The sequence below is a fragment of the Triticum aestivum genome, chromosome 7A (genome assembly GCF_018294505.1).
Source record: "Triticum aestivum cultivar Chinese Spring chromosome 7A, IWGSC CS RefSeq v2.1, whole genome shotgun sequence".
In the NCBI taxonomy this organism is placed as follows: Eukaryota; Viridiplantae; Streptophyta; class Magnoliopsida; order Poales; family Poaceae; genus Triticum; species Triticum aestivum.
In genome coordinates, this window is record NC_057812.1 from 676,411,051 (window position 1) to 676,483,139 (window position 72,089).

The 72,089-nt window shown below is 46.8% G+C and overlaps 1 protein-coding gene across 1 annotated transcript; it reads right to left on the reverse strand.

The window, feature by feature from the left end:
• Positions 1-25,773: 25,773 nt before the first annotated feature.
• On the reverse strand, positions 25,774-29,856 carry LOC123149210 (protein RGF1 INDUCIBLE TRANSCRIPTION FACTOR 1). Its single transcript, XM_044568823.1, has 4 exons — positions 29,483-29,856; positions 27,111-27,185; positions 26,829-26,969; positions 25,774-26,707 (listed from the first exon to the last, which is right to left on the reverse strand). Exons 1-4 carry the CDS (start codon positions 29,651-29,653, stop codon positions 26,327-26,329), a joined length of 768 nt encoding a protein of 255 aa, XP_044424758.1. The 5' UTR covers positions 29,654-29,856; the 3' UTR covers positions 25,774-26,326.
• Positions 29,857-72,089: the final 42,233 nt, after the last annotated feature.

The following is a 72,089-nucleotide window of genomic DNA, read 5'->3' on the forward strand; positions in this document are numbered from 1 at the left end:
TCGTGGTTTGAGAGGTACATGGCATGGTCCAACCGCCTAGATTGCATCCTCCTGTTGCCATTATGTCTGGGGCGGTACAACCTCCTTGGACCCCAGTAGTACCAGTTAATACAAGATAAACTGGAACTACCATGAGGCAACCGATGGAGCACTGCTGCCAAACCCATGGGAATCACCCCTCATGCGGTAGTTGTGACGGTGCAGGGGCTCGTAGTACCGCTTCCATAAGGAGTGGTACAACAGCCATTGCCCGTGGTACAACCGCCGAAGTAGTAACTGTGTTGTCCACTCCAGAAGGGAGCCTTACAACCGCGATCACCTGCGGTACAACCGCTCTAGGCAACTTTTCCTTCATGGATTAGATGAGGGGCTCTCTACTCGATGTCGAAGGCAATATCATGGGTTCAATATGTATTTGTGTATGTGTTTGATTCCACCCATACCATTTGATGCAGACCTCCTCTTAATAGTATGGATTTCCTATGACCAAAGAAAGAAAACGCATTGGAAAATCCGTCTTTGCTCTTTTCCATCCGGAGAGGTGCCCAACTTTCTTGTGCCATATAAAGTATACCTGGGTAGCTTAGTCACACGGTTAGTCCGCAATTTGCATTGTCATCGTGACCAAAACGCTTAAGACGGGAAATGCCCTTTCACTAGGTATAGTCCTGGGATTTTTCAATATAAAGGGATATAGATGACCTTTCTGGATGTCCAAAAAGATTGCTATAATGGAAAATTTTAACATGCCCCCTCTTGCCCCCTTGTTTTACAAGTAAGGTAAGAAGGTAAGAGTTAATCAGGCTAGTAGTTAATGAGATCAACAGCTCGGATCTATTTTATACTCTTACCTCTCATGTGAAAAAAGGAGGTAAGAGGGACAATATTAAAACTGCTCCTCTATAATAATTAGTACTATAATCAATAACATTCTTATCCTCTTTAATCTTGCCATCTTCCTGCTCTAAGCGGGCAATTATGTTTTTCCTTCTCTTGTGAGTTGCTTTGGCATGAAAATATCTAACATTGCAATCTCCCTCTAACAGCTCATCAGTTTTTGTCCTCTACATCCATTTGATCTCTTCCTGTTTTAGAAGCCAATCAAGTTGAGCCCTAAGATCAAACTGATCATGTCTATCTGCAGAAGTATGCCCATAAACCTCACAATGTTTATCTAGTGCATCTAACTTACCCAAAATCTCTTTTTTTAATATGTGTGTACCAAGCATCCATATTTCTACTCCAGCCTTTCAATTTAGATCTAAGTACCCTAAATCTCTTCTGCCATTTGCCATTTTTCAATACTAGAACCCTTAATATTGGGGTCATTCCACACACTAGTGGAAATTTTATCTGTGCCTTGCCTTAAAATCCATGAATTTTCACCTCTGAAAATAGGATCAGATTTCTAAACATCACTAGTATTCAAAACAAGAGGAGTATGATCAGATTTCTGTCTAGCCTTCAATGTAGAAAGAGGATGATTTCCCACCCAATCAACACAACAAAGAATCCTATCCAATTTTTCATAAGTGGGATTTGGCAAATTTTTCCCCTAGGTGAACTGTCTCCCATGTAAATCTAACTCCCTCAACCCTTCCTGTTCAAGTAACTCCAGTGATCAGGAGTACCTGGCTTTTTTCTAGAGCTTTCCTTATAATATTAAAGTCCACGCCCCCCAAAAAATTATGATGGGATTGATAGTATCCTGCAACACCCTAGAAAGTTCAGCTAGAAAGTAAGCTTTTCCTTCAAGCCGAGGATCCCATACCAGCACCAAATCTCATATGAATTTGTTTCTAACATCCCACACAGGCATTTTAATTTAGTAATCCCCATCCTCTTGCGAAATCACATCAAGAGTGTCGTAATTTACTCCCGATAATAGACCCCCTCTTCTCCAAGATTTTCCCCTAGCAGGGGTATGGTGCCAATGGAAATCTCTCCTAGTGCAGATGTTTTGTAAGTCATTCCTAGAGAAAGACCATCTCATAGTTTCTTGCAAGACCAAAAAATCCACCTTCATATCCATTACAAGTGAAGGAACTTTTTTAATATCCCCACCAGACCCCCTAATATTCCATAAAACACTTCTTGTTTTTTCTATGTATACAAGATCAACTAAGGCCTTTGTCTAAGTCTGTCGTGTCTCTTGAAATATGTCCCAACTGAGTCATTAACTTTGACCCCCCCCCACCCACATGCCCCCATAATGTGCATGATCTAGTAAACAACAACTGTGAGGTTTATTTTTAATTTCAGCATTTGATAAATAAAAGTGAAAGGATCGATATAGTTGACTAGAGGGGGGGTGAATAGGAAACTAACAATTTTTAGCTTTTCTTTACCAATTTTTAGCTTACCCCCTTTCAAATGCTTCCAAGCACATTTTTCATGAGATGACCCTTGGTGGAGACCTTGGATGCGATCTTGGCGGCACGACGCTCCAATTCCTCCTCAGGAGTGAGTTGAGGAGCGGTTACTTGATCATCTTGAGCGTCGTCTTGAGATTGTTCTTGATCTTGAGCTTGCTCTTGACCTTGAACTTGCTCGGAGGAGAGAACTGTTGGGGAACATAGTAATTTCAAAAAAAATCCTATGCACACACAAGATCATGGTGATGCATAGCAACGAGAGAAGAGTGTGATCTAGGTACCCTTGTAGACCGACAGCGGAAGTGTTAGCACAACGCGGTTGATGTAGTCGTACGTCTTCATGGTCCGACCGATCAAGCACCGAAACTATGGCACCTCCGAGTTTTAGCACACGTTCAGCTCGATGACGATCCCCGGACTCCGATCCAGCAAAGTGTCGGGGTAGAGTTCCGTCAGCACGACGGCGTGGTGACGATCTTGATGTACTACCGTCGCAGGGCTTCGCCTAAGCACCGCTACAATATTATCGAGGATTATGGTGGAAGGGGGCACCGCACACGGCTAAGAATATGATCACGTGGATCAACTTGTGTGTCTAGGGGTGCCCCCTGCCCCCGTATATAAAGGAGCAGGGGGAGGTGCGGCCGGCCAGGAGGAGTCCTACTCCCACCGGGAGTAGGATTCCCCCCCTTTCCTAGTTGGAATAGGATTCGGGAGGGGGAAAGAGGAGAGAGAGAAGGAAGGGGGGCGCCGCCCCCCTCTCCTTGTCCTATTCGGAATAGGGGGGAGGGGCACGCGGCCCAGCCCTGGCCACCTCTCCTCTCTTCCACTAAAGCCCACTAAGGCCCATATACCTCCCGGGGGGTTCCGGTAACCTCCCGGTACTCCGGTAAAATCCCGATTTCACCCGGAACACTTTCGATATCCAAATATAGGCTTCCAATATATCAATCTTTATGTCTCGACCATTTAGAGACTCCTCGTCATGTCCGTGATCACATCCGGGACTCCGAACAAACTTTGGTACATCAAAATGCATAAACTCATAATATAACTGTCATCAAAACCTTAAGCGTGCGGACCCTACGGGTTCGAGAACAATGTAGACATGACCGAGACACGTCTCCGGTCAATAACCAATAGCGGAACCTGGATGCTCATATTGGCTCCCGCATATTCTACGAAGATCTTTATCGGTCAGACCGCATAACAACATACGTTGTTCCCTTTGTCATCGGTATGTTACTTGCCCGAGATTCGATCGTCGGTATCTCAATACCTAGTTCAATCTCGTTACCGGCAAGTCTCTTTACTCGTTTCGTAATACATCATCTTGCAACTAACTCATTAGTTGTAATGCTTGCAAGGCTTATGTGATGTGCATTACCGAGAGGGCCCAGAGATACCTCTCCGACAATCGGAGTGACAAATCCTAATCTCGAAATACGCCAACCCAACATGTACCTTTGGAGACACCTGTAGAGATCCTTTATAATCACCCAGTTACGTTGTAACGTTTGGTAGCACACAAAGTGTTCCTCCGGCAAACGGGAGTTGCATAATCTCATAGTCATAGGAACATGTATAAGTCATGAAGAAAGCAATAGCAACATACTAAACGATCGGGTGCTAAGCTAATGGAATGGGTCATGTCAATCACATCATTCTCCTAATGATGTGATCCCATTAATCAAATGACAACACATGTCTATGGTTAGGAAACATAACCATCTTCGATTAACGAGCTAGTCAAGTAGAGGTATACTAGTGACGTTTGGTTTGTCTATGTATTCACACAAGTATTATGTTTCTGGATAATACAATTCTAGCATGAATAATAAACATTTATCATGATATAAGGAAATAAAATAATAACATTATTATTGCCTCTAGGGCATATTTCCTTCAGTCTCCCACTTGCACTAGAGTCAATAATCTAGATTACACAGTAATGATTCTAACACCCATGGAGCTTTGGTGCTGATCATGTTTTGCTCGTGGAAGAGGCTTAGTCAACGGGTCTGCTATATTCAGATCTGTATGTATCTTGCAAATCTCTATGTCTCCCACCTGGACTAGATCCCGGATGGAATTGAAGCGTCTCTTGATGTGCTTGGTTCTCTTGTGAAATCTGGATTCCTTTGCCAAGGCAATTGCACCAGTATTGTCACAAAAGATTTTCATTGGACCCGATGCACTAGGTATGACACCTAGATCGGATATGAACTCCTTCATCCAGACTCCTTCGTTTGCTGCTTCTGAAGCAGCTATGTACTCCGCTTCACATGTAGATCCCGCCACAACGCTTTGTTTAGAACTGCACCAACTGACAGCTCCACCGTTTAATGTAAACACGTATCCGGTTTGCGATTTAGAATCGTCCGGATCAGTGTCAAAGCTTGCATCAACGTAACCATTTACGATGAGCTCTTTGTCACCTCCATATATGAGAAACATATCCTTAGTCCTTTTCAGGTATTTCAGGATGTTCTTGACCGCTGTCCAGTGATCCACTCCTGGATTACTTTGGTACCTCCCTGCTAGACTTATAGCAAGACACACATCAGGTCTGGTACACAGCATTGCATACATGATAGAGCCTATGGCTGAAGCATAGGGAACATCTTTCATTTTCTCTCTATCTTCTGCATTGGTCGGGGATTGAGTCTTACTCAATTTCACACCTTGTAACACAGGCAAGAATCCTTTCTTTGCTTGATCCATTTTGAACTTCTTCAAAACTTTGTCAAGGTATGTGCTTTGTGAAAGTCCAATTAAGCGTCTTGATCTATCTCTATAGATCTTAATGCCCAATATGTAAGCAGCTTCACCGAGGTCTTTCATTGAAAAACTCTTATTCAAGTATCCTTTTATGCTATCCAGAAATTCTATATCATTTCCGATTAGCAATATGTCATCTACATATAATATCAGAAATGCTACAGAGCTCCCACTCACTTTCTTGTAAATACAGGCTTCTCCAAAAGTCTGTACAAAACCAAATGCTTTGATCACACTATCAAAGCGTTTATTCCAACTCCGAGAGGCTTGCACCAGTCCATAAATGGATCGCTGGAGCTTGCACACTTTGTTAGCTCCCTTTGGATCGACAAAACCTTCCGGCTGCATCATATACAACTCTTCTTGCAGAAATCCATTCAGGAATGCAGTTTTGACATCCATTTGCCAAATTTCATAATCATAAAATGCGGCAATTGCTAACATGATTCGGACAGACTTAAGCATCGCTACGGGTGAGAAGGTCTCATCGTAGTCAATCCCTTGAACTTGCCGAAAACCTTTTGCGACAAGTCGAGCTTTGTAGACAGTAATATTACCGTCAGCGTCAGTCTTCTTCTTGAAGATCCATTTATTCTCAATTGCTTGCCGATCATTGGGCAAGTCAACCAAAGTCCATACTTTGTTCTCATACATGGATCCCATCTCAGATTTCATGGCTTCAAGCCATTTTGCGGAATCTGGGCTCACCATCGCTTCTTCATAGTTCGTAGGTTCATCATGATCTAGTAGCATGACTTCCAGAACAGGATTACCGTACCACTCTGGCGCGGATCTTACTCTGGTTGATCTACGAGGTTCAGTAGTATCTTGTTCTGAAGTTTCATGATCATTATCATTAGCTTCCTCACTAATTGGTGTAGGTGTCACAGAAACTGGTTTCTGTGATGTACTACTTTCCAATAAGGGAGCAGGTACAGTTACCTCGTCAAGTTCTACTTTCCTCCCACTCACTTCTTTCGAGAGAAACTCCTTCTCTAGAAAGTTTCCGAATTTAGCAACAAAAGTCTTGCCTTCGGATCTGTGATAGAAGGTGTATCCAATAGTTTCCTTTGGATATCCTATGAAGACACATTTCTCCGATTTGGGTTCGAGCTTATCAGGTTGAAGTTTTTTCACATAAGCATCGCAGCCCCAAACTTTCAGAAACGACAACTTTGGTTTCTTGCCAAACCACAGTTCATATGGCGTCGTCTCAACGGATTTTGATGGTGCCCTATTTAACGTGAATGCGGCCGTCTCTAGAGCATATCCCCAAAACGATAGCGGTAAATCAGTAAGAGACATCATAGATCGCACCATATCTAGTAAAGTACGATTACGACGTTCGGACACACCATTACGCTGTGGTGTTCCGGGTGGCGTGAGTTGCGAAACTATTCCACATTGTTTTAAATGTACACCAAACTCGTAACTCAAATATTCTCCTCCACGATCAGATCGTAGGAATTTTATTTTCTTGTTACGATGATTTTCAACTTCACTCTGAAATTCTTTGAACTTTTCAAATGTTTCAGACTTATGTTTCATTAAGTAGATATACCCATATCTGCTTAAGTCATCTGTGAAGGTGAGAAAATAACGATATCCGCCACGAGCCTCAACATTCATCGGACCACATACATCTGTATGTATGATTTCCAATAAATCTGTTGCTCTCTCCATAGTACCGGAGAACGGTGTTTTTGTCATCTTACCCATAAGGCACGGTTCGCAAGTACCAAGTGATTCATAATCAAGTGGTTCCAAAAGCCCATCAGTATGGAGTTTCTTCATGCGCTTTATACCGATATGACCCAAACGGCAGTGCCACAAATAAGTTGCACTATCATTATCAACTCTGCATCTTTTGGTTTCAACACTATGAATATGTGTGTCACTACTATCGAGATTTAATAAGAATAGACCACTCTTTAAGGGTGCATGACCATAAAAGATATTACTCATGTAAATAGAACAACCATTATTCTCTGATTTAAATGAATAACCGTCTCGCATCAAACAAGATCCAGATATAATGTTCATGCTTAACGCTGGCACCAAATAACAATTATTTAGGTCTAATACTAATCCCGAAGGTAGATGTAGAGGTAGCGTGCCGACTGCGATCACATCGACTTTGGAACCATTTCCCACGCGCATCGTCACCTCGTCCTTAGCCAATCTTCGCTTAATCCGTAGTCCCTGTTTCGAGTTGCAAATATTAGCAACAGAACCAGTATCAAATACCCAGGTGCTACTGCGAGCATTAGTAAGGTACACATCAATAACATGTATATCACATATACCTTTGTTCACCTTGCCATCCTTCTTATCCGCCAAATACTTGGGGCAGTTCCGCTTCCAGTGACCAGTCTGCTTGCAGTAGAAGCACTCAGTTTCAGGCTTAGGTCCAGGTTTGGGTTTCTTCTCTTGAGTAGCAACTTGCTTGCTGTTCTTTTTGAAGTTCCCCTTCTTCTTCCCTTTGCCCTTTTTCTTGAAACTAGTGGTCTTGTTGACCATCAACACTTGATGCTCCTTCTTGATTTCTACCTCCGCAGCTTTCAGCATTGCGAAGAGCTCGGGAATAGTCTTATTCATCCCTTGCATATTATAGTTCATCACGAAGCTCTTGTAGCTTGGTGGCAGTGATTGGAGAATTCTATCAATGACGCAATCATCTGGAAGATTAACTCCCAATTGAATCAAGTGATTATTATACCCAGACATTTTGAGTATATGCTCACTGACAGAACTGTTCTCCTCCATCTTGCAGCTATAGAACTTATTGGAGACTTCATATCTCTCAATCCGGGCATTTGCTTGAAATATTAACTTCAACTCCTGGAACATCTCATATGCTCCATGACGTTCAAAACGTCGTTGAAGTCCCGATTCTAAGCCGTAAAGCATGGCACACTGAACTATCGAGTAGTCATCAGCTTTGCTCTGCCAGACGTTCATAACATCTGGTGTTGCTCCAGCAGCAGGCCTGGCACCCAGCGGTGCTTCCAGGATGTAATTCTTCTGTGCAGCAATGAGGATAATCCTCAAGTTACGGACCCAGTCCGTGTAATTGCTACCATCATCTTTCAACTTTGCTTTCTCAAGGAACGCATTAAAATTCAACGGAACAACAGCACGGGCCATCTATCTACAATCAAACATAAACAAGCAAGATACTATCAGGTACTAAGTTTCATGATAAATTTAGGTTCAATTAATCATATTACTTAAAGAACTCCCACTTAGATAGACATCCCTCTAATCCTCTAAGTGATTACGTGATCCAAATCAACTAAACCATGTCCGATCATCACGTGAGATGGAGTAGTTTCATTGGTGAACATCACTATGTTGATCATATCTACTATATGATTCACGCTCGACCTTTCGGTCTCCGTGTTCCGAGGCCATATCTGTATATGCTTGGCTCGTCAAGTATAACCTGAGTATTCCGCGTGTGCAACTGTTTTGCACCCGTTGTATTTGAACGTAGAGCCTATCACACCCGATCATCACGTGGTGTCTCAGCACGAAGAACTTTCGCAACGGTGCATACTCAGGGAGAACACTTCTTGATAATTAGTGAGAGATCATCTTATAATGCTACCGTCAATCAAAGCAAGATAAGATGCATAAAAGATAAACATCACATGCAATCAATATAAGTGATATGATATGGCCATCATCATCTTGTGCTTGTGATCTCCATCTTCGAAGCACCGTCGTGATCACCATCGTCACCGGCGCGACACCTTGATCTCCATCGTAGCATCATTGTCGTCTCGCCAATCTTATGCTTCCACGACTATCGCTACCGCTTAGTGATAAAGTAAAGCATTACAGCGCGATTGCATTGCATACAATAAAGCGACAACCATATGGCTCCTGCCAGTTGCCGATAACTCGGTTACAAAACATGATCATCTCATACAATAAAATTTAGCATCATGTCTTGACCATATCACATCACAACATGCCCTGCAAAAACAAGTTAGACGTCCTCTACTTTGTTGTTGCAAGTTTTACGTGGCTGCTATGGGCTTAAGCAAGAACCAATCTTACCTACGCATCAAAACCACAACGATAGTTTGTCAAGTTGGTGTTGTTTTAACCTTCGCAAGGACCGGCGTAGCCACACTCGGTTCAACTAAAGTTGGAGAAACTGTCACCCGCTAGCCACCTTTGTGCAAAGCACGTCGGGAGAACCGGTCTTGCGTAAGCGTACGCGTAATGCCGGTCCGGGCCGCTTCGTCCAACAATACCGCTGAACCAAAGTATGACATGCTGGTAAGCAGTATGACTTATATCTCCCACAACTCACTTGTGTTCTACTCGTGCATATAACATCAACACACAAAACCTAGGCTCTGATGCCACTGTTGGGGAACGTAGTAATTTCAAAAAAATTCCTACGCACACGCAAGATCATGGTGATGCATAGCAACGAGAGAAGAGTGTGATCTACGTACCCTTGTAGACCGACAGCGGAAGCGTTAGCACAACACGGTTGATGTAGTCGTACGTCTTCACGGTCCGACCGATCAAGCAACGAAACTACGGAACCTCCGAGTTTTAGCACACGTTCAGCTCGATGACGATCCCCGGACTCCGATCCAGCAAAGTGTCGGGGTAGAGTTCCGTCAGCATGACGGCGTGGTGACGATCTTGATGTACTACCGTCGCAGGGCTTCGCCTAAGCACCGCTACAATATTATCAAGGATTATGGTGGAAGGGGGCACCGCACATGGCTAAGAATATGATCACGTGGATCAACTTGTGTGTCTAGGGGTGCCCCCTGCCCCCGTATATAAAGGAGCAGGGGGAGGTGCGGCCGGCCAGGAGGAGGGCGCGCCAGGAGGAGTCCTACTCCCACCGGGAGTAGGATTCCCCCCTTTCCTAGTTGGAATAGGATTCGGGAGGGGGAAAGAGGAGAGAGAGAAGGAAGGGGGGCGCCGCCCCCCTCTCCTTGTCCTATTCGGACTAGGGGGGGAGGGCGCGCGGCCCAGCCCTGGCCACCTCTCATCTCTTCCACTAAAGCCCACTAAGGCCCATATACCTCCCGGGGGGTTCCGGTAACCTCCCGGTACTCCGGTAAAATCCCGATTTCACCCGAAACACTTCCGATATCCAAATATAGGCGTCCAATATATCAATCTTTATGTCTCGACCATTTCGAGACTCCTCGTCATGTCCGTGATCACATCCGGGACTCCAAACAAACTTCGGTACATCAAAATGCATAAACTCATAATATAACTGTCATCAAAACCTTAAGCGTGCGGACCCTACGGGTTCGAGAACAATGTAGACATGACCGAGACACGTCTCCGGTCAATAACCAATAGCGGAACCTGGATGCTCATATTGGTTCCCACATATTCTACGAAGATCTTTATCGGTCAGACCGCATAACAACATACGTTGTTCCCTTTGTCATCAGTATGTTACTTGCCCAAGATTCGATCGTCGGTATCTCAATACCTAGTTCAATCTCGTTACCAGCAAGTCTCTTTACTCGTTTCGTAATACATCATCTTGCAACTAACTCATTAGTTCTAATGCTTGCAAGGCTTATGTGATGTGCATTACCGAGAGGGCCCAGAGATACCTCTCCGACAATCGGAGTGACAAATCCTAATCTCGAAATACGTCAACCCAACATGTACCTTTGGAGACACCTGTAGAGCTCCTTTATAATCACCCAGTTACGTTGTGACGTTTGGTAGCACACAAAGTGTTCCTCCGGCAAACGGGAGTTGCATAATCTCATAGTCATAGGAACATGTATAAGTCATGAAGAAAGCAATAGCAACATACTAAACGATCGGATGCTAAGCTAATGGAATGGGTCATGTCAATCACATCATTCTCCTAATGATGTGATCCCATTAATCAAATGACAACACATGTATATGGTTAGGAAACATAACCATCTTCGATTAACGAGCTAGTCAAGTAGAGGCATACTAGTGACGTTTGGTTTGTCTATGTATTCACACAAGTATTATGTTTCCGGATAATACAATTCTAGCATGAATAATAAACATTTATCATGATATAAGGAAATAAAATAATAACATTATTATTGCCACTAGGGCATATTTCCTTCAAGAACTTGACCTTGGGCATCACTTGGTGCTTCAACACCATCTTGAGGTTGATCTTGCCCTTGGTCTTGTTCATGAGGTTGAGGGCCTTCAATCTGTTCTTCGGAGGTGTGTGGGCCTTGCGTTGCTGATGGTTCCACTTGAGTGGAACATTGTCCTTCTCCTTCGGCCACAAGGGGTTCCTCAATGGGTAGGATAAAACCAACACCCATTCTTCTTATGGCTTGGGGAGGAATTTCATCACCTACATCACAAGTGCCACTTTGCTCCATTTGGGAGCCGTTATTCTCATCCAACTCCATGTTACACGTCTCCTCAATAAGTCCCGTGGACTTATTGAGGACACGGTAAGCATGAGAGTTTGTAGCATAACCAACAAATGTGCCCTCATAAGCTCTAGCCTCAAATTTAGACAAGCGAACACCTTTCTTGAGAATGAAACACTTACACCTGAACACCTGGAAGTACTTGAGGTTGGGCTTGTTACCGGTGAGTATCTCATATGGAGTCTTGTTCAAGCCTTTGCGGAGATAGAGCCGATTGGATGCATGGCACGCAGTGTTGATGGCTTCAGCCCAAAAGTTGTATGGAGACTTGAACTCCGCCATCATGGTCCTTGCCGCATCCATCAACGTCCGGTTCTTCCTCTCTGCTACACCATTTTGTTGAGGGGTGTAAGGTGTGGAATATTGATGCTTGATCCCCTCATCACTAAGAAACTCATCCAAGGTGTAGTTCTTGAATTCGGTGTCGTTGTCACTTCTTATTGTCAAGATCTTTGCATTGTGTTGACTTTGAGCTTCATTTGCAAAGTCAATGACGGTTTGTTGGGTCTCACTCTTCCTCTTGAAGAAGTACACCCAAGTGTATCTTGAATACTCATCCACAATCACAAAGCAATACTTTCTACCCCCAAGGCTATCAAAGGATGGAGGCCCAAAGAGATCCAATTGAAGGAGCTCCAAAGGCCTCTTTGAGTAAATGATAGTCGTGGGAGGGTGAGCCTTCTCATGTAGCTTTCCTTCAATGCAAGCACTGCAAGCACGATCTTTGGCAAAACTAACATTTTTTAGTCCACGGGCATGGTCCCCATTGAGAAGACTTTGCAAAGATCTCATATTGACATGGGCTAAACGGTGATGCCAAAGCCATCCCACATCAACTTTAGCCATTAGGCATGTCACGGTCTTAGTGGGTCGCTCCGAAAAGTTAATCACACAGCGACCGTTCTCGACATGCCCAACAAAGGCTACTTTAAGAGTCTTGCCCCACAAGAGGGCCACAGTATCAATATCAAAGAAAGTGGCAAAGCCCATGATTGCAAGTTGACGAACGGAAAGTAAATTGTATGCAAGGGACTTAACAAGCATGACCTTCTTGATCGTGAGATCATGAGAAATGACAACCTTGCCAAGTCCCAATACCTTAGAGGATGAGGCATCACCCCACTCGACATTGGTGGGCATAGATGGACTCTTGTACACGTCCACCACCAAGTCCTTGCTTCCGGTCATATGATTAGTGGCTCCACTATCGAGCAACCATGATCCCCCACCGGAAGCAAACACCTACAAGAGATCAATGCTTGGTTTTAGGTACCCATTTTGTAATGGGTCCTTTGATGTTAGTGATAAGGGTCTTAGGAATCCAAATAGACCATTCAATGTACTCATAAGGAGAACCAACAAATTTAGCATAAACATGCCCATCACTAGCACGACATAGCACATAGGAAGGGTTAAAGTCGCCGGCTTTGTTGGAAGGGGTGGCATTGCTCTTGACACCACCACCCTTCACATTGTTCTTCTTCTCCTTAGAGGCACCCTCTCCCTCTTTGACAAAAGTTTGCATGAGAGGAGGAGGTTGTTTGGCCTTGTCATTCTTCTTCTTGTTCTTGGACTTGTGTGCGAACCCAATCCCTTCCTTGGCCACAACTTCCTTTTGATTGCTCAAAAGGTCGTTGAGGTTCTTCTCACCTTGTATGCACGATACAAGGCATTTCTCAAGTTTCTCCTTCAACTTTGCATTCTCCTCAATAAGATGCACATGCTCACAACAAGGGTTAGTAGCATTTGCATTACCAATTAAGACCATATGAGGAAAAGTGGCTTTCTCCTTGCTTAGCTTCACTTGGAGTTGATCATGAGACTCTTTAATACTAGCATGAGTACCCTTCAAGGCCTTGTGAGCCTTGTCAAGTATATCAAACTCCTCCTTGAGTCTAGCAAGATCAACCCCAAGTTTGGCTTTCTCGGAATTTAGCACACGAGATACAACAAGAGCATGATCAAGATCTTTCTTCAATTTAGCATGGTCATCGTTGTGTGACTCATCAAGAGCCAAACGATGACCTCGCTCTTCCTCAAGAGCATCAGAGAGATCCGATATCTCATCGGCATAGTCACAACTATGCCCCTCCATCTTAGAGATGGTGTCTTCGTGAGCCTCGATCATGTCATTGGCTTCACCAAGTAGTTCCAAGAGAGCAATGAAGTGCTTCTTGGATTTACCCTTGAGCTTACTCATAAAGGACTCAAATTCATTCTCCTCGACATTATACCCCGCACTTTCATCAATGCAATCCATCAAAGAAGGATGAGTAATGATGGTAGTTTTGATGTTGGGGGTTACCTTGTTGGTGGCTTTAGCCATGAGGCACTTGGCGGTGATGTTCTCATTGGGTGAGTCGAAGAGGGACACCCGTGGATTTGTCGCGATGGGCACGGAGGCCATGGCAACCGCTCACCGTCTTCATCCTCATTGTACTCTTCTTGTGCCACCAATCCCTTGGGAGGAGTCTTCTTGGTGAAGTTGTTCTTGTTGGCGAAAGACTTGGCCTCGTCCTTCCGGATGATCTTGCCACCATTGTATTCCCTCTTCTCATTGGGGCACTCCGCAACAAAGTGGCTCACATTGCCACAATTATAGCAAGTCCTCACACGTTGCCTGCTCTTGGCGTCACTTGAGTTGCTCTTGTTGAAGTTGGGCCTTGAGTTCTTCTTGCTCCAAAATTGTCTTGAAGAGAGAGCCATGTGCTCATGATAATCATATTTTATATCCTCGGGGTTGCTCTCCTCTTCTTCCTCTTCCTCCTCTTCTTCTACACTAGCCTTGGCTCTCAATGCAAGGTTGGGGTTCTTTGCTCCGCATTGTCGGTGGTCTTGTCCAAGATACTAATTGCCACAAACTCATCCAACACTTCACTTGAGGACAAGGTGTGGAAGTCCAGCCTTTGACGGATGACGGAGGACATGGCCTTATGGTAAGGCATCATGGCTTTGAGAAACTTCCGCTCGATCCAATTGTCATTGGTATCCTTGCTCCCATGATCTCGGAGTGAGACCGTGAGTGTGGTTAGTCTCCGGTAGATCTCACGAGGTTCTTCACCTTCATTCATAGCAAATTCATCAGTTTCATCTTGCACCACTTAATAGTTGGAGCTTTGAATGCTTGCGCTTCCCTTGTAAACGGAAGCAACATGGTGCCATGCTTCCTTTGCCACAGTGAATGGTCGGAGATGCGCAATATCTTCGGGAGGGATTTCATCTTGGATGATGAAGAGAGCATTCTCGTTGAATTGATGATCCGCGACTTCTCTAGGGGTGAAGTTGCTTGAGTCATGCGGATAGAAACGTTGCTCAATGATTCTCCAAAGGCTAGTATTAACATGATTTAAATGACGTTTAAAGCGATAGACCCAAGCGTCAAAATCCTCATTTTTCACAATCTTAGGAGGAGAACCGACATGATTTAAATGAGTGGAGGGAATCGGTCCTCCATAGGTAAGTGGAGGTTCCACATGGCAAAGATGCCACTACCAATTCTACGACTAGAAGAAGGAACTTTCTCACTAGTAGCTTCCCCCTTGTCGGAGTTAGCATCCGTCACCTTGTTAGTGGGATCAACCACTTCCAACGGTGTGGTGGATAATTTGAGACCATCAAGAAAGTTCTTGTGCATGCCTTTGACCTCGGCCGTCATGGAGGTTTTCAATGTGTCCAAAGCCACATTGAACTCCTCACGTGAGACCGGGGTTCCCCCATCGGTCGTAGACAAGGACGGAATCACACCAGGGTGCTCCTCCTCACCGTCTACGGTGTCAATCATACTCTTCGGACGGCAAAGTCCTTAATAAAGAGACGAGGCTCTGATACCAATTGAAAGGATCGATATAGTTGACTAGAGGGGAAGGTGAATATGCAACTAACAATTTTTAGCATTTCTTTACCAATTTAAACTTCAAAGTAGGTTGTCTAGATATGCAACTAGGTGAGCAACCTATATGATGCAACAACAATAAGTACACAAGCAAGCAAGGGATGTAACACAAGATAAGCTTGCATGAGTAAAGGGATGAGATAACCAAGAGTGGAGCCGGTGAAGACGAGGATGTGTTACCGAAGTTCCTTCCCTTTGAGAGGAAGTACGTCTTCGCTGGAGCGGTGTGGAGGCACAATGGAGCTTGGGGGTGAAAGAGGTGGTCAACTCGGAGAAGAAGACTCCCCTTTTATAGTTGAAGAACAAATCCAACCATTATCCACCAACTCAGCCTGCGACGCACGATACTACTGCACCAGAGACGCGGTACTACCACCAGGGTCCGCGGTACTACCGCAAGGCACTACGGTACTACCACTGGCGCAACAATAGCTCAACCAGCCCTGATGCGTTGAAGCAGAGGGCGGTAGAACCGCTGGCGTGGTACTACCGCTCCCCCTTGCAGTACTACCGCAAGGCAGGGATGGTCTTGGGAAGGCACGGACATATAAAAATACATTCGTGGAAACTTCCGCTGAGTTTCGATCTATGCAAAAATCCAACACGGTACTACCGCAAGCCAGGAGCGGTACTATCGCGTAGGGCGCGGATGTAAAAAATTACATCCGCCCCTACTTCTGCTCATGCTGCTGAGCCTGGTCTGAGGCCACGGCACTACCGCATCCAAGAAGCGGTACTACCGTGAGCACCTACGGTACTACCGCACCCAAGGCCGGTACTACCGCAGGGGCCTGCGGGACTACCGCTCTGAGGAGCAGTACTACCGCATGCCCCAGTTCAGCAACACTAGAAGTCCTTCATTTTGTAGAGATACAGATAAACGGAGGATGCTCCAAAGAGCCAAAGGAAAGGTGGTGCAAAAGGAATAGACGTGTACGTGTTGATTCCACCCAAACCTTTCCAACGCGGACACCCTCTTAATAGTACGGCTTTTCTACGACTCAAATCCACCAAAAAGAAACGTAGAGAAACACTGTCTTCAATAGTCTTCGAGGGGCACCAAATCGTCTTGTGCCTAGAAAATGCTCAATGCACATGATTAGTCCACAAACACATTGTCATCAATCACCAAAACTACTAAGGGATAAATATGCCCTTACAAAAAGTCCATTTGTTTTTTTCATATTCCTTCTGAAAATCTATTTTAAAACGCAGGGCACTTTGTTTCTGATGATGGATAGAGTCCAGGTCTTCATGCAAGACCACAACACCCTCCATGATGTCCCTACCCTTAATGAAAGCAGTTTGAGTTTGGGAGAGGATGGGATGAACCACTTTACTAAGTTTGTTCATCTGAACTTTAGTAGTGATTTTAAAGCTCATATTAAGCAGACATATTAGTCAAAATTTCTGGGTTTGCTTAACATGTTTGGTCTTAGGAAAAAAGTGACTATACCATAGTTGAAATATCCAGAACCTCTCTGTGGAAATCATATAACAGACCCTTTAAATCCCATTTAACAACATCCCCAAAATGTTGATAGAAATCTAGAGGTAAACCATCAGGTATTGGGCTCCTATTCTTTTCCATTTGGGAGACCACAGTCTGCAATTCTTCCACGGTGAAAGGTTCTAGTTATTTATCAGCATCTCCATTGGAAATTTTCTTAGCTTCCTGAATATTTAAAGAAAATTTTGACTCGCCGGCATGTCCAAAAAGCTTCTTGTAAAAATTAGCAATGCAATTCAGTACATCACTTTAACCCTCAATCACCCCTTCCTCTTGTTCCAAAGAAACAATTCTATTTTTCTTCTCCTGCCATTAACTTTGGCATGATGCTATCGATCTAGTGTTATTATCTCCCTCTTTAATCTCCTCTTCCTTGTATCTCTGCAGCCACTTCAAATTTTCTTGGTTCTGGATCATACCAAACTGATCTCTAAGATCTTTTTGCTTAGTTCTATCTTGAGTAGTTAAGCCATTAATTTTTGCATTTTTATCAATAACATCTTAGTTGGCAAGAATTTCATTTTTTTTGTACCACACATCTGCATTTTTGTTCCAACCTCTTACTTTTCTTCTCAAAACTCTTAACGTTTGTTACCACTTCTCTATATTATATCCTTCCTAATTATTAGTCCAGATGTTAGTGCCAGGATCTTTAAAGACATCCCTTAAAATCCAAGAGTTCTCAAATCTAAAAATGGGATGAGAGATACGATGAGATCCAGTGTATAAAATCTGGGGAGTGTAATCATCCACCTCCCTTTCTGGAGCCTGTAGGAAAGACAATGGGTAATAACCTTCCAATTCAGGGCAAGTCAACACTACATCTAACTAAGTAGGATCAATGAGGTTATTAGCCAAGTGAATTTTCTACCATTTAGAGATACTTTCAAGCGAGGATGTTCAATTATAAACTAAAAATAAAACTCCAATGATCAGTTTCGTTGGTTTTTCTCAGAGCATTTTCTAATGATATTAGAATCAACACCCGCCACACATGGCAGGGGATTGTCTTGGTATATTCTTGATAAGCCTGCTAGGGAAGCAGCTTTACCATCTAAGTAAGCATCTGCATAAACAGAAATTAGATTCCCATAAAATTTAGCAATCTCATCAAAATAAGAACCTTATCAAAATAAAAAAGTTCACACTTTAACCCTGAAGTTGTCATTCGGTTTAAGAATCAACCCCAAAGTACAAAACTAGTTGAAACACACCACAAACTAATGACCTAGCTCATGAATCAACCCTGGAATCACCGCTCCCAACTCCAACTATGACTGATGAACGGCGGCGGTGCATCCCTACCATGCCCGAACCCGAGCCCTTTCCACCACAGCCACAACCCGAGCTCTCCTTGTCCATGAGCCCACAACTCCAGCGAACTACTTAGTCTACAAGTGCAGCTCATCTCCTCATCCCAGTCTGGATCCTGTAGGCTTGAGTTCCCCCATCCATCCCCGTCGAGCCATGTGGGAATGGGATGGATGGATCCCATGCTGATGCAACGTAAGGGTTGGGGGTGAACCCCATGTGCAATTGGGAGACGAAGCAGGGCGGGTGGCAACTGCTCGTTAAGGGTGCAGATTATCAGAGAAGGGGGTAAAAAGAGAAGCGGACGACACAGAGCCGAGGGTGGGTAGAAAAAATTGCGTAGCGATGGTGACCTGCAGGACGCGAGCCATTGCAGAACAGGCATCGCCTTCCCTAGTGTGCTCAGACAGTGAACCAACATGGGGGAGGGGGAGAGAGAGGAGGTTTATGGGATGGGCTAGATGTCAGCAGCGGCAAGATCACCGTTGATGCTAGGCTTTCTGGCAGTCGGCGACACGTCTCCCTCAGTCAGGAGAGGTGGGGAACATGTGAATTCGCACGATATGGGCTGGTGAGTGGCCACATGATTCACGGTCGGTGGTGGGAGGAGTGCATCTTCGCGCCATCGGTCATTCTGGTGGTGTGTGGCATCATGTTATGGCACCGCGATGGGGGTGCGGTGGTGCGAGAGAAATGTGGGGAACAAGATAGAGGCGGTAACAACCGCCTTAGATGGTCAAAAGTGAGTCCAGGATTGATTCCTGAGCCGATTGTTAGTTTGGGTTGTGTTTCGAATGGTTTTGTAGCTTGGGGTTGATTCTTAAACCAAGTGGCAACCTCAAAGTTGTAATGTGGACTTTTCTCATCAAAATACATACCAATTTCAACTTGAGTCACGATAAAGTTGTCGCCATTCACCCCCACTAGAATTCCTCCCGATTTGCCTCTCGGAGGAGAACAATTCAAAATAATTTTTATACCTCCTCACAAATTATGTAGTTCATTATTAGTATAATTAGGTTTATTAGTTTCCTGCAAACCAATAAAATCCTCTCTTTTTTACAAAATCAACTCTCTGGCAAACCGTCTTATAATGTCTTGCCCAATCCCCTTACATTCCAAAACACGCCTACCATTTTCAATATTAAAAATATTATTAGCTCTTTTTTCTCTTTAACTTCACCAATGGGGAGAGTGTGCTTCACACAGCCAATGGCTAGTGAGCTACCCTCCTTTTTTCCTTTCACTAGATTTTCTAAAATGTTTGTAGTTATCTTCTTCAATTCCGGCATCTGAATGATCATTGTCAGAACATAGCTCAGAAATATCAGCATCTCCAGAGTCAATGGGAGCACGAGAGTTGGGTTCTTGAATATGTTTCTCATTAACTATATTTTGGATATAAAAATCTTTTCCGACTAGCTCCATTTTCTCAATAATTTCCAGATTATAATCAACCATTTCAGTTGAACAACCAAGGTCAAATACCCACCATATCACACATATGTAAAAGAGAATATTTATCATTATTAGGAGGGCTATTAGAAAGGTTGGCACTATCATTCTTATCAGCAGCTCTCTTTTTAGCCAAATCTTCAATTCTGACATCATCCGCATCCTTAAGCCTTGGACATCTTCTAGGAGGCCGTCCAACTTCCTTTCATGAAACTTTGCCACCCTGACTGCTTCCAACTTTGAGCATTTTAGTTCCAAAAGAGCCTGATTACCATTGTCCATTGTAGTCCACATGTTCCACATAAGAATCACTGTCTTTACCTTTATTTTGGCTATTGTCCATTTCCATATCCTCATCCACTGAATCTACTAATTCAGTGGATCTCTGACTTCCCTTTGCTCAATTCTCTGAATTAATTCCTCTACTTTTTTTTGCTATATATTGACCATCAGCTCAAACTTCTTTTTGTCAGTTTCCAACTCTACCATTTCGTGGTGATATGACTTCGTTGGTGGTATGAAATATCGGAGCTTTGAAAAAGGCTAGGAATTCAGATTTTGGAGCTTCAAGTTTTTTTCCCTTTTGTCCTGAACTCCCCTGATGTTCTCTTATCACCATGAAATTTTAAACGCACCTAGAAAATTTGGGCTTCCTTGATACCAAAATTTGAAGATCACTATATTTTACTTAGATTTTTTAGAATTTACTCGGAAGGGTATTAGCTTGGGGCCTGCCATCAATTATCCTTGTTGGCAATGGAGTTTTCCCAGGAATAGAAAATGAGCACTAGTACCTCCATCTATGTTTATTAATCTTCATTGTATTTTGGGTCAAAGTTTGGCCACATATTTCATATTTATCTGGCAAAATGTTGGTGCATGTCACCAAATATTACATTGTTGGATTCGTATTTGAATGTACTGTTCAAGTATGTCATTATTTTTACATACAACTTATACTTTATTAATTAAAATTATGGTCAAAATATTACCTCCAAAATTCACGGGGATTAAGAAACCAGGATGGCGGTAGCAGTAGAGTAGCTGTTTGAGCCCGGCGAAAGTTTTCTGCTCGTTGGCATGGGTTTGCACTGGAGAGGCATGGTACGGAGGGGAGGGACGAGAGGCGAGAGATGGATCTGGGAAACCGACACTTCTCTAGTCCCCAGGAAGCACTGCTTTCGGCCAGTCAGAAAAGTGATACAACAGCTGGCAACCTTGGAGGAGCTGCCCAATGTACGTAGCATGTGCTCCACTGTACGCTACGAGCAGCTCAACGTATGCAACGCTCACAACGCATCCTGGACACATAAAATCAACCACACAGTACAAGTCCATCTCTCCCCCTCTGATATCTTTGTCTCCATCGCCAAGGACCCAGGCGCTTCCAGGGCGGGGGGGCCTCTTTTCTCCAACGTACGTAGCACGATTGGGACTACTACTTCCTGGGACTGAGATCCAGTGACTTGCCAGCAAGTCACGTTGTAACTGGCTCCCTCTCATCAGCCCTCCAAACAACATCTAACGGACAGCAGTGACCCGAAGTAAAAGAGGCCTGGGCATCCATCCAACACAGCTAAACAAAGAAAATGCTTCAGCCTTGGTCGTTCAGTCACTAGATAATACAATCAACAGTTTTCATTCAGCTAACAATACGAATGTAACAGTACTAACAGCTTATATATGTACTGAATAAAAGAATATGGCAAAGATAAGATAACAGTTTTTTTCAGAGATAAGCTACAGTTCCTTTTTTGCAGAGAATGAATCAGAAAATTAGTAGAGATAAGCTACAGTTTTTGTAGAAATAAACTACAGTTTTTTCAGAGAATGAGAATATGTTAGTACAGAAATAAGAAGAGATAAGCTACAGCTTTCACCTTGTGTACTTCTCACTCCCACGCAATACAGAAATTAGCAAAGATAACCTACAATTTTTCTTTCACCTAGTGTACTTCTCACTCCCACATAGTATAGAAATTAACGAAGCTTAGCAGAGATAAACAATATGTGACTACTGTCCAGAAATTAGCATAGATAAGCTACATTTTTTGCAGAAAATTGAAGAGCAATAGTAAGCAATATTGCCATCCTTTCATACAACACACCTTTCTTCAGATGTCTTAATAGACAACAAGCCACTTGTCATTGAAATTCATAAGATCTTGTACAATTTCGGAACCAAGTGGTACCACTGAAACAATGATCCAAGGGTAGAAATTGGCCATTTCACTTGTACAATTAGGCCACAAAATACTATGGTTAGCCCCAAAATAATATAGTTAACCATGTCCAAAATACGATCTAACGAACTTGCATGCTAGAACATATCAGCATCATCACAAGGTGTAGCCGACAAGACCTGCTGGGTGAAACTGATGATGCCATTCCATTCTTGAAGCTCCAAATCTGTTCCTTTGTTGTTTTCATACCTCTTCACTTGTACTTGAGGCTGCACACCATCCTTTTTATTTGGAGCTTCTCCTTCCTTTTTCTTTTGTTGGACACCATCCTTTTTCTTTTGTTGGACACCATCCTTTTTCTTTTGTTGCTGCCAATGAAAAGTATACTAATTAGTTTACAAATGAACAACACAACATAGCATGTACCGTTGGCAACATACCTTTGCTCCTTTTGTTGTTGGTGCAGTAGCTTTACTTGATTTGCGCTTCCTCTTGAGTAACTTATCGAGCCAAGTTTGTTTTCTCCTTAAGTTTGATGATTGAACCTCTTTTTTCTTCAGCCGTGCAGAACTAAGTATTTCCTGCACTTTTGGGTCAACATTTTCTTTGTCTTTATATGGTTCACTCATAGCACTAGTGGTTGCATTGAGTAAATCCTCTATGTGTGGAGCAACACCATCAAGTGCACTTTCCAGTAGCACACAACATTCCGGAGAGTTTGCTGATTTATGTGCCATATTGTGAAACTTATAAGACAGGTCCTTGTATCGAAGTTGAGCTTCCAATTTTGGATTTTCTATCACGTTCCTTCCTTGCCTATCTTGTATACTTCCATTGCGCGCTTCTCTAGTCCATCTCTTTAGAATATAATGCTTTGGCAACATCTTTATATTCATCAAGTCAAGAACTTTTAGACCATGTCCACACAATATCCCTGTCCTATTGAACATTGCACAACTACAAGAAACCGTTTGAGTCAAAGGATCACCTACAACTATGCGCTCCTCCTCAAACTCTAAATCACCGTGCAAACTCCCAACGGCAACAGCAAATTTGTTATTTCCATCCAATACTCTACAACATGCAGCCATGGATCTTTCATACTCACCTTGGAAAGCTTCAAAAAAAATTGGAGTGTACACTTTGCTTGCTTGCACCAACATAGGGGTGCACATCTTAATTCTTGGCAACTTCTTCCTCGCCTCAAATTCCGAATCCAATTCCTTTGTTCTTTTGACTTCCACCGTCCTCTCAAAATGCATCAAGAATCGAACAATATGAAAATCTGATTTCAAATGATTCTTCAACGCATTGTTGAAGCTCTCACTTAATTGTGTACTTCTCACTCCCAAACTAAATACATCTCTCATATAACATTCAGCCCATTTTTCTTTCACCTTGTAGATACTATCCAACCAAGTTTGCTTATGCACTTTTAGCCTCATATTGTCAAACGCTTCTTGAAACGCTGCCTTGTCCTCATAGCCATACATACAAGCACTAAAATCATTGAGAATATGAGACTCTTCTTCTTCTTCTTCCACTTCATCTCTCTCTTCAACTTCATCTTCCTCTTCGCCCTTCACTGGAGATAAATGTTTGCAAGCATTTTGCATTATGTGGAAGGTGCACAATCCATGATATGATTCCGTGAAGACTCTCTCTATGGCTTTCCCCATTGCTATATCGTGATCTGTATAAATAGTCTTAGGTTGCCTTCCATTGTGCGCGGCTAGAAATGTCTCGAAGAGCCATATAAATGAGTCACGTGTTTCATCAAACATCAATGCAGCACCAAAAATGGTTGTTTCTCTAAACTGGTTGAGCCCAAGAAAAATACCAAATGGCCTATACTCTTTGTTTGTGCCAAATGTGGTGTCAAATGTGACAACATCACCAAAGTGTGCATAGTCAAGTAGCATTTTAGCATCAACCCAGAATATGTTGGCTATATTCTCCTCACAATCCAACTGCAAAGCATATTGGAATGATGGATTCTCGGCTATTTTGTCATGGAAAAACTTCAACATACTACCGGCTTGCCCATAAGCCAACTCTCTCTGCCGCTTGCTTCGCAAATGATTCTTTTGGTCACGACAAGTGTAACCAAGGTTCAGCGGCCCACCAACTTTATGACAAGCAAACTCATGTGAAGCTTTTGGCATAATTCCAGAATCATCAGTTGTTTCTATCTCGAAGGCTTGTTGTTCTGAAATCTTCCTTTGTGATGCCAACAAGTGGCGGGTTTGTGGCAATTGAAGGTAGTGGTTGTGTTCCAGCTCTACGTCGGTAACTTCATAATTTTCTGCAGCTCGATCCAATCTAATAACCATCTGAACTCTACAGTTAGTTCTTGTTTCAGCTCTGAAACGTTTTGGCTCACGATCAGTTTGCCCTTTCCGTCTAATGCCCTCATTGGAACAAACAAATCTGCATGAAGTCGCCTTTCCATCAAATTTGCTTTTGTTGGTGCGTCTTTTCCTCACATCAAAACCTATGTGACCCCCATATTCTAGCCAAAACACCCAAGCCTCATGTGAATCTCTGAATCTCATACCAACTTGAGGTGTCCTTTTGCTAATTTCTGTCATTGCACAAACCAAATTATGTCAAAATTCAAGAATACATGTACAATTAGTGGCGGACCGATCTGGTGACTAAACAATGCAGAAGATAACCACATATGCAAAAAAATGGTTGTTATTCACAGTACATATACAGGATTTGGTTGTTATGCACAGTACATGTCAATTTCCATCAGAGAAATTTAAAAGCTACTTCACATTGCTACTTGTAAATTTCCATCAATACATAATTTAGATTTGCTACTTGCCAATGTCAATTTCCATGCTTTCACGGTACTTGTCATTGAAATTCAAAACAATACACAGTACATGTCAATTTCCATCAGTATAATTCAAAAACTACTTGTCATTGCAGAGAAGCATCAAACAATATTTACATGCTTTCACTGTACAGTTTTCTTCAGATCTTATATTAAGAGATAACAAGCACAGTACTGAATTTCAATGAAAAAAATTCTTAGTACAGTTCAATTTAAGGGAATCTACTCAAATCCACTATCTGCACAATCGGTGGCGCTCCAGAAGAACCACGCCATCGGGGAATTGCTGGTGGGAGGAGATGGGATTGGGGTAGGGTCGCCTCACTCACCTGGTAGCTAGAGGGCTGGCGTCGAGGAGGGGCGGGCGGGTCCGAGCGACGTGAGCAAGGAGGTCGGCCGGCGCAGCTGGTCTACAGCGGCGCTCCTCCCTGGCCTGCGCGGGCGGCGCTCCTCCTCGATCTGCGGCGGACCTCCTCCCCGGCCCGCGCGGCGCTTGCAGCAGCAGTTTCCCGGCCTGTCGGGGCACTCCTCCCTGGCCCTCACGGTCGCGCGGCGCTGCCTACCCTTCGCGGCAACGGCGCTCGGCTGCTCCGAGCCGGCTCTTCGCGCCAAAGCCGTCCTTGTCCTCCTTTTCCCCGCCACAAACCCGTGCTGGATGGGTGCGTGGACATAAGTGTGAGCCTTTTTTGCTTTCCTTCATTGCTATCCCTTGGATGTGGTTTCAACGGCAGATGATTGGGGGCCAGTTACAACGTGACTTGCTAAAGACAAGTCACTGGATCTCAGTCCCTACTTCCTGGGAGGCTCCCTGGCCGGCCAAAGGACACGCACAAACATGAAGCTTGCATGGATATGCAGTGTAGACCGACCCAACCCATGCATGCATGCATTGCATGGATATGCAGTGTAGACCGACTCGAAATGAATCATAATAGACACGCAACGAAAGGAGCACAATCACTATCCACATGAACGCGTCGCAAGTTCACAACACAGCACTATTATTGATTGTTACATATATGTGGGGACAAATATATATGGTCATGGAAGTGTAAGCTGCACCTGCATGTGTGCGAGCAACCGTGACCCCGTTACATCAAGTACAAAATTCGTGGCCACGTAGACCTTCTGGCACACCCTGAATCGGGCGCCCCACCAGGCCGTGTGCGTGCCCACCTGGTCCTGTAACAGGGGGGAGTTGCAAGCAGGCTAATTAGCTTATTCTCTCTGCTCTCTCTCTCTCTCTCTCTCTCTCTCTCTCTCTCCTCTCACTCTCAAGTCTCCTCAAAACACTGCCCTAAGATGATGGCCCTAGCAGGAAAGACCATCTCCCTCTCCCTCTCCCTCTCCCTCTCCCTCTCTCACCCACCCACCAACCAACACCTCTCTGTTTCTCTCTCTACATGGCTAATCATAGGATTACAATTAACGTACTACTAATAGTACTAGCTAATAGTAATCAACACACATATATAGGGGGGATGCTCGAACTGTACTAGGTAGCGATCCACGCACGCACGATCCATGCATGCGTTGATCAGGCGAACGGAGACCTGTGGGGCGCCCCCTTCCTCCTGTTGTTGAGGGACATGACGATCTGGGGGAAGAAGCCCCCTGATTTTTTCTTCCTCGGGACGGGGACGGGGACGTCGACGTCGACGCTGGCTGGCGCGTCGAAGCCGCGCGCGTTCCGGCTGCTGCCGCCGCTGAAGCTGCCGCCGCCGTAGTGGTGCATCGGGTCCTCGAGGATGGAGTTCGGGGTGATCTGCCCGCCGGTGGCGCACCCGTCGTCCAGGAGGTCCGCCGACCCGCTGCCGACGCGGAGGTTCTCGAACCTCGGGAAGCAGGCCACGTCGGGCTCGCCCGACATGTAGAGGATGTTGGACAGGTCGCCGCCCTGCATCATGACATGATCCACCTGCATGCATGCACCGATATGCATCACTACTCAGCAGATAGATTATTTTGTTCTTAGCAACCTCGCGTCCATTTGCAAGTGAGGCGCCATGCAGCGTGTCGGGAATGGATAGAGTACGTACCTTGCAAGAGAGGCAGCAGAAGTGGAAAGGCTCCTGAAGAATCCTGTCGCAGGTCAAGCAGACGTTGCCGGAGCCCTTGAAGGGCCTGGACTGAGGCCTAGGCTTGAGAAAGATCACTTTTGCACTGTTGATGGTGTAGGGCTGCATGCAGAGCAAAGCATGAAAGTAGAAGATTAGGCCACAACCTTCCACTAGGCGCTCATGTGTTGATGTTTGTTCTCTAAAACGAACAACCAGGTGTGCTTTTCTTCTAATTAAAAGGCGTGTGATCGATGGAATCACCTGAACAAAGGAGCAGTCGATGAGCTTCTCAAGATCGTCCAGGCGCACCACGTCGTTGTACACGTACCTCCGCACCTGTACACATTTCAAACCTCCCGTGTTACACAAAATGCAGCATGAGCAAAGTAACTTAGTGGAGAATCTTCCAAAAGCTGAGTAGTGAAAAGAGTGTCGTTCGGGTGCGTGAGTGTGAATTTACTGCTCCATGTGATGATGTAATAATGGCCTTCCGTCTGGATGCCAAAGGCAGGCAGGCTCGTGAGTGGTGACCGGTGAGCGAGCGAGCCAGCCACCAGTGGTAATAATTGCCGGGCGTTTGACCGGCGGCTCGTCGTCATCCCCATCGTGGGAGACCAAGGGCGGGCGTACGTACGTGCGTTCCATCGTGCAGCATGCAGCATGCAGCGGCCAAAAACACCAACACCAAAGAAATGACCATACCACCCCCTGCCCCAAGCTACTCTACTCCGGGGGAGCGGTAAAAAGCGAATCGCCGGCCACCGTTCGAAGCGGCCGCCCGGCGTCGTCGTCACTGTGGCGTCCCTGAGCGAGTGAACAGCGTCGTCGTCGAGGGCGGAACCATGCGTTTGGACGGTAGCGCGCAGGCAGGAGGCAACAGTGTCAAGGGCCTAGTTTGGCAACAGGGCAGGCCCTTTTACCATGCACACATATGGTAAAACTGCCTCCGCCGTGCCCGCTGCTCTTCTACCCCTGCTGCGACGCTTAACAAGATGATGTACTCCAGCAGCAGCTGCCTGCAAGGCACCACCGCCGCCGCACAGACGGCGGGTGCAGAGTGGACTGGACGGCCGGCCGGCCGGCCGGCCGTCCATTTATTTACCAGCAGGCAGCAGCAGGGTAGATGAGCGGGTGGAAAGGGTGTTTTGCTTTGCTATGCATGGCAAAACAATCCGGATAACCCAGCACATTTGTAGGGCGATTTGGGTTTGGGTGGATGAGACGTGAGACCAACCTCTGCGCCGCATGGCTCGAAGGGGGAGCAACGGAAGTGACGAGACCGCCACAGTGGAACCACTGTTACCACCGTTAAAATGCAGGCCGGCCAGGGTTCTCAGGCTTTGTGTGTGTACACGACCAGCACTATACATGCAGCCCGTGTTGGCGAGAGAGGGAAATGGAGGGGAAAGGTGTCCGAGAAGATGCGCCTAGTCTATAGAGAGTGGGAGAGATGGGAGGGTGGGTCGCAGTAACTTTTTGCAGGTGGCTGGCGAGTGGGCGGAGGGAGGGGCAGCCACAGGGACAGGAATGGGTGCGCGGCTCGCATGCAGCAATTGCAACCGTGCAGAGTAATTATAAGACTATGCTTATTTCGGGGGTGGCGCCAAGCCAAGCCAATCCGCGGTGAAAAGTAAACGGACTGCACACATATCTCTCTCTTTCTCTTCCACTAGACCTCTTTTTTCCTCTGTCCCAATCGTAAAACCTTTTTACCCTTTATCCACATAACTATAGTACACTCCCTGATGGAGCAAGAGCGAGAACATCTACTCCTACGTAGTAGGGTGAATTAGCTAGGAGAGGTGAAATTGGGCAAGCAGGCTAGCTGCGGTAAAATTGTGGTGGAACATGGGAGGGGTTTAGTACTACTACTTACAATGTTAATTAAACGAGGGGGAGGGGGCAGGGCACAAAGCACGACGAACCATGGCCTTGGGCTTGGCCTGGAGAAATGACAAGCAGAAGCCGAAAGACGAGCGCGGGCTCCGAAAAGGGAGCGCACGCTACGCGACTTGGGAACTCGGACACGCCGCAATTAAGCCCCAACCACACCAAATCTCCCTCTACTGTGCACGTACTAATTGGCATATGCTAGTTAATTAAGGCCCATCTATGCCCGAGAAGGGCTCGTGGCTCGTTTACTAGTACGTACTTACTAGCTCTGTCGAGTAGATAAGGACAGCTTCTCTCCCGGCACACTCCTAGTGGCAAATTAAGATACTACATTGCCAGTCGTCCTAAATTGCTCCACAGAGAACAGCTCTACTCCGAAAGGCTAACCATCCGATTAATTAGGCCAAACACGTACTAGTAAAAAGGAGAAGTTCCTCTTCCCTATCTCTATCTCTGTGTGGGTGCCACTGAATACTACCGGAATCTAAGCAAAGCAGGGAACCATGGCAACAAACGCACGGCCACGCCGGGGACCAAAATCAGAGAGAATTCGCTAGTACGCCAACTATGGTCAAAATGGGCGAATCAAGAGCCCGAAACCACAGGCATGCATGCAGCACGTGATATGCTCCTGCCGCCGGCGAAGAATTACGACAAACCACTAGTAGATGAATTTGTCGGCGCAAGTCTCGATTTGAAGGCCGGGTGAGAGAGAGAGAGGGGAGGGGATGAAGAATCACCTGGATGAGCGGGTGGTGGCGGTGGGCGGGGGCGCAGTGCGGGCAGATGCTGGTGCGGCAGGCGAGGCAGAAGATGTTCTTCTCGTTCTTCTTGCGGCTCTCGTGCGCCGAGCACGCCACGAAGAAGGTCTCCTCCACCAGGCCCCCCACCCACCCAGGCCGCATCCCCATCCTCCCTTCCCTTCCGCCGCCCCCCAGTTCCCTCCTCCTTGAGCTCTCTCTCTCTCTCTCTCTCTCTCGGCCACGCCCAGCAATTCTCTCGACAGAGAGGAGATCGAGCTCAGCCGTATCCCGTATGTATGTAGAGATGCTGGTAGTGCTCGCAGGGAGAGGGAGAAGGAGAGTGATGTTCTCTAAATTGGAGTGAGCAGTCGATGGATGACCGCCGTGTCTATATATAGCGAGAGGCCGAGTGGGAGGGGCTGGACTAGTAGACCATCTTCTTGTGGGTGGCTAATGGCGTCAAGGGGACATACGGCTACGGTGGTCAAAGGAACACCTGGCTGGGCGTCACGGTCCAAGTGTCGGGGACTGCTCCGCAACTCCCATAAACCCCCGGGTGTTCCTGCAAAAATCGCCTCATGAGTAATGCCGAGGAGCCAGGGTGCGGACTCTACCCGGACGTAGAGCGGTTCCTGCAAATTAAGAGCATCTCCAGCCGCGCCTCTAACGGACCTCCCAGACCACTTTTTCGGCACCGGCGTCGAAAAAACGGCCCAGTCGCGTTCTCGGGACGTCGAAAATCGCCGGTTCGGACCTTTGTTTCGTCCGGCGGTCACAGACCGAACCCGGCGCGCTGGGGAGCAGTTTGGGGCTCCGGCGCTAGGGAAAAGCACGCCTGGCTCACACCGACAGGGGAAAGTCAAGTTTTCTTCCCCCGACTCGCCTTGCACCCCCGCGCCCTCGGCCACCACTAGCTATATCCCGGGGACGGCCGCCGTCCTACTCCGCTAGATAGCCATTCCCCGCCGGAAAATAGCAGCGCTTCGCCGCAGCAACCCCTCCCACAGCAGCTGGGCGTTTCCGGCCGCGGAGGCGCGGTTTAGCGGTGGGTACACGCCCACCGAGCGCAAGGTGTTCGGCGTTTTGCCTGTCTCGGCGATGGGCTCAGATGACGAGGAAGAGCTCGCCGCGCTGCTGGAGGAGGAAGCCGCGGCCGACGTCCAGGAAGAAGAGCATCTCGTGGTGCTCGCCGCCCTCGCCCAGCTGCTGGCGAGCCATGAAAAGCCGCGGCGAGGTGGCTCGGCGCCGGGGCGGTTGAAAGCAAAGAACCGGCTTCGTCTTGAAGGCTACTGCATGCTCTACTCCGACTACTTCGCCGATGCTCCACTTCACGGCGAGAAAACATTTCGGCGCCGTTATCGGATGAGCCGAAAGCTCTTCCTTAGGATTGTGAATTCCATCCGGGAGTTCGACAACTAATTCAAGTGCAAGATGGATTGCACTGACGCTCTTGGATTCACCTCCATCCAGAAGTGCACGACAGCGATGAGGATGCTTGCATATGGAGCTCCCAGTGATTCACTCGACGACTATGAGCGCATGGCCGAGTCCAGCAGCATAGGGTGTTTCTACAAGTTCTGTCGGGTAGTGGTGGCAGTGTGTTGGGCCACAATACTTGAGAACACCCAATGCGGAAGACACTGCTCGGATCCTAGCCCAGAATGCAGCAAGATGATTTCCTGGGATGCTTGGAAGCATCGACTGCATGCATTGGAAATGAAAGAATTGCCCATTTGGTTGACAGGGGATGTACAAAGGCGCCAAAGGCGGTTGCAGTGTGGTGCTTGAGGCGGTAGCCACACAGGACCTCTGGATTTGGCACTCCTTCTTTGGTATGCCAGAAACTCACAATGACATCAACGTGCTGCAGTGCTCTCCTATTTTTGCCAAGCTCGTTGGGGGCCATTCTCCTACGGTGAACTTCGAGATCAATGGACACCAATACAACAAGGGGTACTACCTAGAAGATGGCATCTATCCGAGATGGTCGACATTTGTGAAGACGATCTCAAACCCTGCGGCAGGAGGCAAGAACGCCTTGTTTGCGAAAGTTCAGGAGGATTGCAGGAAGGATGTCGAGCGGGCATTTGGTGTGCTCCAATCTCGATTTGCTGTTGTTCGGTACCCCGCTCAGACCTGGTCCAAAGATCAAATGTGGAAGATTATGACTTACTGTGTCATCTTGCACAACATGATCATCGAGAGCGAGCAAGAAGACCGAGTGTTTGACACTGAACCATACTACAGGCAGGGTCCTCTAGCCGAAGATGATCACCATCTACCGGCAACTTGGACTGTCTATCTAAGTATGCGTCAGAAGATCCGAGACCCACAGGTGCATCATCAACTGCAGAAAGATCCGATTGAGCACCTATGGAGACTCAAGGGAGACGCCGTGTGATGAAATACGAGTTTTTATTTGTTGAACTATATAATTTGTATTGAACTATTTGTTATTGTACTATTTTGTTGAAGTATTTGATTTTTCTGTGATGAAATATGTGATCAGAAATAATTGTGTTGATAATTGAACGCTGAGACACGGCGAAACCACGCCGAATATGGGCCTATTCTCGCTCATATGGGCCCTTTATTCGCCGAAATTGGGTTGCAAAGTGGGCCAATTTCGACGCCTGGGACGAGCTGGGAGCGACGACTGGACGCAAAATCGCCCCCAGCGCCGATTGTATCGCCGGCTCGCCCTCAGGGGGCGATTTTTATGCGTCCTGTGGGGCCAACGGCTGGAAATGCCCTAAGCGCTTGTTTGTCACCACTCGGCGTAGTACTACTCGGACTGGACTGCTGATCAGGATAGGGCATGATTAACCTAGCATGATGTCCGCGTCAGCTCAGGCCATGTGAACACCTTGTTTTGCAGCCAATAACGGTCTCCCTCTCATCATCTACAGTGCCAGCAACCTGATCTCGGTTCCAAAATGCACTGCATGAGAAAAAAAATTGCTGGTGATAGAGTTGATGGTGGCATGGTGCTGCTGGCCTTTCTTCTCCTAGGAAAAGGGAGCAATCAACTCCGCCTACCTGCTGCGTGCGCACCAGCCGGATTCAATGAGAAATCGCCCCGTTTCCCGTTTCTCCTCTGACTGAACCTCCCGCTGCCCAACTCGGGTATAGCGGACAAGGCCCCGGCCTCGATCCGGAGTTAAATCTCCGTGCTCATCGGGCAATCCGGCATGTGATCTTTCCCACCCTCGCCGTACGTCCTATATGAAGGAACTCCAACGCATACTACTGTCAAAATCTCCATGGATCTCTCTCTTTTTCAACCGTGGTTTGCATGCAATTTGAGCCACGGGACGCTCCGGAGACGACGAGATTAATAATAGCACGGTGGCAGAGTGGCTCCGTCGCCTCGTGGTCGTCGTCGACGCCGGTCGGTCGCGTGGCACCACCGCGGTACAAGTAGGGTACCAGCACCGTCTCTGCCTTTTTACGTTTACTGCTGCTTTTGTGAGTTCTTGTTTTATGCGGCCGTTTTCTTGCCTTCGTCCCACCAATTTCGGACTTCTTTTTCGGTTCCTCTGGCCTAGGCGCTAGTGGCTAGGGACGTGGCCTCTAGCCCCGTACGCACAGTGCTGGTTTAGTGTAATTACTAGTACTGTGCATGTGTTTTTACAGCTGTGTGTCATTCGGCCCAGGGGCGGATCCAGCTGTATGGCGAGGTTTGGCAGCCGCCATACCTAAAATTTGGCAAAAGTATTCCATATATATACTGTATGTATGAAGCTTTGAGCTGAGTCAATGGATTTTTGGTCAGTTTCGTCAATTTGGAGGATGAATACTCGCAGGGGGGCAGGCAACTCATGGCCTCAAATGTATTTCGCCAGGTAATTGTGTTGTTACCTACGTGTTTCTGCCTCATTAGAGGCCTAACTGCCGCTGAAGGAGAGAATTAAGCAATAGGTGACTTGCATCACATAAGCCCATGACCCACAAGCCCATGTTCTAAACGAGGACACCATTGGCAGTCAATTGCAAATCAATTCACATGTACTCCAGTTGATTGGACATGCTAAAAAAAATGTACTAATTGATTGGAGATACACGAGCTGTTTTGTTCAAGCACGGTTGATCAGGAATCGCCTTGCAGCCGCCCCTCAAGCTTGTCTCTAGCTGTGTGATGAGCAGTGCCAACTCCGCGAAACCCAGAGCCTCACCGCTTTCCGTCTCTCCGGCAGATCTAATCGGACTCAAATCGTCTGAGGTATTACAATATACAACTAGGAGCAACGGCTACTCCTCCAAAATCATGACAATGTATGTCTTGTAGTGATATTTGTCCCTACTGCCGACCGACCGACCCACCCCTAGTCGGCTAACCCCTAAGGCATGCAACAGAGGCAGCGATTACAGAACAACCACGCGATCTTTAGTCAGCGTGGTGGACATGGCAGCGATCACCGTCAAGAAAGGCAGCAAGCAGGAACGTCACATAGTTATATGTTACTACATTGTTTTTTCCTCTCACAAACTCTGCCACACCTAAAAAAATTCCTGGCTCCGCCACTGATTCGGCCATCGCTCGATCGATCCACGCAGCCCGTGGAATGGTCTTCGCATCCCATCATTTTGGCTCTGTTCAAACGTCTGTATTCGGAGGCTTCGTGTTGAATCGGTTGTGAATACCAAATTCCGTTTGTATAAGAAAGCTAGAGTGTACGTGAATACGAACTGGTCTGTTTGGATGCTTTACTGAATTGGTTCATGGAATCCCAGTGAGTTTTCAATATCAAATCCAGTTTGGATCCCAAACTTTGAATTTTCACAATAACGTGGTATGAAGATAATACTTTGCTCTTCGTGCATCAAAACAAAAAATTATACAATGTGTGGCTGTGATTAAATTATTGCATGTTGCAATAAAAATTGCAAATATTCCAAAAATGCATAAAAAATAATGTCCACGCAACAACAACCACATTAACAATAATAATTCCCTTAGGACAATACATCACAAATTCTTTGCAACTACAACAACCACACATAGTAAAAATTTCATGTTCTTAATTCTCAACAATTACAACAACACATAGTTCCAAATTTAGCAACAACAGTAGCATAATAGTCCAGATAGGCTTAAGTTCAACAAGACAAACATGAAAGCATCATTTGGGTGAACTCAAAGGCAACAATAAGGATCACTAGTAGAAAAGCGAACACTATGAGCAGCCAGCAGAGGCGGTTGTGATCAAGCTGATCAAAGCCACCAGTAATATACCAAGCACACATGGTTAATATTACTATAGACAGCTCCGAAGATAGTCAGAACAGTAAAACCACCTGTAGGAAACATTAGAGGCGGATACTATTTTGTAACCGCCTCTAATTTCTCATCATCCCATGTGATTTGTATGTTGCAACCATCTGGGTCTGGTCAGTACCACGGGGGCGCAGTCTTGGGACTATATTTTCCTTCCAATTTCCCTTGCCCTTCCACATTCTACGGCCAAACCCTAGCACCAGTGACCTAGTTGCATGTCCACCCTTCCAAGGCGGCGCACCGCCCATCCACGGCGGTGAGATGGCTGATCCCCCCATCTGCGCCGGCGTGGTGGCTTATTTGCCCATCCGTGGTGGCAAGGTGGCTAATCACCCCATCCAAGGCGACGCGGTGGTTGATCCTCGCATTCGCAACGGTGTGGTGGCTGATCTGTCCATCCAAGGCGGCACAGTGGTGTTGAAAATATATCCTAGAGGCTTATTTCCATATTTAATTAAGAGTTTATATTCTATGCTATAACTACTACGATAGTTGAATATGTGATTCAGGGGAAAACTCATAAGCACGTGTAGAATGATAAATGTTAACACCTAATTCATAGTCTAGACTCTAAGACTAGCTCAAGTGTTGTGCGATGATCATGTTTTCCTGATCATGGGCATTTGGTTAAGTGTAATGAGGATGCCAAACAATATGAAGAGTATGATGTTAGTAGAACAATCATATTGAATAGACCCAACTTGTATGTTATACTTTGATATTCTATCGTCACAAGTCTATAAGTCATAACGCAAAGAGTTAATGTACACATTGGTCCCTTAGACCATGAGAGTATCATAGTCCCTTCATACTGGACGATACACTTTGGGGTTGCTCCAATGTCATGTGTAACACGGTGACCATAACAACAACTTACATGTTTATCAGAAAGTGTGAAAAGGGCTAGATAGCTCAAAAGTGGGATTTGCTCCTCTTTTGATTGAGAGATATTCTTAGGCCCTCTCGGTGTGACGGCATCCATAATCGTCTGGCCAGACACAGGTGACTAGGTCAGGGATGCCGAGACATGTCAACGAGAAAGAAGAATAGAACCGGTAACGAGGAGACAGGTATAATGAGCATGAGAATGACTTAAGAGGATACCGATATATCCCACCTCGGGTTTTGTAACATATAGTGAAGCAAAGGGAATAGCATATGATAAGGAAAGGTTCACTCGAATATCATTCATTTAATCATAAAGGTCAATATGGATGTCCACGATTCCGGTATTGATCATTAAACAAAAAGGAGGTTTCTTCATGTCTATGTCTTACCGAACCTGCAGGGTCACACGCTTAAGGGAATTTAGATCTGTATTAGTGGTGTGAGGAATATAAGAAAATATCCTCAGAATAGTTTCAGGAATAAAATAAATAGTTTCGAGAGAAATCGAAAGTGTTTCGAGGTTACCGAAAATCTTTCGGAGAGTACCGGGTAATACCGGAAAAATGATATATACAAGAATATTGTTTCCAGGGAACTAATATAAAAAAATAGAGAACTTAGATAATGATGTAGGGGTCCCTAGAATTTATTTAGAGTCAATGGGCCAAGGGAAATATCAATTCACCTATTAATGAAGAGCCTTTTTTTAAACCCTATTAATGAAGAGCTAATGGATCTTGAAGGCCCATGTAGGGATGTGGGGCCCTTTTAGCTTATTGGACAAACTATGGGGGAGCAAGAGAGTTGGAGGAGGAGGACTCCTCCTTCTCGGCGCTTCCTATATAGCGCGTAGGTTACTGGCAAGCGACACAACGCATATCCCCCGCGATAGCTATTGTTTCAACAGGCCGGCCCATTTCGAAGTTTCAGCCCCAACAGGTTTTGGGAAGGTTCTTCCCAAAAGTGGTTTTTTCTTTTTTATTTAAATTTTTGTTTTTATTTTTATCTTTTTGATCTTTTTCTGTTTTCTTTTTGTTTTTTGTTCTATTTTTCTGTTTTCACTTTTATTCTTGTTTTTCAATTTGCGAAAATCTTACATATTCGCAATTTTTTTCAAAAATTGTGAATATGTTTCAAATGATGAACATTTTTGGGAAATCATGGTTTTTGATTTACAAATTCATGAACATTCTCTTAAATCGTGTACATTTTTTGAAACCGTGAACATTTTTTTAAAACTCAAAAACATTTTTTCTAAATCATGAACATTTTTTTAGAAATTTATGAGCATTCGCTTAAATCATGTTTTCAAATTTGTGAACATTTTATTGAACTCATGAACATATTTTAAATTCAAGACAACTTTTCAAAATTATTTTAGTTACAAATTTATAAACATTTTTCGAACAAACAAACATTTTTTGAAATCATGAACATTTTTTTGAATCATTTTTTTCAAATTTAAGACAAGTTTATGAAATCATGAAAATTTTACAAATTTGTGAACATTTTTTGAATTCACAAACATTTTTTCAATCATAAACATTTTTTAAACTTCATGAATATTTTTTTAATTTGTGAACATTTTTTTACAAATTTGTGAATATTTTTTGAATTCCCGAGCATTTTTTGAAATCAAGAATATTTTTTTTGAAATCATGATTCTTTTATTCAGAATTATCAACTTTTCCTGAAATTGGAACCTTTTAATATCCCAAATTATTGAAAAAGAGAAAAGAAACAAAAGGAAAAGAAAAAAAACAGGCGGCGTCCCGACCGCACATGGGCCACCCAGAGGTCGATAAGTAAGAGTGTCGAACCCAATAAGGACCATAAGGAAATGACAAAGCGGTTTTCAACAAAGTATTTTCTAGAGGCACTGAAATTGTCGGTAACAGATAATTTTATAACAAGGCAATTTGTAATTGGCAAGTAATAGTAACGGTAACAAAGATGCAATAAGGTAGCCCAATCCTTTTTGTAGCAAAGGATAGGCCGGGACGGTCTTTTATGATAAGCAAGGCGTTCTTGAGGACACACGCGAATTTCATCTAGTCACTTTTCATCAATTTTGTTTGATTCGCGTTCGTTATTTTGATAATTTGATATGTGAGTGTGGACCGGTGCTTGGGTGATGTTCTTACTTGAACAAGCCTCCCACTAATGATTACCCCCTCTCACAAGCATCCGCATCTACGAAAGAAGAATTAAGATAAATCTAACCATAACATGAAACATATTATTGACAACCCACAAGCATAGGGGATCGCAATAGTTTTTGAGGATAGAGTATTCAACCTAAGTTTATTGATTCGACACAAGGGGAACCAAAGAATATTTGTAAATATTAACAGTTGAGTTGTTAATTCAACCACACCTTGAGACTTAAATATCTACAGTAAAGTGATCAGTAGCACAGTAATATGATAGTTTGATAGTAGTAGCAATAGTGGCAACAGCAGTAGTAACGGTAAAAGTAGTAGCAGTGATTTGTAGCAGTTGTAATAATAACAACAACAGTAGAAACTTAGCAAAGATCAATATGTGAAAAGCTCGTAGGCATTGGATCGGTGATAACATTGGATAATATTCATTATATAACAGTCATAACCTAGGACGACACAGAACTAGCTCCAATTCGTCAATATAATGTAGGCATGTATTCCGTAAATAGTCATACGTGCTTATGGAAAAGAACTTGCATGACATCTTTTGACCTACCCTCTCGTGGCAGTGGGGTCCAAAAGAAACTAAGGGATATTAAGGCCTCCATTTTATAGAGAACCAGAACAAAGCATTAACACATAGTGAATACATGAAATCCTCAAACTACGGTCATCACCGGAAAGAATCCCAATTGTTGTCACCTTGGGGTATGAAGATCATAACACGGGTGCATATAAATTGCAAGATCGGATCTAGAACACATGTATATTGGTGAAAACATAAACGGTTCAGATCTAAAATCATGGCACTCGAGCCCTAGTGACAAGCATCAAGCATAGCAAAGTCATAGCAATATCAATCTCAGAACATATTGGATACTAGGGATCAAGCCCTAACAAAACTAACTCGATTACATTATGAATCTCATCCAACCCATCACCGTCCTGAAAGCCTACGAAGAGATTACTCGCTCCCGGCGGTGAGCATCATGAAATTGGTGATGTTGGATGGTTGGTGATGACGATGATGATGAATCCCCCTCTCCGGAGCCCAGAACCTACTCTAGATCTGGCCTCCTGATGAAGAACAGGAGATGGTGGTGGCTCCGTATCGTAAAATGCGATGAAACTTCCTCTCCTATTTTTCTCCAAAAATAGGAATTTATAGAGTTGGAATTAGGGTCAGTGGAGCCTCATGGGCCCCACTACCCACCAGGGCACGCCAGAGGGGCGCGGCGTGCCCTGGTGCCTAGTGGACAGCATGCCCCCTCCCCTCTAGTGGGTCTTCACTCCAGTATTTTTATTTATTCCAAAATAATTCTCCAAAAAGTTTTTTCCAATTCCGAGAACTTTTATTTCTGCACAAAATAGCACCATGGTAGTTCTGCTGAAAACAGTGTCAGATCGGATTAGTTTCATTCAAATCATGCAAATTAGAGTCCAAAACAAGAGCAAAAGTGTTTAGAAAAGTAGATATGACGGAGATGTATCATATATGGATCGAAATCAGCCCCTTACGAAATAGTGCATAAACTAGGGTTTAAGCTTCTTTCACTCTAGCAAACCATTATCTAATAACTACTCCACAATGCTTTACCTTATGCCCAAATATGGTGAAGTGTCATGTAGTCGACGTTCACATAACACCACTAAGGGAAGCAACAACATACATATCAATAAAACATCGAACGAGTACCAAATTCACATGATCACTTATGACAAGACTTCTCTCATGTCCTTAAGAACAAACGTAACTACTCACAAAACATATTCATGTTCAAGATCAGAGGGGTACTAAATAACATAATGTATCTGAACGTATGATCTTCCACCAAATAATCCAACAAGCATCAACTACAAGAAGTAATCAACACTACTACTAACCCACATGTACCAATCTGAGGTTTTGAGACAAAGATTGAATACAAAAGATAAACTATGGTTTGAGATGAGATGGTTCTGGTGAAGATGTTGATGAAGATTGGTCCTCCCACGACGAGAGGATTGTTGGTGATGACGATGGCTTCGATTTCCCCCTCCCGGAGGGAAGTTTCCCTGGTGGAATCGCTCCGCCGGGGAGAAAAAGTGCTCTTCCACAGGTTCCGCGTCGAGACGGCGGCGCTTTGTCCCAAAACATTTCTTCAGATTTTTTCTAGGGAAAATGGCATCATATAGGTGAAGATGGGCCCAAGAGGCCTGCCAGGGCCACCAGAAGCTCAGGGGCGCGCCTCCCAGGCTTGTGGGTGCCTGGTGGGCCCCCCTCTGGTGCTTATTTTGCCAGTAATTTTAATATATTCCAAAATAATTCTGTGTCAATTTTCAGCTCATTTGGAAATATTTAGAAAAATGCCTTCGATATAGCCCTTTCTGGTCTAAAATTCCAGCTGCCCTCAATCTCCCCCTTTATGTGAAACTTACAAAATAAGAGAGAAAAGACATAAGAATTGTATCATAAAGTGAAATAACAGTCCATAATGCAATAAACATCAACATAAAAACATGATGCGAAATGGGCGTGTCAATCCCCTTTCTCCATCTTTGTTTAACTTGGTTGTCGATGATTTTTTCCGATGCTTGTTAAAGCTGATATTGCTAACATTATTTTTGGTGTTCTTCCTAATATTATCCTCGATGGCATTATTATATTACAATATATTGATAATTTTACATTGCTCTTTCTTACTCCCAACTTGGATAATGCTACAAATGTGAAATGCCTACTTTCCTGTTTTGACAACTTACCTAGTATGAGGACCATTTTTATAAAATGTGGTTTGCTTACTATCAATGTGGAAAATGAGGTTACTATGTTGTTAGCCCAATTTTTTGTTGTAAAAACATTATTTCCCTCTAAAATACTTAGGGGTTCCTTTGCATTTTGTTGAACTTCATAGAGGTGACCTCCAACTTACTATTGATAAAATTATTCAAAGGATATATGGTTGGAGGGGTAAACTACTTAGTTATGAGGATAAGCTTTTTTTATTTCGTATACTTGCATGCTAGTATTCCAATGTACCTTATGTCTATAATCAAATTTCCCAAGGGGAAATCGAAGGCTATTACTTCCCACATGGCTCATATTCTCTAGGGTAATATGGGTGATATACATAAATATCATTCATGGGAACTTCTCTCCCAGAAAAGAAAACTTTGGGTAGGCTGGGTATTCCAAAGTCCTTCCTAGCTACTTGGGCTAAAAGATACTTTGCTGGAGGGGACAAAAATTGCTTATCCTTATCCTTGGTGGATTATAATTTTTACACAAATAAACCTAACATTCTTTGGTCCAGAATGAACACTGGATCGCCTTTATGGAAAGCTGTTACTTGGTCCAATACTGGTGTTAGACCTTTCTATAAGTGGGTTTTGGGTAATGGTAAACATATATACTTTTGGCCTGATTTCTAGGCAAGAGATAACTCTTTCAAAACCTAATTTTGGGATGTGTTTGAACTTTGTCAACGACAAAACTATACTGTTGCCCTGGTGTGGGATGGTCAAGTTCTTAAACTTGCCTTTAGAAGATGTGTGGATCCTATCTTTTTGGATAAATGGAATGATCTTTTGAATTCCTTCATTGCTTTACCCTACTTATTCAGCTAATAAGCCTGTTTGGAATGTTCAAGCTTCCAGGGTTTATCCCACTGGATCCTTTTATTTTAAAATTAAGTTGGGGCGCGGGGGGGGGGGGGGGGGGGGGTCTACTCCTATTTGGGACAGTTTCTGGAAAATCCTATCCACATAGATATCTATTGTTTGTTTGGTTGGAAGTCATCAATAAAATATTGACAAGAGATAACTTAAGCAAAAGAATACATCTAGGTGATATAACTAGCCTCTTTTGCAATGAGATGGAATCTATTGATCACTTATTGTTTGGTTGCATTGTTGCCCAAAACTTGTGGGAGATTGTTGTCGAAACATTCAAGTTTACTTCCCTTGAAAATACAACTGATTTATCAGACTTATGGTGTAGACATAATAAGAAATCTTTAATTGGCATGGCCTGTATTGCTTCCAATTGGAGCTTATGGGCAGTGCGCAACGATCTATGTTTTTAGGGGGCAAGCATTTGGCTTCATCAATGGAAGATCGTATGCTCGAATCACTACTAGAGAAACGACTATAGCTAATATGGACACTAATGGCGCACCATGTATGTGGTGCACCACTACTATATAGCAGTGGTGCACCAGATATAGGTGCGCCATTAGTGGCCATATTACTAATGACACACCTTGTGTATGGTGCGTCACCGCTAAGTTTCTCCTGGGCACCCCCCCCTCCCCAGACTTACCAGTGGCGCACCGTGGTTTGGTGCGCCATTTCTAGTTTTAACTAGTAATGGCGCACCACACCCACGGTGCACCACTACTAACAATTTTTTTTCAATTCTTTTTTCAAAACTAGTAATGTCGCACCACACACCAGTGCGTCATTAGTAACCCTGGTTACCAATGGCGCATTCTTAGGAGGTGCGCCATTGGTAACCTGAGAGCAGCTAGATATTTTTGACACCCACCTACCACACTCACTTTCCCCACTTCACTCTCTCCACCTCTACCAAGCTTGGTCTCGGCTGCCTCCTCCTCCTCACCTCATTTGCACCATAGCTTCACCCAAATTAAGTGGTTAAATTTCCTTTTTTTTGATAGGTAAATAAGGGGAAAGCTTTCTTTATGTTCTAGATTGTCGGTGTACAAAAATAGGGGCGCATTTTTGTACCCCTTTCCCTGTGCACGGCCAGTCAGAGCCGCGCCCACGGCCACACCAAGCAGAACGAGGGAGGTGAGCCAAGGTAAGATCGAAGCCCAAGACAATCAAAGCAACGCCAAGGCCAAGACCACAAAGAGCAGAGGGACGAAGCAGGTTCCCCCAGCAAGACCCTTGCCGGGTGGCCTCAGCGGCCCCGGCAAGACTCTTGCCGGGACAGCTCTCCCCACGCCAACAGAGCGAGCCACCCTTGAGCCCACGACCCCCAGTGCCGTCATCAGCATAGGGTCAGGGCCCGGGAAGGCACCCCTGTGGTGGCATACGGATCTTTGTGAAGACGTATTCAAGATCAGATTAGAAGACGACGATCCTCGGCAAGATCCCTGCCAAGGAAGGCCACCAGACCCCCGGCAAGATCCTTGCCAGGGATGACAACACGCCATGGCGAGACCCTTGCCAGGCCACCCGGCAAGGCCCTCGCCAAAGACGCTGGCAAGACCGCTGCCAAGCCCATGTCAACCAAGCTCCCACCGCCGTTCACACGCAGCTGCCAGCCCAACCAGCTGGGCGGGCACCTGCGTGGCAACATCCTGCTCCCAGGCCAACTCTTCAAGTGCCTGCGTGGCGGCATGCAGATCTTCGTGAAGGATCCACCAACGCGCCAACTCAGCTGCCTGCCTGCCTACATGGCGCTGCACGCATCCCTATCCGAGGCGCGTGTCGAAGCGAGGAGAAGCGACGACGGACGGGACGGGCCTCACCCCCGTCCCCGATAAAGCAAGAGGACACCTAAGCGGTGCATTAAATGCACTTTGTCCTGTAATATGAGGGATAACCTCATGCCACTGTAGACCTTTACACCTCCTGTGTGCCACTGTGGCAACTCCTTTTTCCTATAAAAGGAGGCCCGAGGCGACAAGGAGAGGGATTCAGCTCTTTGAAACCACACGTTGATCACAGCTAGTTCGAGAGCTCAAGAACTCTCGGAAATACACCCACCAAAGCAGGACTAGGGTTTTACGCATCCTTGCGGCCCGAACTTGGGTAAACGATCCTCGTACTATCTACTAGCCCTTCTCTCCTCGCAACCCCGCGCCCCGGCAACCGTAGTAGGGATTCTTGTGATCCCATAGGTGTCGTTTCACACGGTCATCTTTGGCGCGCCAGGTAGGGGGCGCAATTGTGAGAATCTGGTCTAGTAGTTAGCCTAGCAATTCTTCGTCGCCATGGCCCCTAAGAAGAAGACGGCCATGTCGGTCGATTCGTTGGGAGCCGAGCGACCTGTGCCGGTGCGGACGAGCAACGGACCGGTCGCAGACAGGACCCGGGCCGCGGCCCGCGAGCACCAGCATCACCCAGGCAGTCGGAGCCTGGTGAGCGTCATTGTTTACGCGCCAGACGACCGGCTACACATCGCCGGATCCAAGGACGGAGCTGGCCCCTCGCAGGCTGTGCGGGGCCCTCCAGGGGCGTCGCTGTGCCAAATCCGGGCGGTGCGGCGACCTCCGGGATGCCTACACCGGCGACCACCGCACGTTCTTCCCATGGTGTGCGCGCCGAACAGCGCCACCACAAAGGTGACCTTGGGCACTACCGTGGGAAGAGCCCTGTGCGTCATCGACAAAATGAGGAGGGTCAGCACGCTCGCCAAAGCGCTGGCGAAAATGGCACGCAGCCGCCGGGTCGTGACGGAGCTCCTTCTAACGTAGTTAGAAGTCGAAGCGCTCCGCGATCCACGCAGCTGTCGCCGCCGCCCATGCCAGCGGAAGCTTTGGCACGCGCACGGCTACTCCTCGACTTCCCTCCTGCTGCAGAGAAGCTCGACGAGTGGAGGGCCACCATCCGAAGCCTTGTCGCCGTCACAAACAAAGACGAACCATGATCGACGGGGCCCTCGGGCCGGCGCTCCACCGAGCCACCACATGCTGGTGCTGGGAGGGCCGGGGAGCTGCGGCCACCGTGCACTCTCCTCCTCCTTGCCATCCCCCGCGGACATCGGCCCGTCGCGATGACGCTTGTGATAACATCTCCATAGCGTCGTCGGACCCGCGGACCCTCCGCGACCAGCGCCAGGTCCTTTGAGAGCGAGCTCATGAAGACGCTCGAACCACCGTCGATCGCCGGCGCGAAACGCGCCGCCAGTCGGACAAGCGGGCGGGACCCGCTATGGACCACCCGGCACCGGGGGGCCCCGGCGGCCTACCTTACGAGGTGGGCTGCCCGGCTTTTACCCGTGAGCTGAGGCAGTTCCACTGGCCGTCCCACCGCATGTTCAAGCCTGACGTCGGCGAGAAGTACACCGGCAAGACCCATCCGTCCGAGTTCCTCAGCATCTACACCATCGCGATGCAGGCCGCTGGGGCTCGCGACGACAAGGTGCTTGCCAACTATTTCCCGCTGGCGCTCAAGCCCAATGTGATGTCTTGGTTGATGCACTTGCCGGTGGATTCCATTTCTTCCTGGTCAGATCTGTGCCATGAGTTTGTTGGCACCTTCACAGGGGGCCACCAAGCTCATGGCCAGGCCAGTGATATGCATATCATTCCCCAGAAGGAAGGGAAGACCCTGCGCAAGTACATCCAGAGAATCAGCCGGGTGCAATACAACATCCCCGATGTTCATCCCGCCGCTGTGATTAGCGCGTTCCACCAGAACGTATGCAATCGCAAGATGCGCGAGGAGCTGGCGATGACCAAGGATAAGGATGTGGCCGAGCTCTACGTTCTGGCCGATAGGTGCGCCCGGGCTGAAGAGGGAAGGAAGTACCCCAGCAAAGACGCCGACATGGAAACCGACTCTACTGATGAAGACGCCACCACTCCGACGAAGAAGAGCCGGCGTCGCAACAGGAAACACAAAGGCAAGGCCATGCTTTCCGTTGAGGGATCTGACGACACCGATGCCGACAAGAAGGTCAAGGCAGACGCCCCCGGCAAGGAGATTGCCGGGTGCGCCGCCTGCCAGGCCCTGGCGGCTACCGACAAGCCAGGAAGCTCCGGCAAGCAATGTTGGAAATATGCCCTAGAGGCAATAATAAAATAGTTATTATTATATTTATTTGTTCATGATAATTGTCTATTGTTCATGCTATAATTGTGTTATTCAGAAATCGTAATACATGTGTGAATACATAGACCACAACACGTCCCTAGTGAGCCTCTAGTTGACTAGCTCGTTGATCAAAAGATAGTCATGGTTTCCTGACTATGGACATTGGATGTCATTGATAACGGGATCACATCATTAGGAGAATGATGTGATGGACAAGACCCAATCCTAAGCATAGCTCAAAGATCGTGTAGTTCGTTTGCTATAGCTTTTCCGAATGTCAAGTATCATTTCCTTAGACCATGAGATTGTGCAACTCCCAGATACCGTAAGAGTGCTTTGGGTGTGCCAAATGTCACAACGTAACTGGGTGACTATAAAGGTACACTACAGGTATCTCCGAAAGTGTCTGTTGGGTTGGCACGAATCGAGACTGGGATTTGTCACTCCGTATGACGGAGAGGTATCTCTGGGCCCACTCGGTAACGCATCATCATAATGAGCTCCATGTGACCAAGTGGTTGATCACGGGATCATGCATTACGGTATGAGTAAAGTGACTTGCCGGTAACGAGATTGAACGAGGTATTGGGATACCGACGATCGAGTCTCGGGCAAGTAATGTACCGATTGACAAAGGGAATTGTATACGGATTGATTGAATCCTCGACATCGTGGTTCATCCGATGAGATCATCGAGGAGCATGTGGGAGCCAACATGGGTATCCAGATCCTGCTGTTGGTTATTGACCGGAGAGGCGTCTCGGTCATGTCTGCATGTCTCCCGAACCCGTAGGGTCTTCACACTTAAGGTTCGGTGACGCTAGGGTTGTAGAGATATTAGTACGCAGTAATCCGAAAGTTGTTCGGAGTCCCGGATGAGATCCCGGACGTCACAAGGAGTTCCGAAATGGTCCGGAGGTAAAGATTTATATATAGGAAGTTCAGTTTCGGTCATCGGGAAGGTTTCGGGGGTCGCCGGTATTGTACCGGGACCACCGGAAGGGTCCCGGGGGTCCACCGGGTGGGGCCACCTATCCCGGAGGGCCCCATGGGCTGAAGTGGGGGGGGGGGAACCAGCCCCTGGTGGGCTGGTGCGCCCCCCTTGGGCCTCCCCTGCGCCTAGGGTTGAGAAAACCTAGGGGTGGGGGCGCCCCCCACTTGGCTTGGGGGGGAAGCCACCCCTTGGCCGCCGTCCCCTTGGAAATTGCATCTCCTAGGGCCGGCACCCCCCCCCAAGGCCCCTATATAAAGAGGGCGGATGGAGGGCAGCCGCACCCTTGCTCTTGGCACCTCCCTCTCCCTCCGTAACACCTCTCCTCCCCGCTTGTGCTTGGCGAAGCCCTGCCGGGATCCTGCTGCATCCACCACCACACCGTCGTGCTGCTGGATCTTCATCAACTTCTCCTTCCCCCTTGCTGGATCAAGAAGGAGGAGACGTCTTCCCAACCGTACGTGTGTTGAACGCGGAGGTGTTGTCCGTTCGGCACTTGGTCATCGGTGATTTGGATCATGACGAGTACGACTCCATCAACCCCGTTCTCTTGAACACTTCCGTGCGCGATCTACAAGGGTATGTAGATGCACTCCTCTCTCCCTCGTTGCTAGATGACTGCATAGATTGATCTTGGTGATGCGTAGAAAATTTTAAAATTCTGCTACGTTCCCCAACAAGCAATACTGCAAGATCCACCGCACCAAGGTCCACGACCTCTAGTACTGCCGACAAGTTGAGCTACTTACTGAGAAGCAAAAGGCTGAGTACGAAAGGTGGGACAAGGAGAAGGATCAGGACGGTGCTGAGAGATCCGGCAAGAAGCATGGCGGCCAAGGAGGCCGCCCCGGCAAGGACAACCAGCAAGAGAAGCCCGCCCGGGGCGGCAACAAGAAACAAGAAGACGACGATCACGACGAGGACGACGAGTCTGGTGAACAAGGGTTCCAAAAGGCTACGAAGGCCATGTGCGTCAATGGCGGCGCCTCGCTGCATACCTCTCGCTGCCAGCTCAAGCAGTGGGCGCGAGAGATTACAGCAGCAGAGCCGTCATTCGACGCTCAGAAGCCACTGAAGTGGTCCAGCATGCCCCTCATCTTTGACACCAAGGACCACCCTGATCGCACTACCGCGGTCGGGTGTTTGCCATTGTTGGTCTCCCCAACAATACGCAACCTCAGGGTGAACAAGGTGTTTTTTTTACTATTGGGTGAACAAGATGTTGGTTGACGGCAGGGCCGGCCTGAACCTGATCTCGCCTGTCGTGATCAAAAGGTTGGAAATCCCTGATGGAGACCTCGAGGAAACGGGCACGTTTCAAGGGGTCAATCCAGGGAGGAGCTAGCCGAAGGGAAAGGTCACACTGCCCGTGACATTTGGAGGAGAGTTGAACTACAGGACGGAGAAGATCGTCTTCGACGTGGCCGAGATCCCCTTGCCCTACAACGGGATCCTCGGCCGCCCGACATTGGCTAAGTTCATGGTGGCGTCACACTACGCCTACAACATGCTAAAGATGCCCAGGCCATTGACCATCATCTCTGTCCCTCCGACAAGAAGGATGCGCTGAGCTGCGCCGACCAGCTCTACCGAGAGGCAGTTGCAGCAGCTGCCGTCAAGGCACCTGCTCCTGCCGCTGACATCCCGGGAGGGAAAAAGGAGCCTGGCAAGACCTCTCGCACCCACTCCGGCAAGCGCACCTCCTCGGAGTGTTGTGCTACCGTTGAGGACGTGCCAGAGAGCTCTACCGACAAGAGGAAGAGATCCAGAGCCGAGCCGCCATAGACCAAGAAGGTGCCCGTCGGGGAGGATGGCACGGGAGGGGCCTTCATCATATGCTCCTCCCTCGACAGCAAATAGGAAGGCACACTCATCACCTTCCTGCGGGCAAATGTCGACGTGTTTGCATGGCAAGCGTTTGACATCCCCGGTGTTCCCAGGGAGGTGATTGAGCACCACCTAGTTGTCTGTCCCCACGCGCGGCCCATCAAGCAGAAGGTCAAAAAGTAGGCTCTGGAAAGGCAGGAGTTCATCACAGAGGAAATCAGGTCTCAGCAAGTACTTTCCTACCGAGCCCCCTGGGGCCGCCGACAAGGGTGCTGCCGCGGACGCTGAGCCTGCCCAAGAGCGACTGGCTCCGACAGGGCGTCAAGCCCTGGCTATAGAGACAACTGCTCTCATGGCGGAAGAAATTCCTTTGGTCCTTACCATCAAGCCCCAGGCTCTGGCATGAGCGCAGCCTACCATCCACTTCCTCCAAACAGGGGAGCTTCCTGAGGAGCAGGAAGCAGCAAAGAAAGTAGCCTGTCGGTCCGCCCTGTACCATTTCGTCGATGACGCCCTGTACCGGAGGAGGCCAAATGGTGTGAAACTCAAGTGCATTCCCAGGGAGGAAGGACTGGAGCTGTTGGCGGAGATACATGGAGGCATCTGTGGCTCCCACATAGGGTTAAGGGCCCTTGCCGGGAAGGCGTTCCGGCAAGGTTTCTTCTGGCCCACTTCCCTTCACGATGCGACGGCACTAGTAACCAAGTGTGAAGCGTGCCATGTCCATTCAAAGAAGCTTCATCAGCCGACTCAAGCCCTTCAAACAATCCCTCTCTCCTGGCCATTCTCGGTCTGGGGGCTCGATATACTGGGCCCTTTCCCCCGCGGTGTCGGGGGCTTTGAGTACTTGTATGTTGCAATCGACAAGTTTACAAAGTGACCGGAAGTGGACGTAGTGAGGAAGGTGACTGCTCAGTCGGCCGTCAAGTTCTTCAAAGGATTGGTCTGCCATTTTGGTGTGCCAAACAGAGTCATCACCGACAACAGCATGCAGTTCACAAGCCACACCTTCATGCAGTACATCCAAGACCTCGACAGCAAGGTCTGTTTTGCTTCCGTGGTACATCCACGGAGCAACGGCCAAGCGGAGAGGGCAAATGCTGAAGTGTTGCGAGGCTTGAGAATGAAGACCTTTGACAAGCTCCACAAGAGTGGAAGGCGCTGGATTGATGAGTTGCTGACGGTTCTTTGGTCCATCAGGACGACGCCAAATTGAGCCACTGGCCAGACACCTTTTGCCCTGGTATACGGGGCAGAAGAAGTTCTCCCCACGGAACTCATATATGGGTCACCTCGAGTGCTCACTTATGATGAGCTTGAGCAAGAGCCGTTGCGCCAAGATGATGCGACACTCCTTGAGGAAGATCATCTTCGGGCGGCTGTGAGAGCGGCACGCTACCAGCAAGCCTTGTGCCGCTATCATAGCCGCAAGGATCATGCCCGAAGCCTTGAGGAAGGCGACCTTGTTCTTCGGCGCGTTCAGTCGGCCAAGAATTCCAACAAGTTGACGCCAAAGTGGGAAGACCCTTATCGGGTAATACGAGTCACCAGGCCTGGCACAGTCCGCCTGGAGACCGAAGATGCCGTCCCAGTGAGCAACTCCTGGAACATCGAGCATCTTTGCAAGTTTTACCCATAAGGCGTGGCTTGCAGGGCCTCCCGGCAAGCCACCTTTTGTACAAGCTTTGCCGACGAGGCATGTGACAGTTTGTACAAAGCCAGGCGTAGACCCTGAGCGAGAATAAATGAAGCACTGGCGCCCTAAGTTATAGCATGCATGCTAGGTCGAGTCTCTTCCTTGGTTAGGGTTGATAGTGCTTAGCAGCGACTAACCCCTAGCCTAGAGGTCGAGTGCGCGTCTGTCTGTTCCTTTTCTGTCCTCCTTTGGTTCGCAGGGCACATGAGCACTTCTGTTGAGCTACTCGAAAAGAAGGAAATGGACCGGCATCCCGACCCCGGCAAGCCGGAGTTGTCGGGGGCTGCAAGCACAAGGATCCAACCGCGGCAAGATGAGATTGCCAAGGGCTGTGGGTCCAGATGAGTCTTTTATCCTCTGTCATGCAATTCGGAACCGGACTGGGGCATGTGAAACCTCGCTTTTATCTCTAGGTTGTCGTGCTCCCCTTTTTTCCTATACCTAGGGATTATTTCCTGGGTCCGGATTTGGTTGTAGCCACGGCGGCAAGGAGGTGGGACGAGGAGCCTAAAGCCCACTTCATCCCTGCCTCCGCCAAGAGCGCGAGAACGGTCGAGTGGAGTGGGGGACGGCAAGGCCTGTTACCGGGCGGAAAAAGTTTATCTTAAAACAATAACAAGGATCGCTCCTTGTCGTGGGATTTACCCGCGAACGAAAAACCCGACAAGCATCCCTTTTTCATTAAAACATTCCATACAGGTACAGTCCATGCGAGATGAAAAACATGAGCAAGGGGATTACAAGTTTCAAAATTAACAAAGGCCCGCAGGCTTACAAACTAAAAAAAGATAAAGATGCCCGTAATCCCTTTCTTGTCCCTCTCCTCAGGAGGCAGGTCAAGGAGGCGAAAGGGCAAAAGGGGCGCCGAGGCGAGCTACGAGCAGCAAAAAGCACCAAGAGAACATCTCGGTGACCACCCACGGGCGGGCCGGTGATGACGGTGCCGGGAAAGGAGCTAGAAGACGAGGCGGCAGGACCGGCAATACGCGACGAAGGCGTCGGTGCCCGCGTACTCCGAGTTGACGGCCTTGCCGCCCGCCCTCTTCCTCTTCCGCAGCCTCCCGACGCCAGCCATCCAAGACAGCCCCGCAAGGTTCAAGGAGCTGGCCCTGCCCCCGGCCAGCTTTTGCCGGAGGAGCGGCCAGGTGCAGATGCTGCTGCTGCCGCACCCGCCCAGGCGCGGGGCGTCCGACGCCTAGTCGGACTCATCCCCGCTGTCCGCCTCGCTGTCCTCCTCATTGCTCTCGCTCGAGGACGAGCTCCCATCGTCAGAATATCCATCAGAGGAGCTCTCCACGCATCATTTTAGACGAGTTCCAAGATCTCCGAAGACCTTGACGGAGAGCAGGCCGTCCTCCATTAACTTGAAGTAGAGGACGAGCCCCGCCGTCAGGCTGTGGATGCGGGCGAACGTCTTCCTTCCACGGTGGAGATACATGACTCGAGGAGCCAGGAAGTCGACGTCGACCCACGTGTCCCCGTTCTCGCAGCCCCTCATGTGCAACCTGAGGGTTTGGGGCGGGGCACGCTCCATCACCAGAGCGAACGGAGTGGGGAGATGAAGATGACGACGCGGGGGCCGGCGGAGCCTGATGAAGAACTTGAAAGGCTGGTCTTCAACGTGGCCCTCCATCGGGAAGGGCATCATTGGCAGGGGTGGGGCTAGCGCGCCGCCCCGTCCTCCTCTTCCCCGAGCGCTATGGCCTCTGCCTCATCCTCGCCCACGGCTTCGCCCCCTCCCCCTTCCCCTCGTGGTCGGTTCAGGAGGGAGAGGTACACGCTGTCGAGCAGCGACCCTCGCTGCCACCGTCGAAGGGCCAGGATTCCCTTTCTCCATAGCAGGTGAGGGGAAGGAGCAGAAGCAGAGAAGAGATGGAAGATGGAAGAATGCGGGGTGCCGTTTCCCCCTTCCTCCTCTTTATAAAGGAACGGGGTTGAGGCTCGGCCGCCCCGCTCGGCCAATCCAGACACCGGAGGCACGGGGAATCAGGACCGACCCGCCGCCCAACCAGCGGCGGCCTGATTTCTCGCCTCCACCGTTTTCCACCACAAGAACGCGTGGCAGACGTGCAGAACTGAAGGGACGGGTGAGGCGACCTCTCCACTCCCCATGATCATGGGATGATCATGGGGAGTGGACGCCTTGAAGACCGTGCCCCGACCCCGCTCAGTAAATGAGCCGCGCCTCCACGCCTCCTTCTTTTTATGGGGAAGACGCGAGCTGCCTCTTTACTGCGACGTGACACATGCATGTGGAAACCGTCCCACACATGCCGCCCACGTCACACACACCCCCACGCCGCGCCACGCGCACGGGTCATGGGAGGCAAAGCGCGCGAAGAAACTTACCATGGTAAAAACCGCCCCACCTGCCCGCGCACCGTTTTGGGCCTGTCTCAACAACTTGTTGCGCTTATGTGTGGCCTAGGTCCGGGGGCTCCTGTCGGTGTACAAAAATAGGGGCGCATGTTTGTACCCCTTTCCCTGTGCACGGGTAGTCAGAGTCGCGCCCACGGCCACACCAAGCAGAACAAGGGAGGTGAGCCAAGGTAAGATCGAAGCCCAAGACAATCAAAGTAACGCCAAGGCCAAGACCACAAAGAGCAGAGGGACGAAGCAGGTTCCCCGGCAAGACAGTTGCCGGGTGGCCTTAGCGGCCCCAGCAAAACTCTTGCCGAGACAGCTCGCCCCACGCCTACAGAGCGAGCCACCCTTGAGCCCACGGCCCCCAGTGCCATCATCAACATAGGGCCAGGGCTCGAGAAGGCACTCCTGTGGTGGCATACGGATCTTTGTGAAGACATATTCAAGATCAGATTAGAAGACGACGATCCTCGGCAAGATCCCTGCCAAGGAAGGCCACCAGACTCCCGGCAAGATCCTTGCCGGGGACGACAACACGCCATGGCGAGATCCTTGCCAGGCCACCCGGCAAGGCCCTCGCCAAAGACGCCAGCAAGACCACCGCCAAGCCCACACCAACCAAGCTCCCACCGCCGTTCACATGCAGCTGCCAGCCCAACCAGCTGGGCGGGCACCTGCGTGGCAACATGCTGCTCCCAGGTCAACTCTTCAAGTGCCTGCGTGGCGGCATGCAGATCTTCCTAAAGGATCCACCACCGGGCCAACTCAGCTGCATGCCTGCCTACATGGCGCTGCACGCATCCCTGGCCGAGGCGCGTGTCGAAGCAAGGAGAAGCGGCGATGGACGGGACGGGCCTCACCCCCGTCCCCGATAAAGCAAGAGGACACCTAAGTGGTGCATTAAATGCACTTTGTCCTGTAATACGAGGGATAACCTCATGCCACTGTAGACCTTTCCACCTCCTGTGTGCCACTGTGGCAACCCTTTTTTCCTATAAAAGGAGACCCGAGGTGACAAGGAGAGGGATTCAGCTCTTTGAAACCACACGCTGACCACAGCTAGTTCGAGAGCTCAAGAACTCTCAGAAATACACCCACCAAAGCAGGACTAGGGTTTTACGCATCCTTGTGGCCCGAACCTGGGTAAATAATCCTCGTGCTGTCTACTAGCCCCGCGCCCCGACAACCATAGTAGGGATTCTTGTGATCCCATAGGTGTCGTTTCACACCGACATAGATCTACTTTTTTCTCCCTCCAACAACATACACACTTTTTATCGCCTATATATACGTATGTTTGTGGTGTTGCATATGTTTGCGTTTGCAGGTACTGGTATTTGAAATGCGATAGTTGCCAATATTTTGCTGGAATGTTGATTCATTTCTGTTTCGGTGAGAATTTGGCACTATGCATTCTTTTTTGTCCTATTTTTAGGCAAAGTCATGCCAATTTTTTTTGGTTCTAAAATATCGTTTTGCTCTACCCCGCAGGCGACCATGGTCCGCACGATGACTGATGGCATCGTGAATAGGTTTTTGAGCTCCGCGAAGGCCGAGATGCTTCAAAAGAACGAGACGGAGATAAGATGTCCGTGTCGAAGATGCAAGCTGAAGATCCTTATAGACACGGATGCCAGACAGGTGCGGGACCACCTGCTCTTGCATGGTTTCATGGATGGATATCGGTGGCAAGGTGATGAAGATGATTATGAAGTCGTCCATGGGGGCCGGGCAACAAATGAGGAAGGGCAGCAAGACAATAGCGACGAGGGCGGGCGAGAAGATGAAGAATCTCCAGGACATGATCACGAAGTAGATGCAGGACACAGTCATCATGTACCAGATGCCAGACATGATGATAAGGAAGATCAAGACGAAGGGCATGATCATGAATATGAAGATTCCGGAGCAGACGACGATGGACCATCGATGGGCTGGGTGCAGGACCCTCATATTCAAGAGCAGCTTCTCAAGCAGACAGGTAACGCAAGAGCTGCCGCCCGAGAGAAAGCCAAGCTGGATCAACTGGAGATAGACGCGGTTACTCCATTGTATGAAGGATGCAGGCCTGAGGATACCCGGCTGAAAGTAATGCTCATGGCTCTAGAGATGAAGGTAAAACACAAAATGACCAGTGCATGCTTCGACGAGAACATGTCATTCTGGCACGAACGTCTTCCCAAGGGGAACAAGTGCCTGACCAGTTTCGAGGAGGTGAAGAAAATCGTGTGTCCTCTGGATTTACCGCACATGAAATACCATGTGTGCATGAACGATTGCATCATTTATCGGGACGAGCACACGGAGTCTACCATATGTCCGGTGTGCGGCGTCACTCGATACAAGAAGAGGAAGAAAGCTCATCGAAAAGTGGTGTGGTACTTTCCGATCACTCCTCGTCTGCAGTGGTATTTTGCGGACCCTAAGCTAGCAAAGCTCCTGTGTTGGCACGCGGATAGGGAGGAGAAGAAGCGAGAAGATGACGGAAATAATCCGGAGATAAATAAAAAGATAAGATGCCGAGTCACCCTAAGGATGCAAGCCAGTGGCAAGCATTGGACTTCGAACACCCAGAATTTGGGGACGATCCAAAGAACATCATGCTGGGCGCGAGCACCGATGGAATCAATCCGTTTGGCAGCCAAAGAAGCACACATAGAACCTGGCCTGTGTTTGTGTGGATGTACAACCTTCCCCCTGGATGTGCATGAAGAGGAAGTACATTCACATGAGTATGCTAATTGAAGGGCCGAAACAACTAGGGAATGACATCAATCTGTATCTGGGGTAGCTGAAAGAGGAGCTGACGCTGTAGAAAACGCCATCCAATACGTGGGACGCCGCAACGAAAGAATATTTCCCTATGAGAGACGCACTGCTCACGATGGTGCACGACTATCTCGGTTACGGATATGTCGTGGGGCAGGTGGTCCACGGATTTTGTGCACGCGTCAGGTGCATGGATGACACAGCGTATCGCCAGCTAGATAGAGATCCCGGGTCTTCGAAAACCGTGCTCATGGGACATCGAAGGTGGCTTCACGACGATGACGCATGGAGAAAACGCAAGGATCTATTCGATGTGAAACCAAACCCCGAAGACGCCCGCGTACGAGGACTGGCGAGGAAATAGACGGGCTATTGAAAAATTGGAAAGAGTGCCCACCGCCAGGAAAGAAGCGAAAGGCGCCAGAGCCGCTGCTGAAGGTATGGAAAACAAGGTCTATTTTCTGGGACTTGCCGTACTGGAAGATCCTCCGTGTGCCTCACAACCTTGATGTCATGCATAGCATGAAGAACGTGTGCGAGAGTCTGCTTGGTACCCTGCTCAACATGCCAGAGAGCACCAAAGATGGGCCGAAAGCAAGGGCAGACTTGCAATCAATGGGCATCAGGGATGAGCTTCACGCAAAACACCCTAATGATGATGATGATGATGAGGCAAAGGACACGGAAAGTTGTCGCAAAGGCAAAAAGGCCAAGAAGATCGAATATGACTGCCCTCCCGCGTGCTTCACTCTAAGTCAGGAAGAGATCGAGCAGTTTTTCACCTGCCTCGTAGGAGTAAAACTTCCTTACGGTTACGCGGGGAAGATAAGCAGATACCTAGACTCAGCGAAGCAGAAGTTCAGTGGGATGAAGTCTCACGACTGTCACGTGCTGATGACGCAGATACTTCCAGTTGCACTCTGTGGGATCATGGACGCACACATCCGTGAAACACTATTTGGCCTATGCAACCTTTTCGACGTCATCTCTCGGAAATCGGTTGGCATGAGGCAACTCAGAAGGCTACAGGAAGAGATCGTGGTGATACTATGCGAGCTTGAGATCTACTTCCCGCCCGCATTCTTCGACGTTATGGTGCATCCGCTGGTCCATATCATGGAGGATATCATCCAACTCGGGCCGACGTTCCTGCACAGCATGATGCCATTCGAAAGGATGAATGGTGTCATCAAAGGATACGTTCGCAACATGGCACGTCCAGATGGAAGCATAGCCAAGGGCTTTCTGACCAAAGAGTGCATCTCCTATTGCACGAATTATCTAGGCATCGAGAACCCTGTTGGTTTGCCCGTCAATAGGCACCTCAGCAGGCTCGCTGGATGGGCTCACCATGAGGGTCGTCGCGAAATGCATGTCAACTTCATGGGTCGACTCGCCGACTTCGAAAGAGAAAACCTAGTCGCGCTACAACACATAGACGTGGTCGGTCCTTGGGTGGTAGAGCACAAAACCTTTATTGAGAAGACGTACAATGACCGAGGCCAACAGAGGACAGACGGAGATATAATCAAAGAGCACAACTCATGTTTCACGCGTTGGTTCAAGGAGAAGCTTCTGTCGTACCCTTTACATGAGGATTCTTCCGCGGAAGAAAAACTCATATTCGCCTTGTCATAGGGCGCCGAGCACAACCTGATGACCTATGAGGCGTACGATATCAACCGCTACACATTCTACACCAAGGAAAAGGACATGAAGAGCGATTATCAGAACTCCGTGGTAACGATGGAATCCTACATCGGTAACGACAAGGACAGATATCTGGGAGCTGAGCTACACTGGAGAGAAGGTCCCGATGTTCCGTGTCAGATGGGCCAAGAGCGTCCTAAAAGAAGACCGGTATTTCACCACCATGGTTATACCCGAAGCCAAATCCAAGACCGCAGGCGCAAACGTCACTGTAAAAAATGAGCCATGGGTACTAGCTTCCCAAGTGGACCAATACTTCTTCATTACCGACCCGACAAAGCCCCGTCGTGTTGTCGTGAGGAGAGGCAAAAGGAACATCATCGGAATGGATGGAGTCGCCAATGAGCAAGACTTCAACAAGTACGGGGACCCGAAGATGGAAGATGACGACGACAATGAAGTACCATACACCACAAGAAGAAGCAGGACCACCCTACCTAAAGGACGTCCCTTCAACAGAAGAACTCCATTTGCAAAAAAGAAGGGTAAGAAGATTGTGAAAAGATAGCTAAGATCGAATCACGACGTGTCGGCCGCGTGTGTGTGTTAGTGGCAACCTCATTTATTACATGCAACTAAATTATTACATGTATCACTTGATTTCAACCATGTCATCTAATTCTAAATCTATGCACAATGGTTTTATCACTCCATTTGTATTTTCCTTTTCTTTTATCTCAAATCTTAAATTATTAGATGCGACTAAAAATCCAAAAAAAGGAGTTAGTAATGGAGCACCAGGAGAAGGTGTGCCATTTCTATCATGGTGTTTACGTCGCACCCCTAAAAGGTGCGCCATTGATATACCCCTTTTTATGGCGCACCCCTAAAAGGTGCGCCATTGCTAACCCTCCCCCAGTAATATCCATGACCCAGCCGCCCCTCACCCTCATTTCCATTCTTTCTCTCCCCCCCACCGCCGCCGCCCCCACCCACCGGCGACCTCGCTCCGGGGCTCAGGCGGTGGCCCTTCCTTCTCTCCCCCCGTTTCATCTTCACCGAGTCCAACAGCTCGACGAGCGTGCAATGACGGCGGCGGCAGAACCCCGGTGGCGATGGCGGCCCAGGTAAGCTTCTACGCATCCCCACACCTTCACTCCTCCCCGCGCCTCCTCGTGCTCCTCTCCCGTGGCGCCTCCTCCCTCCTTCCCTCCCACCAGCGGCCCCCTCCCATGGCGTGCACCCCCTCCGTCCCCATCCCTCGCCCCATGGAGGCCCCTCCCACCTCACTCCGTCCACCCGTGGCGCCGCCTCCTCTCCACTGTGGCTCCTCTCGCTGCTCTTCCTCTCTCCCCCCTCTGAACCCTAGAACGGCACGGTCAGCATGGACCCTAATCCTAACTGGTTCTCCCCTATCGCAGGTCAACCCACTCTGGGGCTAGCAAAATTAGCAAAAACCGCAACAATCAAGCCAAGAAACGATAACAGAGTTGTCGTGCCTTCTGATATTTTGCAGTGGATTTTTGCGGCTAGATGCATACGAACTGAAGCATGTGTCCTTTGTTTTTCCTTTGTGGTCTGATGATTGGAACTCATGTATGCTCATTTGCGCTCTCTGCTTAATTAGATTGCTGCTGAGTTTTCTCATGCTCTGTTTGTAATTATATGTGTAGCTGGAGCCGACGGGGACCGGAGCAGAGGCCTTCTCTTCCTTTCTCCTCGGTAAGCCCTGACCCACCGCCCTCCTGTTACGCACGGCGACTTGTATCACCTCGTTGCCATGGGCATTATAGTTGTATCACCTCCAGCCCTGCAACTACAACTGTTAATGAATTGAGGGACATGAGATTAGCAAGATCATAACTAAGTCTGGCTCTGCTCCGTAGTCTGTACTACACTAATTATCTTGCCGAATACGAGTGTTTTGTGTTGTCTATTGTTGGCAGTAAGCTTTTATGCATGGAGAGAACAATTAGTGATGCATCGAAACTGAAGAGAACAACTCCGGACATGACGGCTCTTCGTTCAATAATTATTTATGGATGTGTGCTGCATTTTGCATATCATAGTGATCTGTTAAATTCTGCATTTTGCAAGATGTTGTTAGAGAATTGTGATTCCCAGGTCCCCTGCATCCCACATATCAAAGTTCATTCCTTCATTCTCAAAATAAAAAAAGTTTGTTCTTTCGATAGTGCAGCAGAAAGAAGCCGAGCTGCAGATACACCTAGCAGGCTGTTAGCAACATGCTAAGTCAGACAACAATACTTGTTTGCAGCTCGTACGTGCTTCATCGGGTATACAATAAAACCATATATAATTGTGTACCAGCTACGTCAGGCCTCAGGCCTCTCTCATGGCATGTGACGATAGACATTGTGTCAACCAGCAGGCCTCTCTCATTGCATGCCACGATGGCCATTGTGCCGCTGCTGAAATGTTGACAAATAGTTACCCCTTTCTCCTGAAATGTTGATTAATTTCTGTTTCTGTTGAGAATGGAGCACTCCTAGGTCAAGAAAATTACAAAGGTCATGCCCAATTTTCTTGACCTAGAAGGTGCCCGATTCTCAACCGAAGCAAATCAGCAAATTAGCAAATCAGCAAGTGAGTTAAGTTAAATCAGCAAGTGAGTTAAGTTAACTGCATGGGGCATTTCTGTTTTGTCCAACTGCAGTTTCATTCCTGGTGTGAAGTTTGTTGTTGTCAGCCTGAGTTAAACTTGGCATTGGTCTCATTCTAGTGAGTAGGGGTATGCATTAGGCCAACTAGATTGGTTTGGTTTGGTTTGGCCAACTAGATTGGTAGTTCTTGCCATGGGAGAAGTGCTTAGCTTTGGGTTCGATCTTGCGGTGTCCTTTCCCAGTGACAGAAGGGGCAACAAGGCACGTATTGTATCGTTGCCATCGAGGATAACAAGAAGGGGTTTATTTCATATTGCATGAATTTATCTCTCTACATCATGTCATCTTGCTTAAAGTGTTACTCTATTTTTAACTTAATACTCTAGATGCATGCTGGATAGCGGTCGATGAGTGGAGTAATAGTAGTAGATGCAGAATCGTTTCGGTCTACTTGTCACGGACGTGATGCCTATATACATGATCATGCCTAGATATTCTCATAACTATGCTCAATTCTGTCAATTGCTCAATAATAATTTGTTCACCCACCGTAGAATACTTATGCTATTGAGAGAAGCCACTAGTGAAACCTATGGCCCCCGGGTCTATTCTCATCATATCAATCTCCATCACTTTAATCTTGTTTTTCTTTTTTACTTTGCCTTTTACTTTTCACTTTGCATCTCTATACCAAAAATACCAAAAATATTATATCTATTAGATCTCACTCTTGTAAGTGACCATGAAGGGATTGACAACCCCTAATCGCGTTGGTTGCGAGTAGCTATCGTTTTGTGCAGGTACGAGGGACTTGAGCGTGGCCTCCTACTGGATTGATACCTTGGTTCTCAAAAACTGAGGGAAATACTTACGCTACTCTGCTGCATCATCCTTTCCTCTTCGGGGAAATCCAACGCAAGCTCAAGAGGTAGCAAGAAGTATTTCTGGCGCCGTTGCCGGGGAGTCTACGCAAAAAGACAACATACCAAGTACCCATCACAATCCCTATCTCTCGCATTACATTATTTGCCATTTTCCTCTCATTTTCCTCTCCCCCACTTCACCCTTGCCGTTTTATTCGCCCTCTCTTTCTCAATCTCCTTCTCCTTCTCTTTCTCCGTTTTCCTTTTTCTCGCTTGCCCTTTTGTTTGCTCGTGTGTTGGATTGCCTGTTTTTCGCGATGGCTCAACCGACATTTGGTGATCTTCACCTTAAAAGGTTAGAGGAGCTCGAAAACAACGTTAGGAAGTTTATGGTTTTGCAATTGGAGCATAATAATTTATTTAGAGACGAGCTTAAGGAACAAAAAAGTTTTATGAGTTATATGAATAAAGAGCTTGATGATATGTCCAAAGAATTTGATGGTATAAGATCCCAAATTGCTCGTCTAGAAAAGATGACTGCTGAAATTTTGGATATGCAAGCCACCTTAGTCAATAAGATGGCCGTTAAACCGAATTCCTATGAAAATCAAGATGAAGATCTAAAATTTATTGATGTGTCTCCTATTAAAACTTTGTTTTGCAATATGAATTTTGATGAAACTGAATACGATCTTCCATTACCTAGAAGGCGTTCTAAAAATTCGGAGTATTCAGATCTTTATGATGAAATTGATGAAAGTGGGATTGAAAGAAATAAAAATCTAGATGTTGCTAAACCCACTATATTGGATTTCAAGGAATTTAATTATGAAAATTGCTCTTTAATTGATTGTATTTCCTTGTTGCAATCCGTGCTAAATTCTCCACATGCTTATAGTCAAAAGAAAGCCTTTACCGGACATATTGTATGAAGAAAAACTTGAGTTGAAAGTTTCTATCCCTAGAAAACTCTATGATGAGTGGGAACCAACTATTAAAATTAAAATTAAAGATCATGAGTTTTATGCTTTGTGTGATTTGAGTGCTAGTGTCTCCACTATCCCCAAAACTTTGTGTGATTTGCTAGATTTCCGCAATTTTGATGATTGCTCTCTAAACTTGCATCTTTCGGATTCTACTATTAAGAAACCTATGGGAAGGATTAATGATGTTCTTCTTATTGCAAGTAGGAATTATGTGCCCGTAGATTTCATTGTTCTTGATATAGATTGCAATCCTTCTTGCCCTATTATTCTAGGTAGACCTTTCCTTAGAACGGCTGGTGCGATTATTGATATGAAGGAAGGGAATATTAGATTTCAATTTCCATTAAAAAAGGGCATGGAACACTTTCCAAGGAAGAAAATAAAATTGCCATATAAAACTATCATGAGAGCCACTTATGGATTGCCTACCAAAGATGGCAATACCTAGATCTATCCTCGCTTTTATGCCTAGCTAGGGGCGTTAAACAATAGCGCTTGTTGGGAGGCAACCCAATTTTATTTTTATTCCTTGCTTCTTTCTCCTTTTTAGTAATAAATAATTTATTTAGCCTCTGTTTTGGTTGTGTTTTTATGTTTAATTAGTGTTTGTGCCAAGTAGAACCGTTGGGAAGACTTGGGGAAAGTCTTGTTGAACTTGCTGTAAAAAACAGAAACTTTAGCGCTCACGAGAACTGCTGTAATTTTTATTTGGAGAGTGATATTTAGTTAATTATTTTTTAAGATGTTTAATAGATAAATTCCTCACGTCCAGAAATTTATGTTAGAATTTTTGGGGTTCCAGATCTTGTGCTAGCTACATATTACTACAGACTGTTCTGTTTTTGACAGATTCTGTTTTTCGTGTATTGTTTGCTTATTTTGATGAATCTATGGTTAGTAAAATAGTTTATAATCCATAGAGAAGTTGGAATACAGTAGGTTTAACACCAATATAAATAAAGAATGAGTTAATTACAGTACCTTGAAGTGGTTTTTTTTTCTTTCTCTAACGGAGCTCATGAGATTTCTATTGAGTTTTGTGTTGTGAAGTTTTCAAGTTTTGGGTGAATTCTTTTGATGGATTATGGAACAAGGAGTGTCAAGAGACTAAGCTTGGGGATGCCCATGGCACCCCCAAGACAATCCAAGGATAGCAAAAAGTCAAAGCTTGGGGATGTCTCCATCGATAATTTACTTGGAGCTATATTTTTATTCACCAACATGATATGTGTTTTGCTTGGAGCGTCTTGTATTATTTGTGTCTTTGGTTGTTAGTGTGCCATAATCATCCTTGATGTACACACCTTTTGAGAGAGCCATACATGAATTAGAATCTGATAGAATACTCTATGTGCTTCACTTATATCTTTTTGAGCTAAGTAGTTCTGCTCTATGAGCTTCACTTATATCTTTTTGAGCTAAGTAGTTTTGCTCTATGTGCTTCACTTATATATTTTTGAGCTAAGTATTTTTGCTCTATGTGCTTCACTTAGATCTTTTAGAGCACAATGGTGGATTTCTTTTAAAGAAACTATTGATCTCTCATGCTTCACTTAAATTATTTTGAGAGTCTTAATAGCATGGTAATTTGCTTAATAATAACATGCTTGGTATTCAAGATTTGTGAAACTTTCTTTTGAGTGTGTTGAATACTATGAGAAGTTTGATACTTTATAATTGTTTTGAGATATGGAGATGGTGATATTAAAGTCATTCTTGTTGAGTAGTTGTGAATTTGAGAAATACTTGTGTTGAAGCTTGTGATTCCCGTACCATGCACGTATGGTGAACCGTTATGTGATGAAGTCGGAGCATGATTTATTGATTGATTGTCTTCCTTATGAGTGGCGGTCGGGGACGAGCGATGGTCTTTTCCTACCAATCTATCCCCCTAAGAGCATGTGCGTAATACTTTGCTTTGACAACTTGCAGATTTTTGCAATAAGTATATGAGTTCTTTATGACTAATGTTGAGTCCATGGATTATACGCACTCTCACCCTTCCACCTTTGCTAGCCTCTCTAATACCGCGCACCTTTCGCCGGTATCATACACCCACCATATACCTTCCTCAAAACAGACACCATACCTACCTATTATGGCATTTCCATAGCCATTCTGAGATATATTGCCATGCAACTTTCCACCGCTCCATTTATTATGACACACTCCATCATTGTCATATTGCATATCCCGGTACACCGCCGGAGGCATTCATATAGAGTCATATTTTGTTCTAAGTATCGAGTTGTAATTGTTGAGTTGTAAGAAAAATAAAAGTGTGATGATCATCATTATTAGAGCATTGTCCCAGTGAGGAAAGGATGATGGAGACTATGATTCCCCCACAAGTCGGGATGAGACTCCGGACGAAAAATAAATAAAAGAGGCCAAAGATGCCCAAAAAAGAGAAAGAAAAGAGGCCATAAAAAAAGAGAAAAGGCCCAAATAAAAAAATAAATAAAAAATTAGAGAAAAGAGAGAAGGGACAATGTTACTATCCTTTTACCACACTTGTGCTTCAAAGTAGCACCATGATCTTCATAGTAGAGAGTCTCTCATGTTATCACTTTCATATACTAGTGGGAATCTTTCATTATAGAACTTGGCTTGTATATTCCAATGATGGGCTTCCTCAAATTGCCCTAGGTCTTCATGAGCAAGCAAGTTGGATGCACACCCACTTAGTTTCTTTTTGAGCTTTCATATACTTATAGCTCTAGTGCATCCGTTGCATGGCAATCCCTACTCACTCACATTGATATCTATTGATGGGCATCTCCATAGCTCGTTGATACGCCTAGTTGATGTGAGACTATCTTCTCCTTTTTGTCTTCTCCACAACCACCATTCTATTCCACATATAGTGATATATCCATGACTCACGCTCATGTATTGCGTGAAGATTGAAAAAGTTTTGAAAAAGTTAGAGTATGAAACAATTGCTTGGCTTGCCATCGGGGTTGTGCATAATTTAAATACTTTGTGTGGTGAAGATAGAGCATAGCCAGACTATATGTTTTTGTAGGGATAACTTTCTGTTAGTGAACGTAGCAGAATTTTAAAATTTTCTACGCATCACCAAGATCAATCTATGGAGTCATCTAGCAACGAGGGAGAGAGGAGTGCATCTACATACCCTTGTAGATCGCGCGCGGAAGCGTTCAAGAGAACGGGGTTGATGGAGTCGTACTCGTCGTGATCCAAATCACCGATGACCAAGTGCCGAACGGACAGCACCTCTGCGTTCAACACACGTACGGTTGGGAAGACGTCTCCTCCTTCTTGATCCAGCAAGCGGGGTGGAGAGGTCGATGAAGATCCAGCAGCACAACGGCGTGGTGGTGGATGCAGCAGGATCCCGGCAGGGCTTCGCCAAGCGCAAGCGGGGAGGAGAGGTGTTACAGAGGGAGAGGGAGGTGCCAAGAGCAAGGGTGCGGCTGCCCTCCATCCCCCCTCTTTATATAGGGGCCTTGGGGGGCGCCGGCCCTAGGAGATGCAATCTCCAAGGGGGCGGCGGCCAAGGGGTGGCTTCCCCCCCAAGCCAAGTGGGGGGCGCCCCCACCCCTAGGGTTTCTCAACCCTAGCGTCACCGAACCTTAAGTGTGAAGACCCTACGGGTTCGGGAGACATGCAGACATGACCAAGACGCCTCTCTGGTCAATAACCAACAGCGGGATCTGGATACCCATGTTGGCTCCCACATGCTCCTCGATGATATCATCGGATGAACCACGATGTCGAGGATTCAATCAATCTGTATACAATTCCCTTTGTCAATCGGTACGTTACTTGCCCGAGACTCGATCGTCGGTATCCCAATACCTCGTTCAATCTCGTTACCGGCAAGTCACTTTACTCGTACCGTAATGCATGATCCCGTGATCAACCACTTGGTCACATTGAGCTCATTATGATGATGCATTACCAAGTGGGCCCAGAGATACCTCTCCATCATACGGAGTGACAAATCCCAGTCTCAATTCGTGCCAACCCAACAGACACTTTCGGAGATACCTGTAGTGTACCTTTATAGTCACCCAGTTACGTTGTGACATTTTGCACACCCAAAGCACTCTTACGGTATCCGGGAGTTGCACAATCCCATGGTCTAAGGAAATGATACTTGACATTCGGAAAAGCTATAGCAAACGAACTACACGATCTTTGAGCTATGCTTAGGATTGGGTCTTGTCCATCACATCATTCTCCTAATGATGTGATCCCGTTATCAATGACATCCAATGTCCATAGTCAGGAAACCATGACTATCTTTTGATCAACGAGCTAGTCAACTAGAGGCTCACTAGGGACGTGTTGTGGTCTATGTATTCACACATGTATTACGATTTCCAGATAACACAATTATACCATGAACAATAGACAATTATCATGAACAAAGAAATATAATAATAACTATTTTATTATTGCCTCTAGGGCATATTTCCAACAGTCTCCCACTTGCACTAGAGTCAATAGTCTAGTTACATTGTGATGAATCGAACACCCATGCAGTTCTGGTGTTGATCATGTTTTGCTCTAGGGAGAGGTTTAGTCAACGGATCTGCCACATTCAGGTCCGTATGTACTTTACAAATCTCTATGTCTCCATTTTGAACACTTTCACGAATGGAGTTGAAGCGACGCTTGATATGCCTGGTCTTCCTATGAAACCTGGGCTCCTTGGCAAGGGCAATAGCTCCAGTGTTGTCACAGAAGAGAGTCATCGGGCCCGACGCATTGGGTATGACTCCTAGGTTGGTAATGAACTCCTTCACCCAGACTGCTTCTTGTGCTGCCTCCAAGGCTGCCATGTACTCCGCTTCACATGTAGATCCCGCCACAACGCTTTGCTTGCAACTGCACCAGCTTACTGCCCCACCATTCAAAATATACACGTATCCGGTTTGTGACTTAGAGTCATCCAGATCTGTGTCGAAGCTAGCATCGACGTAACCCTTTATGACGAGCTCTTCATCACCTCCATAAACGAGAAACATATCCTTAGTCCTTTTCAGGTACTTCAGGATATTCTTGACCGCTGTCCAGTGCTCCATGCCGGGATTACTTTGGTACCTACCTACCAAACTTACGGCAAGGTTTACATCAGGTTTGGTACACAGCATAGCATACATGATAGACCCTATGGCCGAGGCATAGGGGATGACACTCATCTTTTCTCTATCTTCTGCTGTGGTCAGGCATTGAGCCATGCTCAATCTCGTACCTTGCAATACAGGAAAGAACCCCTTCTTTGACTGATCCATTTTGAACTTCTTCAATATCTTGTCAAGGTACGTACTCTGTGAAAGACCAATGAGGCGTCTCGATCTATCTCTATAGATCTTGATGCCTAATATATAAGCAGCTTCTCCAAGGTCCTTCATTGAAAAACACTTGTTCAAGTAGGCCTTTATGCTTTCCAAGAATTCTATATCATTTCCCATCAACAGTATGTCATCCACATACAATATGAGAAATGCTACAGAGCTCCCACTCACTTTCTTGTAAATGCAGGCTTCTCCATAAGTCTGCGTAAACCCAAACGCTTTGATCATCTCATCAAAACGAATGTTCCAACTCTGAGATGCTTTCACTAGCCCATAAATCGAGCGTTGGAGCTTGCACACCTTGTCAGCATTCTTAGGATCGACAAAACCTTCCGGCTGCATCATATACAATTCTTCCTTAAGGAAACCATTAAGGAATGCCGTTTTGACGTCCATTTACCATATCTCATAATCATAGAATGCGGCAATTGCTAACATGATTCGGACGGACTTCAGCTTTGCTACAGGTGAGAAAGTCTTATTGTAGTCAACTCCTTGAACTTGTCGATAACCCTTAGCGACAAGCCGAGCTTTATAGATGGTTACATTACCATACGCGTCTGTCTTCTTCTTAAAGATCCATTTATTTTCTATGGCTCGCCGATCATCCGGCAAGTCAGTCAAAGTCCATACTTCGTTTTCATACATGGATCCTATCTCGGATTTCATGGCTTCCAGCCATTTGTCGGAATCCGGGCCCGCCATTGCTTCTTCATAGTTCAAAGGTTCACCGTTGTCTAACAACATGATTTCCAAGACAGGGTTGCCGTACCACTCTGGTGCGGAACGTGTCCTCGTGGACCTACGAAGTTCAGTAGCAACTTGATATGAAGTTTCATGATCATCATCATTAACTTCCTCTCTAGTTGGTGCAGGCACCTCGGGAACATTTTCTTGAGCTGCGCCACTTACTGGTTCAAGAGGTAATACTTCATCAAGTTCTACTTTCCTCCCACTTATTTCTTTCGAGAGAAACTCTTTCTCTAGAAAGGACCCATTCTTGGCAACAAAGATCTTGCCTTCGGATCTGAGGTAGAAGGTATACCCAATAGTTTCTTTAGGGTATCCTATGAAGACACATTTTTCCGATTTGGGTTCGAGCTTTTCAGGTTGAAGTTTCTTGACATAAGCATCGCATCCCCAAACTTTTAGAAACGATAGCTTAGGTTTCTTCCCAAACCATAATTCATACGGTGTCATCTCAACGGATTTTGATGGAGCCCTATTTAAAGTGAATTCGGCAGTCTCTAAAGCATATCCCTAAAATGACAGCGGTAAATCGGTAAGAGACATCATAGATCGCACCATATCCAATAGAGTGCGATTACGATGTTCGGACAAACCATTACGTTGAGGTGTTCCAGGCGGCGTGAGTTGTGATACTATTCCACATTTTCTTAAGTGTGTGCCAAATTCGTGACTCAAGTATTCTCCCCCACGATCTGATCGCAAGAACTTGATTTTCCTGTCACGTTGATTCTCAACCTCACTCTAAAATGCCTTGAACTTTTCAAAGGTCTCAGACTTGTGTTTCATTAAGTAGACATACCCATATCTACTCAAGTCATCGGTGAGGGTGAGAACATAACGATAGCCACCGCGAGCCTCAACACTCATTGGATCGCACACATCAGTATGTATGATTTCCAATAAGTTGGCTGCTCGCTCCATTGTTCCTGAGAACGGAGTCTTGGTCATTTTACCCATGAGGCATGGTTTGCACGTGTCAAATGATTCGTAATCAAGAGACTCTAAAAGTCCATCTGCATGGAGCTTCTTCATGCGTTTGACACCTATGTGACCAAGGCGGCAGTGCCACAAGTATGTGGGACTATCATTATCAACCTTACATCTTTTGGTATTCACACTATGAATATGTGTAACATTACGCTCAAGATTCATTAAGAATAAACCATTCACCAACGGAGCATGACCATAAAACATATCTCTCATATAAATAGAACATCCAGTATTCTCGGATTTAATGAGTAGCCATCTCGAATTAAACGAGATCCTGATACAATGTTCATGCTCAAAGCTGGCACTAAATAACAATTATTGAGGTTTAAAACTAATCTCATAGGTAAATGTAGAGGCAGCGTGCCGATGGCGATCACATCGACCTTGGAACCATTCCCGACGCGCATCGTCACCTCGTCCTTCGCCAGTCTCTGTTTATTCCGCAGCTCCTGCTTTGAGTTACAAATGTGAGCAACCGCACCGGTATCAAATACCCAGGAGCTACTACGAGTACTGGTAAGGTACACATCAATTACATGTATATCACATATACCTTTAGTGTTGCCGGCCTTCTTGTCCGCTAAGAATTTGGGGCAGTTCCGCTTCCAGTGACCACTTCCGTTGCAATAAAAACACTCAGTCTCGGGCTTGGGTCCATTCTTTGGCTTCTTCCCGGCAGCTTGCTTACCGGGCGCAGCAACTCCCTTGCCGTCCTTCTTGAAGTTCTTTTTACCCTTGCCTTTCTTGAACTTAGTGGTTTTATTCACCATCAACACTTGATGTTCCTTTTTGATTTCCACCTCTGCTGATTTCAGCATTGAATATACCTCAGGAATGGTCTTTTCCATCCCCTGCATATTGAAGTTCATCACAAAGCTCTTGTAGCTCCGTGGAAGCGACTGAAGGATTCTGTCAATGACCGCGTCATCCGGGAGATTAACTCCCAGCTGAGTCAAGCGGTTATGCAACCCAGACATTTTGAGTATGTGCTCACTGACAGAACTATTTTCCTCCATCCTACACCTAAAGAACTTGTCGGAGACTTCATATCTCTCGACCCGGGCATGACCTTGAAAAACCATTTTCAGCTCTTCGAACATCTCATATGCTCCTTGTCTCTCAAAATGCTTTTGGAGCCCCGGTTCTAAGCTGTAAAGCATGCCGCACTGAACGAGGGAGTAATCATCAGCACGTGACTGCCAAGCGTTCATAACGTATTGGTTCTCTGGGACAGGTGCGTCACCTAGCGGTGCTTCTAGGACATAATCTTTCTTGGCAGCTATGAGGATGATCCTCAGGTTCCGGACCCAGTCCGTATAGTTCCTGCCATCGTCTTTCAGCTTGGTTTTCTCTAGGAACGCGTTGAAGTTGAGGACAACATGGGCCATTTGATCTACAAGACATATTGTAAAGATTTTAGACTAAGTTCATGATAATTAAGTTCATCTAATCAAATTACCCAATGAACTCCCACTCATATAGACATCCCTCCAGTTATCTAAGTGAAACATGATCCGAGTTAACTAGGCCGTGTCCGATAATCACGTGAGACGGACTAGTCAACATCGGTGAACATCTTCATGTTGATCGTATCTTCTATACGACTCATGCTCGACCTTTCGGTCTTCTGTGTTCCGAGGCCATGTCTGTACATGCTAGGCTCGCCAAGTCAACCTAAGTGTATTGCGTGTGTAAATCTGGCTTACACCCGTTGTATTCGAACGTTAGAATCTATCACACCCAATCATCGCGTGGTGCTTCGAAACAACGAACCTTCACAACGGTGCACAGTTAGGGGGAACACTTTCTTGAAACTATTACGAGGGATCATCTTATTTAAGCTACCGTCGTTCTAAGCAAATAAGATGTAAAACATGATAAACATCACATGCAATCAAATAGTGACATGATATGGCCAATATCATTTGGTCCTTTTGATCTCCATCTTTGGGGCTCCATGATCATCGTTGTCACCGGCATGACACCATGATCTCCATCATCGTGTCTTCTTGAAGTTGTCTCGTCATCTATTACTTCTACTACTATGGCTAACGCTTTAGCAATACAGTAAAGTAATTACATGACGTTTATGTTGACACACGGGACATAAATAAATAAAGACAACTCCTATGGCTGCTGCCGGTTATCATACTCATCGACATGCAAGTCGTGATTCCTATTACAAGAACATGATCAATCTCATACATCACATATATCATTCATCACATCCTTTTGGCCATATCACATCACGCGGACATGCTGCAAAAACAAGTTAGACGTCCTCTAATTGTTGTTGCAAGTTTTTACGTGGCTGCTATAGGTTTCTAGCAAGAACGTTTCTTACCTACGCCAAAACCACAACGTGATATGCCAATTTCTATTTACCCTTCATAAGGACCCTTTTCAACGAATCCGATCCGACTAAAGTGGGAGAGACAGACACCCGCCAGCCACCTTATGCAACTAGTGCATGTCAATCGGTGGAACCAGTCTCACGTAAGCGTACGTGTAAGGTTGGTCCGGGCCGCTTCATCCCACGATGCCGCCGAATCAAGATAAGACTAGTAACGGCAAGCAAATTGACAATATCCACGCCCACAACTGCTTTGTGTTCTACTCGTGCATAGAAACTACGCATAGACCTAGCTCATGATGCCACTGTTGGTGAACGTAGCAGAATTTTAAAATTTTCTACGCATCACCAAGATCAATCTATGGAGTCATCTAGCAATGAGGGAGAGAGGAGTGCATCTACATACCCTTGTAGATCGCGCGCGGAAGCGTTCAAGAGAACGGGGTTGATGGAGTCTTACTCGTCGTGATCCAAATCACCACGGACAACACCTCCGCGTTCAACACACGTACGGTTGGGAAGACGTCTCCTCCTTCTTGATCCAGCAAGGGGGAAGGAGAGGTTGATGAAGATCCAACAGCACGACAGCGTGGTGGTGGATGCAGTAGGATCCCGGCAGGGCTTCGCCAAGCGCAAGCGGGGAGGAGAGGTGTTACGGAGGGAGAGGGAGGCGCCAAGAGCAAGGGTGCGGCTGCCCTTCCTCCCCCCTCTTTATATAGGGGCCTTGGGGGGCGCCGGACCTAGGAGATGCAATCTCCAAGGGGGCGGCGGCCAAGGGGTGGCTTCCCCCCCAAGCCAAGTGGGGGGCGCCGGCCCTAGGAGATGCAATCTCCAAGGGGGCGGCGGCCAAGGGGTGGCTTCCCCCCCAAGCCAAGTGGGGGGCGCCGGCCCTAGGAGATGCAATCTCCAAGGGGGCGGCGGCCAAGGGGTGGCTTCCCCCCCCCCCCAAGCCAAGTGGGGGGCACCCCCACCCCTAGGGTTTCTCAACCCTAGGCGCGGGGGAAGCCCAAGGGAGGGCGCACCAGCCCACCAGGGGCTGGTTCCCCTCCCACTTCAGCCCATGGGGCCCTCCGGGATAGGTGGCCCCACCCGGTGGACCCCCGGGACCCTTCCGGTGGTCCCGGTACAATACCGGCGACCCGCGAAACATTCTCGATGGCCGAAACTGAACTTCCTATATATAAATCTTTACCTCCGGACCATTCCGGAACTCCTCGTGACATCCGGGATCTCATCCGGGACTCCGAACAACTTTCGGGTTACTGCATACTAATAGCTCTACAACCCTAGCGTCACTGAACCTTAAGTGTGAA

Excerpts from the sequence above, each read along its gene's own strand:
- LOC123149210 (XM_044568823.1), bottom strand. The coding sequence starts at position 29,653 with ATGGGGATGCGGCCTGGGTGGGTGGGGGGCCTGGTGGAGGAGACCTTC. Across the intron at positions 27,186-29,482 it reads GCCACCACCCGCTCATCCAG|GTGCGGAGGTACGTGTACAA; the intron begins GTGATTCTTCAT and ends AAATGTGTACAG. Across the intron at positions 26,970-27,110 it reads TCGACTGCTCCTTTGTTCAG|CCCTACACCATCAACAGTGC; the intron begins GTGATTCCATCG and ends CTCTGCATGCAG.